The sequence below is a fragment of the Marmota monax genome, unplaced genomic scaffold (genome assembly GCF_021218885.2).
Source record: "Marmota monax isolate L192 unplaced genomic scaffold, Marmota_monax_Labrador192_F-V1.1 WCK01_AAM20220418_F8-fsc00011, whole genome shotgun sequence".
NCBI classification, from domain to species: Eukaryota; Metazoa; Chordata; class Mammalia; order Rodentia; family Sciuridae; genus Marmota; species Marmota monax.
Window position 1 is genome coordinate 2,157,946 of NW_026693082.1, and position 72,089 is coordinate 2,230,034.

Genomic DNA, 72,089 nt, shown 5'->3' on the forward strand with positions numbered 1-72,089 from the left:
TGCTACATTGTTGTCCATTTTATCCCTGTTTTTAAAAGTTTCCCTTGAACATTTCAAGACTTGATTTGTTGCGTGTGTTTTCCTTTGTTTCCCCTGGGAGTGAGCACGAAGAGGAAACTGCAGTTATATACACTTGACCCTGTTGTTCTGAAGAAATAGAGTACAAGAAAAGCACTGATCTTCAAAGCACAGCTCCCAGGCCTGTGCTGAATTCCTTCCCAAATGCAGACAACTGAGGACTGAAACTTCAGACTCACCTACTCCATATGCATCTTGTCTTCTCAATAAGCACCCTATCCTCCTGCAATCAAAAACAAATACAGGCGCATGCGCGCATACACACAAACACACACACACAATCAAATCTTTTATGATTCATTTTTCTGAAAGTGTCAGAATAAATGTCACTTCTATATGAAGTCTGGATAAATTTTCAAATCCAGTTTGTTTCCCATGTTACAAATATTCACAACTGTAATTAGACAACTATACTGTAGAAATTTTTTCTTATTGTTCTTTTGCATAGGATGTAATCTTAAAAAGATTGCATGATTGTTTTCTTATCATTAATATATCCAGCACCCACTAGTTGGCAATGATTAAGTTCTCAGATAATTTTTAAATATTGTGATGAATGAATTTATAGTGATTCCTATTAAATAAGTTATGGAAAGGTAAATGTAGTGAATATCAAAACCTAGTTTTCAAAAACACCGAAACTCAAAATGATACCCAAAGTAAAGGGACAGAGATCTACAGATTTTTAGGCATGAGTTTATGTCTGTGTGAATGAGAGAGAGAGAAAGAGAGAGAGAGAGATTGATTGATAATGTTGAAGCAGTGAAGAGATGTCCCACACTGAATGACGGAACCTGACTGAAACAAAACAACTTTCACTGAGTTACTAATTCTTAAATAAGATGTTTCTCCAAGTTTGATTGTCAGTCTTATTGCCATAGAGTAAATCAACATAAATCAAAGATGATGCTAAATTAGAAATCATACAGCTTGCCAAATGAAAATTATTTTTTAAATATAGATTGATTGAAATATGTTGCCTTAAGGATGAAATTTACTAAAGTGAAGCAATAAGACTCTAAGACAAAATTGCTTAGAGTGGCTCAGATTTATCTGTCTGACGGTTTTGGATAAAACTCCACATTAAGTGTAGGAACAGATGGACAAGTGGTGTGTTTCCTGGCAGCCTGTTATCTATTACATAAGCCATGTTAACCATTGTGCATATGTGTTGGGATGAGTACTGAGCACCTCTTTTGTCTTCTCCTCACTGCAAACACTGTGTGTGTTAAATAGGTATGCTTTTTCACAGATCAAATGAGTTGGGATCGATCCAATGATTTTGATACTTTGATATTATTTTTAAAACACACTAAAGTCTATGTTCTCGACAGTCAACAATCTGATCAGAAGATGTGCTCATAAAATTTAAATACTTAATTTTTGTAACTATAACAATATATTTCAGTACAAGTTTAACTTCAGAGGAATATAATTACATTTTTGTACTACCTTTTACATGTGTGAAATATTCTACAAACCAACTGAAGTTCAAGCTTAGCTTTATACTTTGAAATGAAAGATGCAGAAATGAACAAAATATTACTGAAAGTAAAACTATAAAAGGAGTTTAGTAACTTAAACATAAAATACTAAAGATATACAAAAATTTTTCTATGATTAGACAAATAGCCAGAAAAAAAGAACTTAGAATGCATGAGTACGAATGAAAGCAGTTAAAATGGTTTAACAAGTAATTTTTAAGTGACAGGAGTAAATGTAAATACAATGCCAAATACCAGAATATAAGAATGTTTATATTCACAAAATGATTTTATAATATCAAATTTATAACCATCACAAATATTAATTTGATAATTTTATTTAAATATGTATCTAGATAAGAAAAATGTAGGTGTCTGGCTAAGTTCAAGGACAGTCATACTAGGAGGTTTCTTTGCAAGATAATGAAAATACATGTGCCAGAATTAAAAATTTGGCACTGGAAAACTCAAGGTCAATTTCAAAGATCTATAAATCACAAGAGCCCCAGAGAACAAGTATCTCTTGAAAAACACAGGTGGTGTTCAGGGATGAGTGGTGATTTAGGCTCAAGTGTCTGTCAGCCTCCCACAGCCACAGGTACACCATCAGCTCACCTCAGACTCCATAATTAAACCCAAGGATTCTCTTGAAGATTTATGATGTCTTCCAGATCACACTTGGAGAACAGTGTTCCTTGTTTATCCCATGGTCTCATGTTATTTGCACTTATTTGAAATATACAATAACCATCTTCAAAGTTATACCGTGGGCTGAAGGGGGTGTGGAGGGGTAGGGTAAGGGAGGAGATCTCCATGACCTTCCTAACCTCTGTTCTGTCATTTTCTTCCTCCTCCTCATTCATCTTCATGGCAAAGGCCAACCTTTCTATGTGCTTTTCTATCCTGGAAAGAACCTCATTGAATTATATTTTCTTTCAACTTGAGGCAAAATGGAAACATGGCATATTTTATCAGAAGAAAACTTGTAACATTCTCTTGATTGAAGAAAATATAAAACATCAATGTCATAGCTATTTAAAAACAAACTGGATAGAGTCAAAGCAATGATGAAAAGAAGTTGATAGTGACTTCTAGTTTTTACCAATATCCAATGTAATGTAGTGAAATCATATAAACCATACTTTATTTTCATTTCTGTCACCAAAAAAAAAACCTTACAGAACAACTGAAAAGAGGAAACGTTTATTTTGGCTCATGGTTTCCGAGGTTCAGTTCATGGTCGACCAACTCCATAGCTCTGGGCATAAGGAGATGCATCATGGTGGAAGGACATGGTGGAGGGAAGCTCCTCAGTTCACCATAGCCAGGTAGCAGAGAGAGCATTCAACTCCTCTCATCAGGGGCAAAATATAAACCCAAAGGCAATCCTACTTGCTCTGGCCACACCCTAGCTCCTAATAATCACCACTCAATACAGTAGTCCTTTCAAATTATTAGTCCATCAAGTGGAATAACTGGCCAACTAGGTTACAACTCTCTTAATCTAATCATATCAACTCTGAACCTTCCTGCATTGCCTCGCACTTGAGTTTTAGGGATGCATCTCATTTCCAAACCCTAACACAACACTTCTAAGCATAGTGCTAAGATGATCTGACCAACCTAATATGATAGTGCATGCCTGTATTCCCAGTAGCTCAGGAGGCTGAGGAAGGAGAATCGCAAGCTCCAAGCCAGCCTCAGCAGCTTAGTAAGACCCTGTCTATAAATATAAAAAGAGCTGGAGATGTGGCTCAGTGAGTCAGTGCCCTTGGGTTCAATCCCTGATACCAAAAAGTAATCAAATCAAATCATTTGACCAGCCACAGGCTCTCTCTTGCTTTTTCCTGCATCTACAAGTAGAAAGACTTAAAAGCTCTGGAAGCTGAGTAACACAAGTGCAAAGAAGTAAGATTCTTAATCAAAGCTTTAGAGCAGAATCACACAGAATCTATTCTTGGTCATAAGCAGTTGCTTCATGGTCTGCGCAATGAAGACATTCATTTATATTGTGTGAAGCGAAGCAAATTATAAAGATTAATTATATATGGGAAAAAGGGTAGAATAAAGAAAAATGGAAGCAAACCATTAAAGTTTAAGCTTGTGCTATACAAATTGCTAAATGATATTTCCATAATAATGTATTCATCTTATTGCTAAATTGATTTAATTGAATCACAAATTACTTCATACTTTTTTCTCTAGATTTATCTGAATTAATTCAACCTTTACTTTCTCTCTTACTTTTGATAACAGTACTTAATATTTTAATCTTAAGATTCTTTTTCTTGATTGTCATAAGTGGCAGGGAACAGCAAGTAGTAGCTCTGTACTACTAGCATAAATAGTAAACAACTTAGAAAAGCAGTAAATATTTTTAACACACATGAAAAAATACATTCCTTTGAGTGCCTATGCTCTGTTTTTATCTTGGAAACAAAATGTTAGTAATAATATAATGTTTCATTTCTATTTTTTATGATACAGCTTTGTTCTTATTTATCACTATGAATTTGTGTTTAAAACTGTGTTTAGACCTATCACTTTTTAAATGCAGCTATTGAAAAATTGTGTATTTAGATATAGTTTTTCCTGTTCTGGAAATCTATGAAATTTGAAGTATTTTTTCTTTAAATTTCAATTTTGTAACAAGGAGGAAATTTAGCATTTCAGTGTAAATTTTTATTATTTGTAGCAACACAGATAATGCCTTATGTATTTGCTCATATATAATGATTATCTGGAATAGCTACATGATGTAGATAAAGATTTTGGATAATAAATTCACCAAGACTATTTGCCATACATTCAGTGTTTAACAGTTATTGTTTTTATATATTTAAATAAAATAAAACAAATTGCTTTCTTAGATAAAATCTCATACACAACTCTAAAATAGAGAGAGATTACGTAAAAGTTTGAATGGATTACTTAAAATGAATAAATTGTATTATCTACAATCATATTTAAATGATTTTCGTTACTGTTTGCTAACAGCAGAGGGCGATACTAAACTACAAATTAAGATTTTTTTTCAGTGCAAATCTTTTGCAGAATGATTTTTAGCCAGTGATATTTGATTTCTAAGTACCTTTGTTTATAAATAGTTTATAACTATTTCTTTGTCTTATGTGGAAGAATGTTACTTAATGACTTCAAATAAAAATATCTTATTGGATTTAATTATATTGAAATTATGAAGAACTGTGTTTTTCCTTTGGATTTACATCATTTAAAAGATTGCTACTGCTTTAATTTAGACCCAGCATTATCTTACACAGTATCATTAAGCCTTGCTCCTGTTAAGTTGTGTCTCTGTGTTTTCTGATTCCTTTCATTGCACTGCTATATGAATACAAGGGTTGTTTCCACTCAGCTCCATTGTAGAACACAGTGTTCCCCATAGGCAGGTCCTGAAGCCGAGATTTCTACCATTTAATTCAACTGGTGGTTATGGATAGGAATCAAAAATTGTTCCTTATAGAGGTTGTATTTGAAATGTAACTATGAATACAGATAAGATTTTGACAAGCAACAAATAAGCATTTCAGAAAGAAAAAACAGCTTAAGAAAAGGCAATTTAAGCAAAGGGGGAAATGAAAGGAACTAAAGAGTCAATTTTGGATAGATCTTTTTCTTTTTTTCATTCTTTAATGTTTTGGTACCAGTGATTGAATCCAAGGGCACTTAACCATTGAGCCATATCCCCAGTCTCCCCCCACCCCCATCTTTTTTTTTTTCCTTTTGAGACAGTCTTGCTAAATTGCTTAGGGCCTCGATAATTTGCTGAAGCTGAGTTTGAATTTGCTTCCCAAACTACTGGGATTACAGGCATGCACCACTGCGCCTGGCAATATTCAACATTTTATTTAAAACCCAATATGGGAATGACTAGAAATCACAGTTTTACTAAACTAATGATCATGCATGTTATATGGTTGAGAATTTACTTTCTAAAATTGTACACACATCTAACAAACTTGATATCAGTGAAAAATTAAAGTTGTGTAACTGCCACATTAAGGGAAAGTGAAATAACTAATGCTTATAACAATATTCCCAGTACACCTTTGCATTACAGAATTTTTTGTCTTTTTAAAACATATACCGAAGACAGTAAAATTGGGGAAACGATGAGAAATATTACCAAACTGTTATGTTTGCTGTGGTATTGGCATAAAAACAGAAGTGAAGACCAGTGGAATAGAAGAAAAGTAGTTTCCTCAAAACTTTCTTCAAATTATAACTGCTGCTGTGTACAAGGTGGTTACACAGTTATACACATGTGCAGCACTCACAGTTGTCTATGATAGTTTCATTCTAATGAATAACTGTAACCTGCTTTTTTATTAATTTGGAGAATCTTTAAAACCCTTTGCAAAAAGATGCTGCCTATAAAAACAATAGATTGCCAATGATTCCTACAAATATATTTCATCATGCTTTGGTTCTAATCATACTGCAATTTGACTGTATATTTTAAATACACTTTTAACACACTGTATTGATAATTTGGGGCAATACAGCAATCACACACATGAACTACACACTTAAGAGTAACACACTGTGTTAACCAATTGTTTTACAGTTGCTAAGATTTTTTTTTTAATTTCCACCAGATGGTGCTAAAAGAGTGAAAATGATTTAAACCAAGCTCAGTGCTAAGAATGATTCTTTTAACATTTATTAATGGTCTACAAATAGTCAAGGTTGGGTTTTGATTGATAATCCATATTTTTGTACTTTTATCTTCCTCCAAAATTGAGTATTATTTAAAAGCAATTTCTACTTATATCAAAGATTATATTTTTTGGAAAGCATGTGTCTAGTTAAAGGAAGGATGAGCAGGTAAGTGGTATTTTGAATTGATTCACTTCTTAGAAAAGCTATGCTTCAAAATCAATTTGCTGGCAAATAAATATTAAAATCTGTAACATGTATAAAAATAAATGGTACCTAAATTCTAGTAGGTTGGAGCCACAGATAACAATGAGGGACCACTAGTTAGAAATGCTTCCCTGATTTATATTAGCCAGATGCATAATGTTTTAAAAGAGTATTTGTTTCACTGTCGTTAAGTGACCTCAAACTAAACACTGGGTAGAGATGAAAGGAATATTTTATAAGGACAGAATTTTGCTTTTTATTTCCTAGGAAAATCTGATATACTATGTCCAAAATTTAGATATTTCCTCTTTCAGACTACTACTGTCATTTTCCTCCTTTTCTTTCCAAAATGCAAAAGCTATGTATCCATTAAAACAAGCTTGACTTAATAGTTCATTTGGTTATTAGTATGTGTTTGTTTTTTTATGAGAATTTTATTAGCATTAATAATTTTTATATTATTTGTTATCACAATGGCCTATGTCCCATATGTCTCAGTATACAGAAACATGAAAATTATAGCAAATGCTCCCATTGTTTTCTTTAACACACAATATTACATGGGATATACACATTTTGCAGTATTTTCTAAAGAAAACTGAATTGTTCTAAGAGACATGGGAGATTAATATAGGTCAGCTAAGAAATGTGAGAAAATCTTCTATTCTTCCTAAAAAAATCCAAAAGTTAAGTCATTTCAATTAAAACGTATGCTAATATTAGAAACCCAGATATGTATAATTATGCTCTCACTCTATGGGATCTGAAAACATAAAGATTGCTAAGTGTTTGGGGCCTCCCTTCTAGGACAACATGAATGAGAACCCCAAGTTCAACATTTGAAGAGCAAACTCAAAGGTTACTATATCACATGAAATTTTGAAAGATAAAGACAATAAATATTCCTTTATTATTAGATTCTATAAATAGTATTTATATAAATAAGTCAAATCATGTATTTAATGTAAACTTGGACAAATATTTCTAAAAGCTCTTTCCTTTATTTTATTTTATATTATTTTATTTTATTTTATTTTGGTAGTGGGGTTGAACCCAGCTCAGTGCTCCACCACTAAGCAACATCCCTAGACCTTTCTATTTTTTTTATGTTGAGACCATTTTGAAAAGGGAGTCTCAAAATAAAGTTAATGACACTTTTTACATACTTATATAATTGTTTTAAAATACATATTCAGCAGAAATCTTTGAGACTTTCCATTAAGATTTCTGCTAAATTGCCCGGGCTGGCCTCCAAATTGCCATTCTCCTGCTGAGCTGCTGAGATTACAGGCATACGCCACCCAGCCTAGATTCTTGATTTTTTAAAAGTTGTTTTTGTATGCAATTGACTATATAAAGATACAAAATAATAAGCATCTGAGTTGAATTTAAACTATGGAATAATTAGCAATTTTTATTTTTCTTATTTATTTTGGATTCTTTAACTTTTATAACAAAACAAGTAAAATTTTTAAAGATGTGTAAATTTAAAGAAAACATTTAGTGTGAAATGAGCAATGTGGAATATGTCTTTATTGACATTTGTGAAATTTATTTTTAATATTTATTTTGTTGGCATTATCATAAGTTTCAGTAATTCCCTGATTGTACAAAGCAGACAGAGCCAAAATAACAGCTATTTCTTGAATATTTCTGTTAAATCTGCATTTTTAAATAATTATATGAGAATGTAGAAAGTGTCATCAATTTAATATTATTTGTTTTAAATTTTTTCTTCAAAGAATAAAATCTGCAGTGCAAATTTAAAATGTACTTATAGTCAAGTCATCCCCAAATGGTCACCAATATTATCCTTTTATTTTCTGAGCATTTAAAAATGCCCCAGTCTGGACCACAGATAGTCCAGAGTTCTGTGTCTGCAAGTCTTTCAGATTTTGGAATTAAAGTGCATATGGCATGTCTTCACTGTACTTTTTAAATATATCACTGAAAAAGTGCCCAGATGCTCTGGGGTAGAACTGGTCCTATGCACAATGAACAAATCTCCCTCCATGTATTGTTTCTTCTTTTCAGAGCTTAGTCTTGGTCTTTTCAATTTATTTGTCCCACATACATACATCATCAAACTGACAAATCTCATAAAATATTCTTCCATCTGGGTTTTGTGCCCTTTGGCTATTAGGATGATTTCTGCCCTGTCTGTGAGAACAGGAAAGAGAAGGAAGGCATCCTAGTTCTAAGCATGGATGCAAACTGCACCATGCTGATTCTGAGCAACTGCTCTAGGTTGTCTGAGATGGGCTTATTTCTTCTGACTGCTTGGTATTCTCAGGGTCAATATAACACTTCCTCTTTGCCACTTGAAGGTGTATGCTCCAAAAAGCAGAGATACTGTGGAAGGGCACAGTAAACATAAACTACAGATTGTTACTTACAAACATTTGATCAGTTCATAATATCTAATATGGACTTATGGGGAGGGTTTAAGTCAGTAGGGGAAATCAACAAAATGTTTGTGATTATTTTTAGCATTCATGCTTTCTTTATCTTAAATTTTACAGTTTCTCTTTATTCTCTTGTTCTTTATTCTCTCCCCCCACGCCTTGTCTCTATTCCATCTTAAAACGCACAGTGCTATTAAAACAAACAAGGAACTCAATGAGTGGAGAATACAATATAGAGAAAGTGGAAATATTAAAAATAATCATAAACCCTCATATTCTAAACAAATATTCTATGCTGAGACTATGAAAACTATACATATCTGAATACATACTCACAGGTAATAATGAAATATTTATCCAATTTGGTATCCTATTTTGAGGACTTAAGCAAATTTAAACTCCCTTTTATTAAATAACATTTTCTGAAATGTCCTAGTTTATATAAATTACCTCTGGAATCTATAGTCAAGAATGATTCTAAACAGAATATTTTTTAAATGACAGTTTTATAGTACATTCATTTTGGATGTAAAAATGTTTATTTACTTGGAATTTATATAAGGAGAAATGATTTTGTATAACTAAGAATTTTGGAAAATAAGGAATCTAATTGTGGAAAATTTCATTAGGATGTTTCAGAAACTCAAGAAAAGAATGAAGTGCTTAAACATTTACTAATAAAAGCCTGGATTAATTGCACAATCATTTTCCATTGCTATTTTGTTGGTATAATTTAAATATTTACCTCAAAGTCACCTCAAATTCTTTACAGAAAACATGAGCATTAAGATATTATTATTACAAGAATTATGAATAGAAACAGCATTTATTTAAAAAAATGATTTTTCATGCAAAAAAGTATTGATGATTAAAACGATGTTGGCCTAATAGTAAAATAATAGCATACCTGAATATTAGAAATTTGTATCTTATAATATGTATCCTAGATTTATACCAAATTATTTTTTCTGAGAACTTGCAAGATATTTGCAGACTAAGGTTAAGGTCTAAGAAAAGAATAGGATAGAATTAAATAGTACAGGGCTCCAGCATAGATTAGGTTCAGAACTTTCTATCTAACCTTTTCTACTTCATCCCTTTTAAGACAATGAAACAGTGCCCAAAACTCCCTGTGACCCAATCACTGATTTTTGATCAGTCAGATAAATATCCTGCTTGAGTATTAAACAGAGGGTAGTCAGGGTTGGTCCCTAAGAAGAAAGGAGCTTAAAGTTCCCAACCTCGTACACAAATATTCTTGCCATGTTTATATGTGCAGGCAATTAACAAGTGGGTAATGTTGCATAACATATTAAGTTTTAAATATAATTTTTTTCACTTGAAGAAATAGAAATTGTCAGGGTAGGTAGAGTGTTATCATTGGTAGTTTTCAAGTGCTCAAGCGTACGGGTCATTTTATCCAATCATGAAAAGTTGGTATAACGTTATGAGGATGTAAATGTATATTAGACCAATGATTAACTTACAATTTTTTAAAAACTTCTAAAATTTTAATTTTCTCTCCTCTCTGAGTTCCTGGCATTTTTATTAGTGCATTATAATTAACACAACAATAGGGTTCATTATGCCATATTTATATATGCATATAATACAATTTAGTCCATTTCATTCCCCAGTACTTACCTTTTTCCTCTCTTCCTCCCTCCACCTGATTCCCTTATTAGTTTCTTCCATTTATTAGTTTTCATTGGTGCATTAAAGTGGGATTCATTGTGATATATTTATACATACATATAGCATAATTTGATCCATCTTCTCCCCCAATTCTTATCCTTTCTATTCCCTACTCCTTCCTCCTTGATCCCTTACCTCTATTGTACTGATCTCTTTTCTATTTTTCTGAGTTCTCCTTTTTTTTAAAATTCCTTTCTTACTAGCTTTTGAATATGAGAGAAAATATTTGACCCCTGACTTTCTGAGTCTGGTTTATTTCACTTAAGTTGCTGTACTCCTGTTTCATCCAGTAACAGTTAACATTAACAGTTCATTCTTCTTTGTAGCTGAGTAGAACTCCATTATGTCTATATTCCACATACTCCTTATCCATTCATCTGTTTATGGACATCCAGTCTTGTTTCATTACTTGGCTGTTGTGAATTGCACTACTGTAAACATTGGAATGGATGTATTATTATAGTTTGCTAATTTTAGTTCTTTTGGATACATACTGAGAATGAAATAACTGGGCAGCTCCATTCCTAAACTTTTATGGAATCTTCAGGAAACTTTCCATAGTGGAATTTTCAGTCCACATGTGTTCCTTTCTCCTCACATCCTCACCAACATCTATTGATATTTTACCCTTGATGGTTGTCATTCTAACTGGGGTGAGGTGAGATCTCAGTGTTGTTTTGATCTACCATGGTGGTTCTATTTCTATTTATTGTCACTAATACTGTTGTGATGGATGTCTTTTATTCATTCATTACAATTCTAAGCATTAATGTGGGATTTTAAACTTTTCATAGAAACTTAGTAGTACTCTGAAATTTTGCTTTTTTACTCCATCTCTTCACAAGTATTTAAGTATGATACCTTAATTGATTTTTTTATTTCAGTTCTTCGTATACTTCTATTTGTTTATGCCAATTGGAGGACAAAAATAACTTTCATGCAATTTGAAAACTCATATCCAATTTGTGTGAATTAGATGAGAAAAATCCGATATTACCTAAAGCAATATAATGAAAATTATGTATGATTTAGCCAATTTCACCATAAACAATACTATTCCCAATTATGAAATGGCAACAATACAAAATAACTAAACTGTATACAAGTTATTCATTTGCTACCAGACAGCACTTCTCTATTTTGTAATTTTTTCCTGTTCCATGGAATTTTCTATACCTCCACCTATTCTCTGGTGATTTGATGATAAGTCCACATCTTCCCTGATTGGCAGCTTTTCTAAAACAGAGTGATTTTGACTACAAGTAAAAGAAATGCTAACGAACAGTTGCTTGAATATTTCACTGATTTGGGATCCAGGATGCTCCTGTCTTAAGGTGTAGTCTGACAATGTGTCTTATAATTTCCCTCATGTTTGCTACCTCACTTTCACAAGATGGCTGTGCTCCACAGGGAAGATAAAGAGTCACGTGCTTTCTCTAGTGAAGAGTTTCCTCCTGATCTCTGAGGAGAAGCTCTTGATGAGAATCCACCTGCGTGTGACTGGCCATAGCAGTGTTATAGCTGCCTCTGAATTTTTCAGATTCCCAGAAGGAAAGACAAGAACAAGTTGGCTGGGAACTGATGTTCATTGGGTGCACCTTCAGTTCATACTGGGCCTCCACACTCTATATGTCTACCCAAGGGCCTACTCATAGCATTTTAGCTCCCTCAACCCCAAAGTCACCTCAGACAAGGATCTTGTTCTCCCTTTTCTTGATCTTAACTTATAATTTAGGGGGTAAAGTTGAATTCATTCTAATTATTTAATTTTTAAAAAACATAGATTGTTCACTTCAATTATCTCTGTAGATTCAGATTCATAAATCTGTCCTGTATCCATTTGAATGGACACCAAGGTTGGTTCCATTACTTGGCTATTGTGAATTTCACTACTATAAACATTGATATGCATATATCATTCGTTGTAGCATGCTAATTTGAGTCCTTTTGGATAAATACCAATAACCAATCAGTTAATAAGCAAATGATTTATTTATTTTTTAATCCTAATATATACATAAAAGTAGTTTCAAAATTATTGAATCATAAGAGTAACAAATGTACTTATTTAAGCACACCATTTATTTACAGTTTGCTATAGTGTAGTTATTGAATGTTACCCAAAGGCCCATGTGTTAAAGCCTTGGTCCTTGGCTTAGTGTGATTGGAAGGTTGTAGAAAACTTTATGAAGTGGGTCCTCATAGGAAATGTTATGCTATTGGTGGGATAATTTAAAGAGTATCAAGGGATGGCAATCTCTTTCTCTCTCTTTACCTTCCTGCTGAGGCGAGGTGAGCAGCATGCTCTAGCCTGCTCTTCCCAACATGATGTGCTATCTTCTCATAGGCCCAAAATGAGAGGAGCCAGGACGCCATGGACTCAAACTTCTAAAGCCATGAGCCAGAATGAGTCTCTCCTCCTTATAATTTGACTCTCTTAGGAATTTCATTATAGTAATAGAAAGCTCATAAAAACAGTTCTGTTTGGCATTCGCCTAGAAGAAGATGGTTAAAAAGCTGCATTCCACAGTTATGTAAGTTGATCTCTCCTCCCTGCTTCTGGGTGATGTGGTTATGCTATTTGTTTAAAATAGGGTAATTTGTTTCTATTTGTATTCCATTCTTCATTTTCTTTTCGTTTTATTTTATTTTTTTAGTATGTGAAATGATGTCTCGAAAAGATTTTAGAAAAATATGTATTCAGAATACTACCCCTGATTCCTTTTGTTTTGTTTTTAGTACTGAAATATAAATCACATACAATAAATATGCCCTTTTAAAAGTTTAAAATACACTGGGTTTTAGTATATTTCCATATTCTATTTTCCCAACCATTTCATCCAGTCTTCTGTTCACAATCAATATTAAACGAAGTTAGTGATTTCTTCAACTTTTATTCTACACTATGTATTGAATCCTAGACTTCAATTACTATCTTATAATTATATACATAAACTCCAGTTATGGGTGAGGATCCTGAAACTGGGCGAGATTGAAATTTTTTTTTCAATATCATATAATTGTGCTTGTAAATCGCACTTAGAAACCAGGTACTTTGAAACCATATCCCTTATACGGTTTATATCGTTTATACAGAAGAAGTCCCAAACTGCTGCCATAATGCTGTAGTCCTGCCCACCTACTGCAACACCTCACTTGGATTTTACCAAAAGTGTCCACGAGTCACCTTGCTGAAGTCCTTCCTCACCTGTGGTCTTTTCATCAGTGTGCAACCCAAATGAGCCACTGAAAACCAGAGTGGTATCATGTCCTTCTCTATTTGAATCCTTACAATATTTTCCCTTAACAATCCAAAGTACTAAAATGGTTAAAGTCTGTACATGACTTTCTCACCCTCTTTTTGGTTTCGTCTTCCATCACTCTACGTTGGTTTTTGATGTATTAGCCACACTAGTGTCCCTGATGGACACTAACCAAAATCTCCACTTCAAAGTTATTATTACTATCTTAATGTTCACTCTTTTCAAACATGATGATAAAGATTTATTAATTTTAGTATATATGCTAGATCAATGTGAAATATCATAAAGCACAGCACAGGGTCAAAGACATAGCAGGCATTCAGTAACTATCTTGTGAAAGAATTTTAAAGTGTCAAATGAAAAAAAAAAAAGATTCCCAATATTTTGGGATATTTTCATCCAGTTACCATTATGATAGTGGTGAAATAATTTGAAATGAAATCTAAACTGTTTGAAGTCTGTAGTAGCATAAAATTCACAGCACATGATAATTTGGATGAAAACATAAAGAGTGGATATATGAAAACAAAACTTCCTTTCTATGAAATTGCATTGTGTTGATTTAATCTTCAATATAGCAATTTCTAGTTTCAGAGGATTGAAGTTGTGAATAGGATATATTTCAAGACCCAGTTTATTTACATGGGGAGAAATCTCTGCATGGACAATATTTAACGATTCTGTTATTTGGCAAATTCTTTTTAAAAGATTGATTTTGATGATTAATATTCAATTACATATGTTACAAGGTTTTTAAGAAGTCTAATATTAATAATGACCAACATTTGAGAGAGAAATAAAAAGTTTAGATATTCTGATTTTTATTTTTGGACATGTCGGTACATGGTATGTAAATTAGCAATTATACATGGCTAATCAAAATAAGGAATGAGAAACTGATGTGAAGATGAAGACAGTTGCATGCAGGCAAGGCAACTGAGAAGCCATAGAAAATGTCTTTTATTTGTGATCAACATGGCACAAAGAAATGCTGAAATGACCCAGAAGTTATGTTGTGGTAGAAAACACTACAAAAACAAATTATGCTAGGTACATATACCACAGATGGAAATAATCAATTATATTTCTTTCTCTCTGAGATGTCTCATATCCTTGTAGTCTGAGAAAGCCAATATGCATACAGAATTTTGGAAACGTAAACCAAGTTCAAATACAAGGAAATTATCACCATTTGTTTTTAATTCCTTATTCCTCTCTCTACATCAGACTTGGATACGAGAGCTAAAATGCTGGGGCTTGATTTTTCTCCACAAAAGTACTGTTGTCTGATGAATGGGAATATTCATGTGCAGATTAAGTCTTGTATGGAAATCTTCAAATGAACAATGGAAGAGTTCTAGGAGGGTCCTAAATCAGTGTTGTGAGTATAGTCTATGGGCACTTTACTGGACTATTACTCAATGAGGAGCTAGCTATAGACTACTCAGTTATTGCTGATTCAATATTGAGAAAGGTGTCATGTAAAAAGTAGGCCTGTAAGTAGGCAAATAGATGGAATCCTCAAAGTCATACTGCATAAAAACATATACCCGTTATTATATTAGTGTAACACACTCAAATATAATGTACAAACAGAGAACGTTAGGTGAAACTAGAAGGCCTCTGGACATAGCTAAACTCAATATTGGACAGTCAGGGTGTCTTAGAGACTCATAAATTTGGGTTCATTAAACAAAGAAGAAAGAAAGAAAGCTATAAACTGCTGTGATTCTTTATTTTCATTATCTAATATTATCACGAACCTGCATGAGTGTTGAACCATGATGCATCTGAAAATCCACATTTCCCTTAGCACTTTCACACTGAAAGATTCCCAGTAGTGGTGTCTCACTGTCCAGGGTTACATAGTTCAAAGCAATGATTATTTCACTGTTCCAGACAGGTATATTTTCTTCTTCTTTTTTTTTTTTTTTTTAGAAATTGGTGCTTATTCTCCTTATTTCCATCTTGCTTATTAATGTGTGACTGCAGAACAACTCAAGACCACTTGGTTCCTACCCACTCAGTGGCCTGAGCAGTGGGAGCTGCAGACCAGTCGTGAGTGGCTGGCTGGGCACTCCAGTCTTCAGTAGGGAACTGCTGGATAGGCACAGAGGGCACCTGCACACCTTCAGACCAGTCTGCAACCTCAGGTTGAGTAGCAGTGAACTCAGGAGCTGGAGCAGTCCATTCACCCTGAAATTCCTCCTTGGTCACAGCCTTTCCAGCAGCAGCCTGCTCTTCCTTTTCAATCTCTTCAGGATCTCTGTAGAAGTACAGATCAGGCATAACCTCCCATGGGTGCTCACCGGAAATGGTGCCACGCATGCGCAGAACTTCTCGGGCCAGCATCCACCAACCACATCAGACCCACAGAATGAGCTCCCTTGTTGTTGCATGGAATGGCAATGTCCACATAGCGCAGAGGAGAGTCTGTGTTACACAAAGCAATGGTAGGCAGATTGACATAGGACGCTTCTGTTAGAGGCTGGTGGTCAGCCCTGGGATCAGTAACCACCAGAAGACATGGCTCCCGGAAAGCTGCCTGGATCTGGTTAGTGAAGGTTCCAGGAGTGAAGCGGCCAGCAATAGGGGTGGCTCCAGTGGCAGCAGCAAACTTCAGCACAGCCCGCTGGCCAGTATTCCTAGAGGATATGACACTGACATCAGCAGGGTTTTCAATAGCAACAATGGCACGAGCTGCCAGCAGAAGCTTCTCCCAGGTCCTCTTCAGATTTATGATGTGGATGCCATCACTTTTCCTTTTGTAGATATACTGTTCCATCTGGAAATCAAGGTTGGTGCCACCTAAGTGGGTTCCTGCTGCAAGGAATTTGAGGACATCCTCCTCCTTCATTTGCAGGACATCAAGGGCTCCGGACATTGTGACAGTTTCCCTTTAAAGTTACGACGGGAATCAAGAACAACGCCGAATGGATCCCTCCCTGGGTAGCGCGGAAAAGCTTCTTCTTTTTTAACTTTAAAAAAATAACACGATATAAGTGAGAGAATGTGACAAAAACAAACAAACAAAACCCCTTTCATTGGTTTAAACAGTACTTGAAGAAAAGATCCTATGATGCAGGTGCCTTTTCATTCCCAGTTTGCAACAGTAGGTTGCTGGAGAGATACCCATGGATTAAATCCTGAGAGGTTTAGGATTAAAGTGAGTTTGGAAGGCATCAGCTAACCCCTAGTGTTACTTGCAGCCACAGCCTGCATAACGGGGTGGAGGTGAGTAGATAGATGGATGGAGGTAGTGGTCAACAAATCACAAGCAGCATGCATGGACTCAAAAACATCCATTGCATTTTGCAACAGGAAAATCATCAGTGATCTTGACAGGAGCTGCCTAGGGAGCACAGTGATCCACCCATTTAGGTCACTAAGTCTTACAAGCAAAATTTTTCTTTAAGGTCCCCATCCCACCCAAACCTGAACAGTTCCAAAATTTCTTTGCATCTTTTGAAGAATATTAAGGAAGATTCAACTCATGAACATGTATCTAAACTTTGGAAAAGAACCACTTTCACATTCTCAGCTGCTTGAGGCCTCTTTGTTCTCCCCCTACCCCACACTCATCCCCTGTCCCCAGGCCACAGTGTCTCACCAGTCCCTTCTTCCTCTACCTCTAGCCTGTCACCAGTGGTTTCTACAGACTCAGTCTGAGGCACAGTTAGATTCAATCAAATCTATCTTATTAATGCTCATCACACTTCAGGCACACATCTTAATTATGAGTCCTAACTGAATCTACATCCAAGGGTCCCAGATGCTCACCTGTGACGTGTCTTAAGTCTGAGTCACTGGAACCCTATCCGGGCTGGAGGAATCTGGTGCAGGGGGGGACAACAATGATGGAGGTCTCGGTCTCTTGGTCCGGGTCCTGTTAGTCCTGCTGGCCTCCAAAGGTCTGGGTTTTTAAATCCTAGCTTGATGATGCTTGTGCAGCTGATAACTGAGTGAGCCCTGGTGTGTATGCTCGGGTGTAGACTCTCACACCACTAACTTAAGTCTATCTAAGTTCTGCAGTTTATCTAAGTTTTGCAGTTCACCTTACATCATTGGCATATTGCTATAGTCTTTTTTAATATTTATTTTTTAGTTTTAAGAGGACATGATGTCTTTATTTTTTATTTTTATATGGTGCTAAGGCTCCAACCCAGTGCCACATACATGCTAGGTGAGCGCTCTACCACTGAGTCACAACCCCAGCACATAGTGTATTAGTCCACCTCCTTTGTGGGTATGGAATTTGAGAGAGAGGGCATCACCATGATGAGTCCCACACATTTCCCAAAATTCAGCCCAGCCCTTCTCCTCTTTCCAGGGTCTGATGGCATGAGTGTCCCCTGTTGCTTTTCCTGTGGACGTTTACCCTGCTCAGTGGTCTAGCTTTCACTAATGAGTGAATTCTGCCCTACCTGCTATTTTGGATAACGCATGCTTCAGTGTGATGTGCCACCTGTGTGTCTGAGTAAATGTCACTGGACATACAATGCTAAAGCTTGAATTATTCAAACCTGTATAAGAACAGATCCAAGGATAGCGTGACTGTCATCCTTTCTTGCGTTCTTGAGTGACACTGACATGAGAAGAATCATAGCCTCAGTACAGGTGACTGGGCTCAGGAGCAATGCCTCACCTGGGAACATTGCCCAGGTGCTGAGCTGAGGTTCTGTTTCTCTTTGACCTCCAGGCACATTCTCATCATGTTCTGTTCTCTACGAAGAAAGTTCTGCTCCTCCACCAACCACCGCAAGCCACTTTGGTTTTTTCAAAAATATTTTTTTTAAAAAAGTAAAAGTATGGGATATATATATATATATATATATATATGTGTGTGTGTGTGTGTGTGTGTAAAATTAAATAAGATGATCAGGAGTAAAATACATTTTATCAACTGCGACTATTGGTATTCTCTCCAGAAAAGACCTGGTTTTCGAAGGTGAATGTTACAATAAACTCCTCAGGATTCAGGATAGATGTCAAGCTCCAAGGCTTGTCAGCCACTACCCATGACAGAAACAGGTTAGAAAGCTGAGAGGAGCAAAGAGGTTATGGCTTGGATCTAGAATATCTCCCAAAAGCTTATGTTCTGAAGATTTGGTCCCCAGTACTGAAATGTCCAGATGTGCAATAACTTTGGGGAAGTTATTGGATCTTGAGGCCTTTACCCTCATCAGTGGATTAATCTATTTGATGGATTAAAAATTAGAATGGATTGGGAGGAAGTACCAACTGTAGGCAGGTGGGGCATGGCTGGAGAAAATAGATCCCTAGGGTTGTGACTTTGGGAACTATATCTTGTTCATGTCTCCTCCCCCTCCCACCCCACCCCCCCTGCCGTTTTCTAGTTGCCATGAGCTGTGCAGCTTTCCTCTTCTTCCTCATGCCCTGTTCCTTCTTCCTCCTCATGATGTTCTGCCTCACCTGAGGCCCAGAACAATGGAGCCGGCTGACCCTGGACTGAAACTAGGAGCCAAAATAAATCATCCCTCCTTTAAGTTGCTTTTCTCAGATGTTTGTTAACAGCAACGAAAAGCTGACTAACACAGGTGCTTACTTCTGAAAGAGGCATAAGAGTTGACTTTCACCTAGGAAGGCACAGAAGGCCCCTTTGCTGGGACAAGGGTGGACAGAGGTGAGATTCAGAGAAAAGGCCTGCCCATGGGGGATTGGGGAGTAAAGGGACATTGGTACCATAGACTCTTCCCCTGACTGGACAATAATGCCCCCTAATCCACAGGGCATATGTTCCAGGACTCCCGATGGATGACTGAAACCCCAGATAGTATTGAGCACTAGCTATACTATATTTTTCCTATACATCTATGTCCCTGATAAAGTTTAACTTATAAATTAAGTTCAGCAAGAGATTAACAATAACTAATAATAAAATAGAACAATTATAACAATACATTATAATAAAAGTTATTTTAAACGTATGTATTATTTATTTCTAGAATTTTCCACTTAGTATCTTCAGATTGCAGTTGATGGTAGGTAACTGAAATTGCAGAAAGTGGAACTTCAGATAAGGGGGGACTGCTATATAAAGGCTGTGTAGACCCAAGTGAGTTACAATATACTTGAAAGGAAATCTGATGATAGGACCAAGATTAATGACCTATTTGCAAGGTAATAGCTGATATATGAGTTAACTTGCTTTAAAATACCTCAAGCACAGATTACCCATTGGGGACAGTGTAGTCCAACAGTTAGTGGATGGGTTTTGGCATCTAGATCTGGAGTCTAATTCCAGTTCTACCATCTTTAGTTTACATTCAATAAATGTTTACTGAACACAAACCATTTTCAGACACAGTGCTAGCTAGGCACTCCTGTGTACATCAGTGACCAGAATACTAGCTGTGGATACTTTAGCAAGTTAAGTAGTTTCTTTTCTTTAACTGTCCTTTGTGTAAACTGAAGATAATAAATCAAAAAGTTCAGATTAGGTGAGGATACATTTAAAGCATTTTCATTGTATTTGATTGGAAAGTCCTGATTTTTTAAATTGATGCATTGTGGTTTACATAATAATAGGATTGACTGTGATATAGTCATGCATGAACTGCTTACAATTTGATCTGTTTTATTCCCTTGTACCCCCATTTAGTATGATCTATCCTTCTTAACAATAGTCTGTTCATATTGGGGAAAATACTCTCTTTAAAGTTCTTTAAAACTTTAAGATAATAATTGGGTCACTAACTGGCCTCCTTTTCTTTAGGATAAACAAACCTGATTCCTTTCATCTGATTCCTTTAATCTTTCTTAATGCTTTCATCAACTTTTTAATTTGATTCATTCCCAATGGTGACCACTTTCTGATATTGTTTTAGGTGCTTTTCCTGTTGCTATAACTGAATACCACAGACTAATTTATAAGGAATGAAGGTTTATTTGGTTCACAGTTATTAAGACTGAGAAGTTCAAGATTTCTGGTGAGATCTTTCTTATCCGTGGGGACTTTCTGCAGAGTCCTGAAGTGGCACATCACATGACAATAGAGAACATCTTAGCTCAGGCCTTTCTTCCATTTCTTATAAAGTCACATCTTCACTGGATTAGGGTCCCATTCTTACAGTCTCATTTAACCTTAAATGCCACCCTAAGGTCCCACCTCCAAATACCATAGTCTGATGAAGTTTCCAGCCTCTTAGTACCTCATAATAGGAGTTAAATTTCAGCTTGAATTTTGGTGGAGATTCAAATCACAGCAAATAAGGTGCCCCCAAATGTATACAAGTTATTAGTAGAAATTTGACCAGTTGCAGAAGTCCATAGTTCTCAGTCCTCCCTTCAAGTTTGCTTGGAGCCTTCCTTTCATATGAGTCCGTCTTCTCTCTATGTCTCTGGGGTAAATGTCTTTATTTGCTTATCATATACACTGGTAGCTATGGTAAGCAAATAAAGACACTTAACAGAGTCATCATGATCAGTTTGCCTTCCCTTGTCCATGAAAATATATCCAGATGGATCCAAAGTCTACAGAGGATATTTCCTTGTATGCTGATGGGATTGCAGGGAGTTATCTGGAAAGCAATTTGGAATTTTAACGCAATACTTCTAGAACTTCCTAAGGAAAAAATTAGAAGTGTGGGAAAAAGTGTAATTGGGAATATCCTTTGGAGCATGTTTTCAATAATAAAATTGGAACTGGCCTGGATAGTCAATAAAATGGGAATTGGCTAAATAAGCAATGGTTATTTCCATTCAACATAATTCTAAACCATTAAAAATTATGTAATCCAAGACTGTTTCATGCTTACAGAAATATGTTCATTGCACATTAAGTTAAAAAAAATACATGTTTTGAAAATCATGTTACAAAGCAGAATGCTGGTAAAGCACTTAGTACTTTTCCTGACTGTAACCATTTTTAAAAGCATGGTCTTAGGTTTTAGGGATGCATTTATAAATAATAAAAGAAAAGAATATTGCACAACTACAAGCGGTTACCTAGAAGAACCATGGATTTATAGGTCCTTTTTGTGTGCTTTTGTGAATTATCTTCATTATCTGTAACAAACAAGGACTTTTTAGTGTTTCAAAAGAATTTGCTGATCTTTGCTAACTTGCCATGTGTCTATTACTTTGGAATGATCTCAGACAAAGCCCTGAGGCTTTGAAGCAAGAGACACACAACACTACTCCATGTCCCTGCATTATGATTTTAGATATTTCCTGTCATGTCTCTAGGCTTTGTTTAACCCTTGGGGAACAATTTGTGACTTTTTGAGGTTTGGGAAAACTTGCTTATCCTGACGCTAAATTTTTCATTCACAATAATCTAAATAGCTCCACTTTTTGAGCTTCCATGAGTTGCTGCTGTATCTCCACGATCTCATCAGCAGCATCTCATGGATGAGGAGATTCAGGCTAAGAGAAATAAAATGACTTGCCCAAAGTAACACAGGAAGAAAATGAGAGCTCAGGTTTGGGCAGGTATATCCAACTTCAGGCACCAACTGACTACCTCAGCCTAGGACGATTGGCCAAAGAGATGTCACTTGCAATCAGCTCAAGGACGCTATTTCTTTTTTTTTTTTATTTTTTTATTGTTGGTTGTTCAAAACATTACAAATTTCTTGATATATCATATTCCACACTTTGATTCAAGTGGGTTATGAACTCCCACCTTCACCCCATACATAGATTGCAGAATCACATCAGTTACACATCCATTGATTTACATATTGCCATACTAGTGTCTGTTGTGCTCCGCTGCCTTTCCCATCCTCCACCCTCCCCCCTCCCCACCTCTCCCCTCCCCTCCCCTCCTCTCTCTCTATCCCCTCCACTGTATAACCCTGAGGGTCTCCTTCCATTTCCATGAAATTTCCCTTCTCTCTCCCTTTCCCTCCCACCTCTCATCCCTGTTAAATGTTAATCTTCTTCTCCTGCTCTTCGTCCCTACTCTGATCTTAGTTACTCTCCTTATATCAAAGAAGACATTTGGCATTTGTTTTTTAGGGATTGGCTAGCTTCACTTAGCATAATCTGCTCTAATGCCATCCATTTCCCTGCAAATTCTATGATTTTGTCATCTCTTAATGCAGAGTAATACTCCATTGTGTATAAATGCCACATTTTTTTTATCCATTCGTCTATTGAAGGGCATCTAGGTTGGTTCCACAGTCTTGCTATTGTGAATTGTGCTGCTATGAACATGAACATCGATGTAGCAGTGTCCCTGTAGCATGCTCTTTTTAGGTCTTTAGGGAATAGACCAAGAAGGGGAATAGCTGGGTCAAATGGTGGCTCCATTCCCAGCTTTCCAAGAAATCTCCATACTGCTTTCCAAATTGGCTGCACCAATCTGCAGTCCCACCAGCAATGTACAAGTGTACCCTTTTCCCCACATCCTCGCCAGCACTTGTTGTTGTTTGACTTCATAATGGCTGCCAATCTTACTGGAGTGAGATGGTATCTTAGGGTGGTTTTGATTTGCATTTCTCTGACTGCTAGAGATGGTGAGCATTTTTTCATGTACTTGTTGATTGACTGTATGTCCTCCTCTGGGAAGTGTCTGTTCAGGTCCTTGGCCCATTTGTTGATTGGGTTGTTTGTTCTCTTATTGTCTAATTTTTTGAGTTCTTTGTATACTCTGGATATTAGGACTCTATCTGAAGTGTGAGGAGTAAAGATTTGTTCCAAGGGTGTAGGCTCCCTATTTACCTCTCTTATTGTTTCTTTTGCTGAGAAAAAACTTTTTAGTTTGAGTAAGTCCCATTTGTTGATTCTAGTTATTAACTTTTGTGCTATGGGTGTCCTATTGAGGAATTTGGAGCCCGACCCCACAGTATGTAGATCGTAGCCAACTTTTTCTTCTATCAGAGGGTCTGAGACACGCCGTCTGATAGAACAAAAAGTTGGCACAAATCAAGGACGCTATTTCTATTCACAGTGAACTAAAAAGAAAAGTGAGAGCTGGGCTGGGCGGGACTGAGCTGGGGAGCTGGCTTGCAGGAGTCACACTTCACCAGCTGTCCAATTTCAAGAAGGGGACCTGAAAAGGTAAAGCACAAGCAAATCTGGTGACCTTGTCTGACCCAGACTTCAGTTTCCCCACACAGGAAGGAGGATGGCCCTGTGGGGAATTGCCACATTTTGAGGAAAGATGTGCATTGTTAATCCGTGATGAAGAAACATCATCTTGTAAAGCAACTCCATTGTGAGGGGTGGGCGGCTGTGAGGACCAAGTTGGTTGTCCGGAAATGGCATAGTGTATATGTCTACACTCTTTCCAAAGGGACCATGAGTTGCCACCAACCCCAGGGGACAGACATTACAGAATCCTCCTTTGTAAAGCTGACGCATGCCCCCAAAACCCATTGTTCTGGGAAGCTCTCCAGTTCACCATTCTCTAAATCCAACCAGAATCCTGAACAGTAGCAACAACAACAACCCACAAGGGAATCTATTGCACTGGAGTGGACAGCATACTCTTAAGAATGAGGTTGAGGTCTGTTTTGGAGAAAGGCCTTTTTTACCTACTTACCTACCCTGGGAGATAGAGCATTAAGGAGTTTGATCCTGTGCTAGGCTATAGAAGCATTCCTTTGTATACACTTTTATAACAATGCTTATCTTTCTACTCCAAGCCAGTGCAAAATGTTTCAAAACAATGGTCAGTAGATTCCTTTGGTATTTATTTTTCCCACTACCCCTTTAGTGGAGGACAGTTCATGCTTTCTCTGAGGTGAGGTGGGCAGGTTCCCTTCAGCTCATCAGCAGACCTAGCAGGTACCCTCTGGAGTCCCCCTTACCTGTGGCTTCACCTCTGTGCATTTAGCCTCCTCACCTGGCTCTGGCCCATGTTACAGCCCAGGTGCTTTGCTTCCTGTGACTTCTGGTCCTGGAGAAGGTGACCAGACCACAGCAAGACCTCAGGTGCATAATCACTCAAGCACAGATCCCAGATGGGCAGCAAATCCCTACCTGCAGAAGAGGTGCACTTCCTGTCTTTGCTCTTTCTGCACACCTGACACTATACCATGCTCCTGCTGAAATCAAATGTGCCTACTGCAGGTTGTTGTGGTGACCTCCTACCAGAGCCCACAGGCTGGCTTGCAGGAGTCAAACTTCACCAGCTGTCCAAAGCCCAGAAGGAAAGAGTATACTATAAATCTACTATAGAAATATTATTAAAACAGGACCAATTGTCAAAGGAAAATCAGAATTCATTTTGAGGGTACACAGAAATATTTATTTGCTACTTCATTTAGGGCTTGGCCCATATAATTTTTGCACTTTTCTACATTCTAAAATTGGTATATGAAAATATCAGTCTAATTAGGATCTTGTAATAATGTAACAAAACTAAATTTTTTTACAAAATTTAATTTTGTTACATTGTTACAAATGTATTGTGAAAATACATTGAATTTTGTTACCCTTCCAAAGTATTGCTTTTCTGACACCTAAACTTCCAATGTCTATTCTATAGATAGGAAATCTGTTTCTAAACAGTGTATTTGGATAAATGGAAAGCAATCAACAGCCTCATTTTTGAACATTATGAAATTGACAACATTTTTACAAAACAAAATTTGTCACAACTACTACATGTTAAATGTCATGAACCTCATAGAAAACTGTTCTGTTTTTAACTAAATTATTGCAACGTGAACTAAAAAACCTTCTCTCTGGCAACAAACAGAGTTATAGCATAGTGCAAATATAGTATTTGACAATGAATTACTTGTGCCATTTTAAAAATAAAAATAAAGTGCAATTCACTGTCATGCAACTCTCATGAAGCTGTTTTTTTAAACTCAGAGTTGATACCTTAAGGACATTGAGAAAAGAATTAAATTTATTTTCTATAGTCAATATTTTAAAGATTAGATTTCAAGGATCTTAAAAGGCAGTCAAAAATTAATTACAGAAGCTTCACATAATCAGTCAGAAGTTAACATTACCATGAGCAAGTGGCCTCTTGGAGCTCACACCCAGTGTCACACCATGAAATTAATGCTGTTTGCTTTCATTAGAGGCGCCAGGGCTCGTACCATGTACATGTGTCATATTGAAGTTACCTACTGAGATTAAAGCAAATTAAATACCGGTGGGGGGAGTGATTTCTGAAATATTATACAGAAGGAAGACTACTGTCATTTAGCATGCATTTTCCACCTTCTATTATTCAAAACTCAACAGATTGTGAATTTAGGACACACACAATTTCAAGGAGAAAAGTTTTTTATTAGAATCAAGAGAAGGTCTTCCTCATTGCAGGTGTTCTGGAAGGTGGGTGTGTTCGTGATGACTGTTGCTCTTTCCCTGCCTTGAGCGTCCCCTACCCAGGAGGAACCTGACTGTTCCCAATTTTATTTAGGTCCTTCCTGTCTGATACTAGATCAGCCACCAGTCCTGGAACACAGATGCTTCGTGACTGAAGGTACTGCTTTTGATTTTGTATGCTCCCACACATCCTCCTGTCCTGCTCCACAGGTGGTCACTTGTCACCTGATCTGAGTCCTCAGCCACTGCTCTCTCCTAGAAGTAGGAGGAGGAGAAGCAAGGCTGCCTTCCACACCTGGTCCAGGTGACAGAAGATTTAATCCATGGAAGAATTTGGACACAGCCCATAATGTGGTCTATTTGAAGTAAACGTTGCTAGAAGCCTATTGAAAATTTACGAAAGAAAGTTTGATAAAAGACACAGATGAAAACCATCCTTCAGAAATTGATTGATATGGGGAAGACCCTTTAGTGTCTGGAAAGTCAGTGTGTGCTCATAGGAGGTCCCCACTACTGACAGGACAGTGACCAATACAGGTAGACACTGCATCCCCTGGCAGAGACAACAGATTAACCCAAAAGCAGCCCCAGGTGGGCTCTGGAGCTCAGCACAGAACTGGTTTTGTTCCCAGAACTTTCTTTGAGGTTCCATGAATTGTTACATTTCACTTTGTTTTCTATTTTAAAAGAAGGCGTGAACAAAGCCTATTATTTTAAGAGGACTCTGGTAAAATTTTTGGAGTAATAATTCTTGTCCAAAGTGATACTCACTTCTCATTTTTTAGTTTCCTTGAGTTGAAATCACTATACCTTAGATATTCTTAAAACATGGCACAGTGTCTAATTCCAGTGCAATTCACTGTCATGCAACTCTCATGAAGCTGTTTGTTCAACCCAGAGTTGATACCTTAAGGACATTAAGAAAAGAATTAAATAGTATAGAAGACTGAGAGGCAGAAACCAGATATCTGAAAAGAACATCTGCAGTAATAGTAAAAATCATTTCTCGGATAGTTTTCTCCATGAGTATTTTAGTTTATATCTAGCTCTGTGCTGCCCAATATGATACCTACTACCCACATGTGGGCTTAAGATTTTAAGTTGATTAAAAATGAAATAAAATTAAAAATTATTTCTCAGTTGCAAGAGTCAGTTCCAATGCTCAATAGATAAACAAGCAAGAAATTGCTATACAGAAAAATTCTATTCCAGAAAGTTTCATCACACAGCCCTTCTCTGGCATTTTATTCAGGTAATCACAATAAGCAGGAATAAACTTGATAGTTCTTCAAGTAAGTTGTTATTTTTCTATACTAAATATTTACAAACTAATAACTATAGATTACATTAATAATTGATTAAATTATACAATTCAAAACATGTACAGTGACATTGACATTAAAAATAATTCACCAATTATTAAATTGTCTACTTTTAAAGATACAACACATAAAAACATAAATGTAGAAAGACTGAGTGTGTATTGTTAAACTCTGAGGTTTGGCACTCATATTATTTTATTTAATATTTCTTGCAGAAGAAAAGCAACCTTGTTTTTATATGTCCTCAGTGATTTTCCATTGCCAAAACCTAAATGAAAGTGCATAAATTATATCTGTATTAACAGTGCACACACACACATTGCTGAATCACACTTTGACTAGTTGTTGCTTGCAGTAAGGGTTATTATTCTTGGGTCTCAAAGTCTATGAGTAGCTAGAATGGTTGTCCAAATTCACTTTACTCTCAATATAACATCTTTTTGTCAAAGATAGACCATTTTCTGAAATGTTTGCAATCTCGGCATACAAGAAAATAGCCAATCCACGTTTTTTCTTACTCAAAGAACTAAGAAAGCAACTGCACTGCTTTAAAAGAGAATCCCTGTTTTTGTTGATTTGCTTCTTTTGAGGTGTCTTCAGGTCACCTGAAATTCTGTAATTTCAAATGTCTTCCATGCTTCCTTTGAAAATAGTACTGCTTGAGACTCTTACAACAAAATTGGATCAAGAAGACTAGGGCCCCATGGGCTCAGCAGAGGGATGGTGGTGGCAGAGAGTAGAATGGACTCATCCCCTGTGCAAACACTCAGCGCAGTTCACCTAGGTCGTGCACAGGTGGCTCAGGCAGAAGCAAGGAACCCAGCTCAACTTATGGAGCAAGAAAATATTCTATTGAGAGGTGTTACAAAGAAGTTTTGAGCAACTACTGCTGCTACAATGAAGTAGAGCCTGTGGGGGACACAGAAATCAACCCTCAAAGACAGATGGCTGGCAATAGTGTCCAGGGGCACAGGTGGTGGGTGTGGTGTTGGACAGACCTGCCACCTATGAATGGAAGATCTCAGGTACATAACTTAGTCTTTCAATCCTTAATTTTTATTGGAGATAATAAAAATGCCTAAAGATCATTGGGTCATTACAAAGACTGAAAGTGGTTCTTAGGTATAAGTACTTGGTATCATGTCTGGAACATCAACCACCCAATGCATTTTAATATTTGCTGTGACTTTTAAGGATAGTAAGTCATTATCATTTCCACAAGTTCACTGACCTGTCTGGCAAGGAGTTTCCCTGCCCCTTCTCAAAAGGCTTGGAAAAATACACTTCTGAAGATATATGGCTCCAGCTTCTTTCCTTCTGGCAGGATGGAAGTGCAGTCTGGACTTCTACATAGTTCTTTTTAAAGCTTACCAGCCCGGAATGACGATGACTCAAAACACTAACATGTCACATGTTGGGCATGCAAACATCATACATCCTGTATTGAACATACAGTGATTTCTGAAATGCATAGTCAATTTATGAAGCCAACAGATTGTTGGAGAATTTTGGCCCAGACACTATGAAAATTTAGTGAGCTCCTGTGTGTGCAGAGACAGGATAAGGAAACAGGAGGAGATGGGCCATGGATTGCTGGGTCTGCATGTCTACATGTCTTCAATTCTAGAATTAGTGCTTTCAAATGCATCCTTTGTGGATGTGAAGAATGAATAAGTCAATACTTGTAAAACTTTGATTTGAGGATAGTGCCCGACTGCAGAAAATGTTAGTCCTGATTGCAATAATTATTATTCAACTGTAACCATCATGTCTAATAGTCAGGAGTAACAAAAAATCATTCAGACCCAGAAGACGTACAATAGATAAATCTTTTATATTTCCAGCTCTTCCTTGTCAATGAAAATCTGCCCCAGAATAAAGTTCTGGATGACTTACTATTCCAGTACATGTTCTGGGCCTCCAGCTAATGACATTTAGAGGCCACAGCCTTCCCTGGCCTGGGCTTCCTTGTCCCTGAAGCGAGGCATTTGGAAAGAACTAGCCAGCTTAAGAATGTAGACCTAGGACTCCAATACATCTAAAAGATCTATTTAAATGGAAAAATTCTGTGCTGTGCTTTATGTTTGGAAAGCCTGCATGTAAAATAGTAGATTTTTTACAATAAAGAAGTATTCTTATTCATGCAAATCCATGTCTACACAAATACTATCTGTTGGTCACTGGGCTTTCTCCCCCCCTTAAACACACACTGTTGGTGGATTTCAAGAAACATGAATAAAGTTTTTAAAACCTTACATTATTAAAGTTTGCAAAGTACCTAAATGTGAGGTTTTAGCGATTACACTGGGATTCATTTAAAGGCAGTTGAAACCTAATTTTTTTTGTTTTGTTTTGTATATGAGAATTGGTTCAAGTTAAATGTCATTTGAAAAACAAAATTCAATGAATAGTCAGCCCCATTCTGAACAAGCTCAAGTCATTTTCATGTCAGTCCTTTGAATCCCACCACTGTTGGCTCTCCAGGGAAACTTTTGGGCTTCTTTGACCTCACAGAAGTCCACCCTGCTCCTTCAGACCCATTAATACCCCACTGTCTCCAGAGAGCCAGCCTGCCCTCCAGAGCCCACCTCAGGTCTCTGAGTGATTGCAGGTGTCTGGGCCATCCCTTTGGCTCTGAGCCCAGCTGCCTTTGGAGAGTCGTGTTACCCTCGTATGAACAGCCATCCTTCACTAACTTCACTGGGCATCTCCTAGTAAGCACTACTTGTCTCTAATGTTCACAGTGACTTATATAAAGTCTACGTAGTTTTAGGAAATTCACTTAACCTCTCTGTGCATCCATTTCCTTATTTATGACGTGGGAGATTAGCAATGCATACCTCAGAGCATTGCTGAAAACAGTATGCCAGATAATGTATGTGGGGCTTTTATCTGGGTACCTATCGCACTAAGTAATGGAAGCAATATTAGTAATTTCAAGGCCTTGGGCAAGTGTAAGCAACAACAGTAGTCATAATAATACTAAGGGAAAGTGGCACCAAGTAGTTAAGTGTGAGTACAGATGCTCCTTGACTTACGATGGGGTTACATCCTGATGGATCCACCATAAATGGAAAACACTGTTAAGTTGAAGATGCATTTCATGCTCCTAACCCACGAATGCCCCAACTTAGCTGCATAGTACTCTGTAGAGTGTCAGGTTTTTCTCCTCATGATCCCAGGACTACTAGGAGCTGTGGTTACTGCCACCACCTAGAAACCCAAGAAAAGATCCGACCAAATATCAATAGCCTAAGAAAAGACCCAAATTCAAAATTGGCAATATGGTTTCTACAAATGAGATTCACTTTGGCTTCATTGTAAAGGCAAAACATCCTAAATTGGCGTCTATCTGTACTATCTATGTTAAACCTTCCCTGTGTCCTATATTACCCAACACTGCGAGATAGTTTCCTGGAGCATGCTTACTCTACCCAATTAGAACATGAAGGCTGCGAGAGGTTCTGGGGTTTGCTCTGAGGCCAGTCAAGTAGGAAGGAACAGGCAAGGATGCAAGCCTCGGAAGTCTATGTCCCAGGCTCATCTCTGTAACAGGAAGACATCCCAAACTCTCAGGTGAAAATGCATCACAGATTCATGTGGGTCTGGGAGCATACCTGCTTCTGTCCCAAAGTCTATATACAGTGGGAGGTGGTACTCTGCTTCCTAAACGGTTGGATTTGTTGCTCCTCGGACTGCATTAGGAACTTACAACAGAGAGTGTCTTTAATCATACCCATTTTCAAGTGCTTGAAATATGCTGTCCTACCTTCAAATGATTCTAAATGAAACTGTACAAATCAGCAATAGTGCTTTGAAATGAAGAGGGGCACTCATGAGAAGGACATCCTTCTAGGCTAAGTGTCCATGTGTGCAAGTTGGTCAGTCCCTAGCATTAAGAAAACTTGCTCCAAACCTGTCCATTGCTCCTATTACTGATCTCTCTGGACTATAAACCAGTGGGCAACAAGATTAGTGTAAAGATGGGGTAAGATGCCAACTGTCCTGAGGACGGTTCTCAGGATAGAGTCATAGAAGTGTTATCCCCACTGAAGCTTGCCAAGATTGTGCCAATCAGATGCCACAGCACTAGCCTGAAGGTCAACTTTGGTCAGCGCCATAGCTTTGGTACGTTCTCACTGAAGATCTTTGGTCTGGGATTGGAGAATGAAGGTGGAAGTGTGTAGGATCACAGGAGAAGTGTGAGAGTGCACCTATGCATGTGTGCACAGTCACATGACCAGAGAAGGTGCAAGGGCATGGACACATAAGGTGTGGCTGGATAGCTAAAGCCTGGCTGTGGACTATTCTGGTCATTCACAAATAGGTCATGAGCAGGACAGGATAAAGAACAGTCTCGTTGGACTTTTTTCCTCTCTCTGCATTCTTTCTATCAGAGGTACATGATGCACAGATGCTGACAGTGGTACAATTCCAATGGAAGGGACAGAGGTTATTTGAGCCTGATGAACTAGAAAATAGCCTTGAAAACAAGAAATTCTGCAGAAATCAGTACAAGGCGGCCCATCTACAAACCAAAATCACCTGAGGGTCTGATGCGAGGACAGCCTGGCATAGACATAGCAGAAAAAGTTCATAGGTTCCAGTTACCCTGAGCAGTTAACATCATAAATAACACCAGGTTAATGTTAAGATTCCGCTAAAGTTATATGGCATGCTCCTCAAATCCAGTGTACATCAGGATCCTCTGAAGAACTTGTTAAAATCACATCTCTGGGCCCTACAACCTGAGTTTTGAGCAGCAAGTCTGGAAGAGGCCTGAGAATTCTGTATTTTAACATGTTCCTAAGAGATGTTACTACTGCTGGTTGGAGCCCACACTCAAAGAAACACGGTAAGCAGAATGGAGAAAATTCTAACATTCTGCTTTAGGTCTCACTCCATTTAGTGAATTATTCCCCATTTTGATTAATAGATTTGAAGAGGTATATAAAGGAATAGTATAGGATATGAGGAAAAAACACCAGGAAAATGATCAAAAGACTATTAAATAAAATAGAGAATAAGTGTTTTAAATTAAGAAAAGGAGAACAATACTATTTAATGAATATTTTCAATATGTAAGTGTTGACTGTGACTAACAGGGTTCTCTGGATTTCCAGGGGCTGGGCTAAGACAAAATAGAACTAGAGTATAATAAGACCGAGATTAGGAATATAAAGTCATGGCTAAGCCTTGAGGGAAAGTGTAGAACTTCAGTTTCCAAAAATGTGTTGATTTAAATGACTTAGATTTGATATTGAAATTTTTGCTTCAAAAATTTTCTTCTAATTCTTAGATTCTATAGAACCCAACAATAAATTTGCTCACAATTCAAAAGGATTCTAGAAGGAATAAAGGTAGGGTTAGATCAGAATCAATTTTCCCTTAGGTTACACCCTAGTAACCACATACCTGTAAAAGGTCACTGTCCCTCATTATTTGAAAGGTTCATATTTTCAGAAGCCCAAATAAGAATCCCATAGATTCAGTGTATGTTGTTTGATGATAAATGCAGATCCCAATCTTTAGATAGAATTCCATAAGATGCTCTTTCATCTTTTAAGTGTTAGAGGGATGTCTCATGAAAATCAAAGGGAGATCCCTGGAGGAAAAAGACCAGGGTGAGAGGAGGGGAGGGAAAGGTGAAATACTGGGGAATATTAGTGGACAAATTTTATTATTATATTGTGAGCATGTAATAATGTACACTACAAGTATAATATACCAATTTTTTAAAAAGGAATAAAATAAAAAGAAGACACAGCTCTACACTTGCAGATGTGAAACTATTGTCCATGACATATTATGGAAAGGTTATGAAACACCAGATAACATTACTCCCATTAAATAAGTCATTGCTTCTTAGAAAACAAAATGCTGCTCTTTCACTTTTTAAAATATAAATATTCTACTATAAATAGTCCATTCAAATAGTTAGAACCAAGGGAATTTGTGTACCACTAAATGTTTTCATTTTTGCTCCAAACTTATTTTTTAATACACACACACACACACACACACACACACACATGTATATTAGTTGCCAATGGACCTTTATTTTATTTATTTATATGTGGTGTTGAGAACCAAACCCAGAGCCTCGCACATGCTAGGCAAGTGCTCTACCGCTGAGCTATAATCCCAGCCCTCTCCAAATTTATTTTTAATTGAGTTTGCTCACTGATACTCAGAGTTAGCATTTGAATTTTGATGACTTAAAATTTCTAGCCAGACATGGTAGCACACACCTCTAATCCCAGTGACTCAGGAGGTTGAGGCAGGAGAACCAGAAGTTCAAATCCAGCTTCAGTCACTTACAAGTTCTTAAGCAACTTAGTGAGATCCTGTCTCAAATACAATATATATTTTTTAAAAAAGGACTGGGTTGTGGCTCAGGGGTTAAGAACCCTTGGGTTCAATCCCTGGTACCAAAAAAAAAAAATCTATATCTCTACTATAGATATTTTATACAAACGAGATATTTAAGTTACATGTTAACATCCACCTCTACTATGTATTCTTACATTCTTCAATTGGATATGATAGTTTGTGCCTCTTTCCACAGGAAGGAAACAGAGTATATGGAATACATAGGATAAATGTTAACATTAACAGTATTTTTGTTGCTAAAAAATAAAGATGAGATACTTTAAAATCTCTCTGGTTACCTGTCTAAAAAAAAGTTACTTTGAGATGGGTGTAGATGAATCTTAGAACCAAGAACAAAGGTTTCTGTCTCACCCTTCTCAAGATGAATTCATGTAGGTACACACAGCCCCGGAGACACATCACTGGAATCATAAAGAAAATCATCTTTGGAAAAAAAGGAGGTGAAATCTTGGTTGCTACGTGTATTCACTCACACGTATAAAAACGTATTGCCTGTTTATGAAGTTCCCAAGAGAACTTTCTTTAAGATAATGAGAATTAAGAGTTTAAATCGAGAACATTAACATATAAAAAATATGTCCATAGATCTCTTTTAGATCATACTGAGAAGTTCTAGTATAAGTTTAAAGTTCATATCCATTGAACACAGGTTGGTTATTAACCTCAGACAAAAATAGACACTCTAAATGTATATTTATGTATATAATATTTATATGTTATACTTATATTTTAAGAATACTGAAAATGTGACACTTAAACTTGGAAGTCCAAGTGTTATTTACAGACCATCAGATGAACATCACACAGGAGCTTTTGAGAAATCAGCCATGCCCCATACCTGCTGACACATAATCTGCATTTTAATAAGACTCTCCAGTGATTTGCATACCCTTTAAAAATTGAACCTTGGAAGCCCTAGGCAACATAACCATTATTTTTTTTTCTGCATTTTGTTCTAGAAGACAAATTTGTCTGCTAATTAAAACCATGATGTATAAAACTATTAGTTCCATAATGCTCGAATTTTGAACCAGATTTAAATATTCTAACCAGATACCAAGACCATCCAATAGTCATTAAAACTTTCAAAGGGAACCAAAAAAAAGAAAAAAAAAGCAATCTGTTCCTTTATTATAGTGGGCATACAATCAAGGTGAAAATGTAAACATTGTTCCAAATAACACCATAAATGTCACTTGTTTAATATATATTTATAATCTAAAATGGTAAGTCGTTCTAATTTCACGTGATATATACATGACCATGAAATAAAGACAATCATTAATTATTTTAGTAATGATTTAAGAACTTCCTTAAAAAATTTAAGAACTCTCCAAGATACTGTTATTGACATGAAATATCTCTGTTCTACATCTGCTCTTTTATTTATTTTTTAATATTTAATTTATTTTTTTTAGTTGAACACAGTATCTTTATTTATTTTTATGTGGTGCTGAGGATCGAACCCAAGGTCTGGAACATACTAAGGCAAGTGCTCTACCGCTGAGCCACACCCCCAGCCCCTCATCGGCTCTTTTAAACTTCTTATTTCAATCCTGCCTTAAATCCTGGAGGAATCTAAGACTATTCATGCATGACAAGTCATTTGAGGAATTCTCCCCACCTGAACTGATATTCGATTTAGGCATCCAGGGAAGAAGGGGCTCAGTTTCCCCTCATTGCCCCTGCACAGGAACCAGGAAGAAACAAACTTGAGCTGGTTATAACTCAGTGCTAGAGCACTTGCTTATTATGTATAAGGTCCTGGGTTCAATTCCCAGCACCACAAAAAAAGGAAAAATAAAGAACTTGATTGATAAAAAGAAATAAAGAGTTAAGGTGTAAAAAGAAATATGACTTTGGCTATCCACCACTTGGGTAATTAGCCTCAGCTAAGGATTCTAATAAGGTAAGTAAATTGCTCCATCTTCAAAGACAACTGTTTTCACTGAAAATAATATAAATTCCTTGTAAACTAGAAATAGTAACTACATGGAATAAAAGATTACCTGCTACCTCAGGGCTGCTGGAAATCTGAGAGTTTTCCATATGTATTCGTTCCTGTTGCAAGATAATGTTATTGAATATATGAATGCATACACACACGTAAACATATACAAATACATTGACATACATGCACATTACTTAACAATTAACCTCATAGAAACAAAGCATCCTTGTAGAAAACCACCTACACATTCCCAAATCTTCATAATTTAAAGTAAACTGTAAGGACACATTAGAATTGAACTGAAGAATCCCTTAACTGAAATCTGTTATTTTAAAAATGCTCAAAAGCAGCCATGGGGCTAGTATTTACAAGATCATTATACATACAGAGCACGGTACAAATAGATCTCCTTTACTTACAGCCATATTGGCTATCATTTCACATGTCATTTAAAATAGGAAACTTTATTTCCTAATTATAGAACCAAATTTTTGTAACAATAACATGTTAAAAAGCACTTTTTCCTTTGCCCCCACATCCAGCATTGTGCAAAGAAAGAGCAAAACTTAGGCTTTGGAAAACCCAACTTCGAATTTGGGATCTACCCTGTGGCTTTGTAGACTTAGCACATTTCTTGTCCTTTTCTCTGATTCTTAGTTTTCTGACCTGCAAAAGTGTGTTTCTGTGACTAAAGCTAAAGAGCAGGTAAAATTTCAAGCAGGGGGCTTAGAACCCGTTATGTTGTCTATAGCAGTTCATATTGTCATCCTTATAATTCTTACTATTGAAATATGCAAATGGGAGCCACAATTCCTACAAAGGCATCATTTATTGCTTTAAACCTCCTCATCAATATTCCCCAACCCATGTCAAAACACTTACCTTGTCACTTCTCCCATAGAGAGACGTTATGAAATTTTAAGTGATTAAAAATGAACAGACTCATCATATTCAAACTACCAAGTCTATCCAATGTTCAAATATATTTTAAAGGCATCAACTTGATTAGGTTGTTCATGCGGCAAGATGCATTAAAAATCCTTTTTCATTTCTTAAATATTTCAGTCCCTCTCCCACTTCCCTAAGTAACCTCAGGGAGGAGACACAGATTCAAGTAGAAGATTTAGTCACACTTGTGCTACATTAGAAGAGGCTTTGGAGAGATAGTATCAGCATAGAGGCTGCTGGAATGATCCTAAGACCACTATGAGCATAATATTTGGAACAAACCAATGTAGTTAAATTATTACAAACAACCCCTCCCCAAAGGCCCTGAAATACTGATCTTGCTGCTGTGGGAATGTTGATGAGCTGTCCAGATATTCTTCTCTGGTTACATAGACACAGCTATAATTTCATTACAAATAAAGGAACAGTAACTGTGTCTTCATCTCTTTACACTAACAGAAATGACATGCAGTCTCGGTGACTTTAAAGTATATTTAAAGTCAAATTTTTCTGTGAAATTTCCCAAGGCAATCTTTGCTTTCCAAAAACAGGCAATACAATTTTTATTGCATTTAAGTTTGTGTGTGTGTGTATGTGTGTGTCTATATATAAAAAGAAGGAAAAATTCAAATTTAACTTTTCATGAATAACCATTTGATTATTCTGCTTGTGAAATCACAGGATATAGCAGATACATACCACAGTCATGTATGTATGTTGTTCATTCACAAACTTAATCATTAAATAGGAGACCACCTGTTTCAAATGTATTCTTTGCTACAGACAATATAAAAAGAAAAACTTGTTCTATTCAATTCTATTTATCTCAATCAAGAATAACCACTAATATATTCTTAAAGAGAGATAGGAAAGGTGATGTTTGCATAATTCATGATAGCTTCACATTAATTTATTTTTCAGAACATATTAAACTTATTCTGCTTTCAATAGTTATCATTAATAATTTTTGTTTTGTTTCCTGAAAACTATCATACTTTAAGAAACTACAATAGTGGGTCTAATCAATCCTATTTCATGTATAATTGATTTTAGAATGGATGTACTGAAAAATGACTCTCTTAATTCTAGATTTGCATGGCAACATTTGAAACTAGTGGTCTAACTAACACAGGAAACCATGCAGAATGAGTCACAGCATTTATAGAAATTGCAAAGTAATTCTTATTAACAGTAATCACTCAAAGGAAACAAAGAACGAATCAGAATGAGTTCATGGTTTCAGTGTTGGTAACTCATTATTAAGTTTATGCTATAAGAAACAGGTCCCTTCCAAGCATAATTATGTAAATAATTTTTGTTGGCTTCAAAAAGATCATATTCTGTTCAATACATGCAATGTTTAAAGTCTACTTTGATTTTTTTTAAAAAAAGAAAATTCAGAAAAAGTAATTCCTTCTCCATTTTCCTTAATAACTCAGATTTATTTTAAAGTCCAGGTAAAAACCCTGGAACTTGTTTATTTAAATTAACATCATGGCCATGTCATACCCTTTCCTTTCCCACATACCACCATATAAAACAAAAACAACACCCCCAAATATAAAATAAAACAAAATCCTTGTCCCAAAACAAGAAGTAATGCTGAGCAGTCAACAACTTTTTTGAAAAAGTGACAACACTGGTAACATCATTTTCACTCAGTCACTTAACTCATTTAAATGATGTCATTGCTTCACCAATGCTAAGTATTCCTGCGGCTTGACAGAGAATCCAATGCAAAGAATTTAAGGGAGCACATCAGCCATTGGGTGGGCAGTGGAAGTGCTTGCCATAGGCAGTGTCCTTCTAGGTGGAAGGCTGCTACACATCACTAGGCGATCGTGCCCTCTGGGACAGGCTGGATGGGATGCAGCCGCAGCAGATGAGGCAGAGGGCTTTCTGGATCTCTTGGTTTCTGAAAGCATATATAACAGGATTGATGATGGAATTGTAGGTGGCAGGCAGGAGAGTAGCGTAGGTATAGATGGAAGGATAGGTGTAATCTGCTATCAAGGAATAGAGGGTGAAAGGCATCCAGCAAGCAGCAAATGTCCCAAGGATGATAGCCAGGGTGGAGACCCCTTTCCGGGTGGTCACATAGTGTGATGTGGCCAGGAAGTGGTGTTGCAGGGCTATCTGATGGGCGTGCCTCATCACAATCTTACAGATCTGAATGTAGAGTTGAAGCATCAGTGCAAACATAAAGAGGAAAGAGACGGAAAGAATGGCTGCGTTGTTCTTGGTGAGAGGTCTGACCACGCTGCAAGTGGACTCGTCCCGCAGGCAGTTCCAGCCCATGACAGGCAGTAGCCCCAGGCAGATGGAAGTCCCCCAGAGCATGACCAGCATGACATAGGTAAATGTGACCGTCCTTTCGGAATGGTACGTCAGAGCGTAATACAGCGAGAGGTAGCGGTCAACAGTGATAGCCAGCAAGCTGCACACAGAGGCGGAGAAGGAGGCAACAATGAGTCCGATGGTGACCAGTTTGGTGGCTTCTGACTGAAGCAGGTAGGCAAAAACAAAATTGATGATGAGTCCAATGCCAGCCAGCAGGTCTGCAAGAGCCAGACTGCCTATCAGCAAGAACATAGGTGCTCGCAGGCTAGGGTTGTGGAAGATGATAAGGACCACAATGGCATTTTCACAGGAGATGAGGGTTCCTGAGGTACACAAGACAATGTCCCAAGGGTTGACTACGAGCTCAGGCTCTGACTCTACAACCGGAACCTGGGAGGAGACAGCGGCTGAGATGTTCTCGTTGGCACCGGCATCTAAATAATCCCGAGGCAGCCCGCTTAAATTGACCTTCAGGTCTTCATTCATTTTAACCCCTGTCCTCTTCAACGAAAAGACAGGCTTTTTAATGTTTCGGTATAGCAGGGTAACAATCCACGATCATGCAACACACACACACACACACAAACAGAAAGCCAGCGCCTACTCAGATACCAGAATCAAATGACACAAGCTTTGGGAACTGTACACTGGTGACTTAAAAACAAAAGCCAAAGTCTCCGTGGATTAAACCCCACAACAAAAATGCCGTTTGGCATTGGGGAAAACACAGGGTAGGACTTCAAAACACGAGCGTGAGCGATGTGGGCACACACGGACTCGCAGCGGTCTGTTCGCCAAAGCGCTGGGAATGCACATTTGAGAATCACATCTTGCATGCTGAAAATGAACAACTGTTTCACATCTGGGCAGCTGCTCAAAACACCACGCGGCAGCCGCAAGTCTCGAGTCGGGGACCGCCATCCTCAATGGAATGTTTAAATGGCCTCGAACTCCCACCTTCCAAAATCATCCCTCGCGCGAGTGCACACCCTCAAACACACACCCCCACCAGAACAAAGAGGGGGTCCCAGACTCCCCGCCGTGTGCACGGGGCAGTCGGGGAGGACCACAAAAGGCAGGTGTATGCAATGGAGGTGCTGAGACAGACAGACGGATGCCCATGCATTGCCGCTGCTCCCCTCGCGGCTGGGGAGCACGGCGGACGCGAGAGTGACAGACAGGGCGCGGGTACGGACGGCCCGCAGGGGCGGGGGGTCATCGAGGGGGTCACCTTGGCACGCCCAGATCGAGGGGTGTCCTCTGGTGCTTCCAAAGAGCGCGGGCTACTCGTGTGGCATGTCGGCGCTGGTGCCCGCAGCGGCGAGGGGCGGTGGCCCCGCTCCGGAGTGGGCCAGAAGGTCGCGGGGCTCGCGCTCCACAGCAGGTGAGCTGCACCGGCAGGTGAGCGGCGGGCTCGGCTCTGGAGCCCAGCTCTCCCTACAACGCCCGCCCTGCCGCACGCTCACCGCGCGCGCGCGCGCGCCCCGGCCCCCGCCTCGTGCGCGCCCGCCCGCGGGAGCCCCGGGAGGCCGCGCGCGCCCTCACAAGTCTGGGCTACGCGGGGGCGCGGGCAGGCGAGGGCTGCCCAGGGCGTAGGGCGCACACAGACAGCAGGCTGAGAAATGCATGGTCACCCTGCCCGCCTGCTGCGCCCCGCACCCCACCCCGGCTGGCGGCTCAGGGCCTGCGCCCCTGCGGGACGGGGGAGAGAGCGCTTCTTGAGAACCCCGTGACCTATTTCGTTCCTGTGGTTTCCCTGGAGAGTCCTACCCTCCAGGGGCCCGACTTTTCAGCTCCTTAAACTGCTATAGTTATGGCCGAAAGAATTGCTTAGGGTGATGTTGTATTCAGGATCAGCACAAGGGGTGCAGAGTTTCCATGTTAGGGAGGCAGATCCTTGAAACAGCAAATACTCAGGGAGCTCTTTTAGAATTGTAGTTATCCACATTGTAAAGGGGTCCTTTTCCTTAGTTGTGTTCTGGACCTTGTTTATTGTTATTGTTCCCAGGGAACATATGCTTAACTGGATATATGCTGCTGCTATATGGATCATCATTATTATTTCCGAATTGCACTTATTATGTGCTCCTTGAGCTGTGCTTTCAAATGTAAATGATTTAGAAAAACTCATTTTTGCAGAAGCTTCCTGTGGATGCTGGCCAAAACCAGATTCATTTAGGTGCTGCAGTGGCACTGTTAATTTATTGTTTTCACTTCACCACATCAATCAATTCTAAGATTAAGGACCTAATAGTAGCTGTCTAATTTTAAGAGCCCACGTCTCCTCTAGATTAAAACAACAACAAACAGCATCTCATAGCTCTTAAATTTAAATATGGTCTCCCAGTTTAAAGATGTGAGAAAGAAAAGGCATAATATTCTGTGTGAATACAGATGGTGTGCAGGTCCTGGGATCCTGGAAATCTGTCCTACAGAGGCATAATCCCAGGACTCATCTGCCTCCCCCTCCTGCTTACTGTCATTTCTACTGCAATCCAGCAGACTCAGTCTCAACTTCCTGGATTCTCTCTGCCTTCTCTTTCCTTCTCCTGTCAGTCAGTTTCTGACTCCAAAGTTGTCGCAGCTTTACTTGCACCCCAGTCTATCAGCTTTTCCTCCCCAGTTGCACTTCCTGAATCCAGCCATTTCTCTCTTTCCCACCCACAGCTACACACTGCTGCAGTTGTGTGGCTCCTCCTCAATTTGACACATCTGTTCCAAGCCATCTAAGACCTCCCACTTCCTCCAAAATGGTCTGAACTTTCCACCTTTACAGATCCGCTTTGGATCATTCAGGCTTTTGTTTTGTGGTTTGTCTCACCATATCCCTCCATAGACTCTTTCTGGGTCTTCTATTCCCTAAGACAGCACTTCTCAAACTTTGTTTTTCATACAAAACACCTGGTTTACAAATCAGTAATTCAGAAGTGAGGGCCAGATTTTGCATTTGCAACCCTCTTTCCCAGGGATGCTAATGCTATTGGTCCCTGGATCCTCTAAAAAGAAAGGTTCTATGGAGTGTTAAGAGTCACTTTTGCATGGTAGCTAGATATCAGACATCCGTTCAACAGAACAGCTTTGTGCTAAAAGGTGGGTATACAAATGCAGTAAGACATGATCTCTGTGCTCACAGGCATGAATGGTCTGGTGTACACACACACAGACACACACACACACACACACACACACATCTATAATAATACCAGGCAGCAAATGCTATATTGAAGAGATGTATAACTGCCTCTCAATTTCCATGTGATAAATAAATAAATTTTAGAATAAAGCAACAAAAAATGAACAAGTTTAACATATACATAGCAGTTTCAACAGCATATGGTTCCACTTACTGCTAAGATTTTAGAAGGCTCACATTGGCAGTAGAGTTCAGGAAAAGCGGATACATAGGGCAAGGTGGACACTCATAACAGTGAATAACACTGAGATGGGTTCTGACCTCACAGAGATTTCAGGAGTGGAAGTTACTCTTTACTGTGTCTGGGAAATAAGATAAAAGCAGTGAGGGCTGGGGAAGAAAAACAGGTATTGAGGTAGATGGCAGAGGCTTATGAATTTTTGCAGTAAAACCTGGGGAGAGATAAAGGAAGGAACTGAGGAAACATACACTTGGGCTTGGATACTGTCACATGGCGGAGTCCATGAACTGGCAGCTAAGAGAGTGAGGATGCCCAGCTCCTCCAGGTGGCCAACATCAGCTGTAGTGACTGCTCTGTGGCCTTAGCCCTTCCCCTCAAATGATTACTTGTAACTTTTACTATACTCCTGATTCCATGTTTATTGGTGTGTTTGTTAAATCTTTTGTTGCCAAGGAGCAGAAATCCAATTCAAACTACTTATGAAAAAAGACCTTTTCTTCTCTGCCATGACTGAGAAAGATCCAGAGTGACTCATGAGGAGGAAGGAGAATCTACAAGAAGCAGGTGCCCTGCACCTGGTGGTCAGTTCCTCCCTGATTTATTTCTGCTTGTTTTTGTCTCTAGGTCTGAAGCCCTCATACTTTTCTATATCAGGTCGGTTTCCTCCATGAATCCATGAAAAGTGGCCCTAGGCAGCCCCAGGCTTGCATTTGAGACCATCTTCCTTACTTGTGGAGTGGAATTCAAGGAAGAACCCCGGCATGAGCTACGCTATGTGCCCAGCTACTAGCCAACCACTGTGGCCAATGGGATGAAATAGATCCCAGGCTAGGGTAGTGTATAGAGTACTGTGATGGAAGTCTGCTATAGTTTGGGTGTTGAACGTTCCTCAAAGGTCCATGTGTCAAAGGTTTGGCTCCCAGGGTGGTGTTCTTGGGAGGTGGTGGAATCTTTAGAAGGTGGGGCGTAATGGGATGTCCTTAGGTCATCGTGGGATGGTGTGCTCTTGAAGGGACTTATGGGACTCCAGCCCCTTCCTTGTTATCTTGGCTCCCTGGATCATGATGTAAGCAATTTTTCTCCACCACGTGCTTCTGCCATGATGTGCTGTTTCTTTGCCTCAGGCCCAAAACAATAGAGTCAGAAGATCTTGGACTGAACCTCCAAAACTCTTAGCCAAAATAAATCTTTTCTCTCTTGAGTTAATTATCTCAGGTATTTTGTTATAGTGATGAAAAGCTGACTGACACAATTCCCCATTTGAACTTCACCAAATGAGCATTTTTTTTCCAGAGGAAAAAGTGAGTTGGGATCTCAGGTAGGCAAAATCCAGTGTGTCCTCTGTAGTCTGGAACCGGGTGGGCAGATCCAGATGTCTTACACAGCCTTCAGTAATGAGATGCATAAAGGAGTTGTCTGCAGAGATGTCTTCTCAGTTTAGTCACTGCCCATCATGGAACACTATAGCAGATGTCCTCAGTATGTGATGCCTTTTCAACAATTTTTTTTTTCACTTGTTTGGTAACTTCAGCAAGAGGTTGTAAACCTTCCTGTATAGTGTGCTAATTTCACAACCTATACTAACAGTTCTTGTTTTGTGTGAGAAAGTTTCTTTGTATGTCTTAATCATTAATAACATCTTTGCCATATCATAAAACTGCAGGCCCTCCTGAATTTGTAAATGTGAGGGCATCCCAGATTTTTAATGGAAACAAGAAATAAACAGAAGCAGTATGGAACAGTGTATGCTACCTATGCTAAAATTATACCAGTCAGCTTCTTTCTTGCTTGTGTCAATGATTACTAGTCATTTTGTATAGATTTGATTAATTGCTGCACTCTTTGAACCAGGATTGCTCATGCTTTAGTCTTTATCCAAGGGTATAGATCACACCTGACAATAACACATGATCCCAAATTAAAGTTTAATTTACTTCTTCATCATATAGTAAATTTATAAATGACTTATAGAAGAGTGCAAATTTTGCAAATGTACAGTAGGATGAAGATTTTCCCAGATAAATATACACATGTAACCACTTCTTGAGAAATAGAACATTCGTAGAATCATAGCCTCTGGACAGGAGTCCCCTGTGTTTCTTCTTTGCTAGCAAAACAATAAATTGTCTTTTTCCCTTTTCTCAAAACCGTGTCCTCATTATTGGATTGGCATCAGGGACAAGGACTGAGCTTTAAGCAACAAATTTGGCACCCCAGATGGGGCCCGAGAGCAGCTCCTGCTGTAGCTTGTTTGGGGCAGGCACGGCTGATGGCTGTCCAAGGAACCCCACTTCCATGCTGAGCATGCACGGTATTGGCAAACTTGTTGAGAGCCAACTGCAGGAGAGTTAGGTGAGTTTGCCTTGGGTCAAACCAGAGGAGCTATTCCTGTGAGTAAAGGAGGGACTGAGGGACCGTCCCAGCAGCTGCCGAAGCTCCTTTTGCTTCGGGGAACTCCTGTCTTCTCTCCCTGAACAGTACAGGATGCTCCACCATGGTCCACTTTGAGAAAAAGAAACTGAACTCAGTAAAGTCGTGACACCTTTGGCCATTTGATAAGTCCCCCAGTGTGTACGCCGAGACCCTTGATTCCACACATCTGATTCCTCTTCACGAGAACATCTGGTTCCTCTTTGTGGGGACATCTGCAGCACCACTGGTGAAGGAGTCATGGTTAAGCAGGACTCAAGAACCCAGGGATACTGACTCCTTTCTGATCTGTTCTAGGTTCTCATGGCCTTGGGTTTGGGAATTCCCTCTGGTTGTCTGTCTGTGGTTTTGTTTGTTTTGTATCTATTACCACCCCTTTTAAGACATGGCCAATACTGCATTGATCCTATAGGTAGTCTCTTGGGAAAGATCTTGACTGGTCAATTTAAAGGTCCCTGTATGTTGGCCATGGTTTGGGGCTCATTTATGGTTGTCTCTCTGTGTGTTTCTTTTTTATACAATCTTGCAATTGGAGTTGGTCTGTCAGAGGTAAGGTATGTTGATGGGCCACCTACAGGTATAAGCCTGTCTGAGATGTTTTACTATAACAATCTGACTTTTGAGTAGCTTTCTGGGTTATTATACAATATTGCAGTTGGAGTTGGTCTGTCAAAGGTAAAGTAAGTGGAAGGAATTTGTATGTTCAGGTCTGTCTGTTTAAAGGTTCCCATCTCTTAGTCCTCATTTCCATGATCCTCTATCATCTGTGTGGCTTTTTTTCTTTTTCTTTTTCTTTCTATTATGATGATGATGATGATGATGATGATGATGATGATGTTGTTTCTGACCATTCAAGACATGGGCCAGGCTGCCTTGATCTTACCAGCAGTCTCTTAAGCAGAGAGATCTTGGCTGAATTGGCCACCTATAGGTGTAATCCTGTCTAAGAGAAAGACGGTTTACTCTAGCCCAATCTGGCCTTTGAATAGTTTTTCTGAATTACAATCTTGACATTGAAGTTGGTCTGTCATGGGTAAAGTATATGAAAAAAATTACATATATACAGGCATTTATGCAGTTGCATGTTAAGGGATCTGATCCATCAGGAACTAAGTTGAAGCTGCCAAAAGGTACTTCCTCTGGTGTGAAAGGACAGCAGGACACCAGAAGAAATGATTAAAAAGATTTAAATCTTTTAAACCCAGTGCTGGCACGCCCAGCACTGTTTCTCAGCCTGGCCCCAGGCAGCCACAGATCCTCTCACTGGAGACACTAGCCCTAAGTTGGGGGAAAAAAAAAAAAAATCTGGCCTTTGCCCTGCCTTCCAGTCTCTTTTGTCCATGAAGGGTAGAGGTTCTGGCCACAAAGGAAGTGTCAGTAAGTTCCAGAACTGTCAGTTTATGACCTGGGGGCAAGAATAGTTTTCCTTTTTAAGATCTGATAGGACACTCCATTTGGCCAGGGGATATTCATCAATGGGGCAAAGCAGTTCTTGCTGTAACAGTATCCCATCAAATTAAATGCCTGGGGAGACTGGTAGGATAAAAAACTGCACCCAGAAAAGAAAAAGACAGAAACTAAGGTCAACCTGTGTTTTGCAGGCAGTCTTTGCAAAGGGATCTTCCAAGAAACCTAAAGAAAAGAACAGAAAGGGCCTCCTCCATTGCAAACCAATATGCCTAGTATAAGAAAAAGGCACAAAAGAAGACTGGGTACCATTGACTGTGGGTAACTTACTTAAGTTGATGGCATTGTGATAGTGATAAGGCAGACAGGGCAGGCTCAAAAATATCCTGTGTTCCAACCCCTTGAATACCACTTCAAAGAGAAAAGATTAAGACACAGATTTTGTATTTGCCAGATTATCTAATCCCTATCCTGAGATGAAATTTGTTGTGTAAATTACATGCACAGACAATATTCATAAGGACTGTTTCAGAATATGAATTTAAGAAAGGGTCTGAAACTACAAAAAAATACAAGAAATTTATAGATATGGAAATATTTTAGTATGGAAAATTAGAAAGTAAAAGAAATGTTTTTGGATGGAAAGTATTTTGACTGGTAAAGTAATATTCTTGTACTAAAAGTCTAAGATGAAACAGGACAAAACTAAGGATGTAAACAAGTTGTGATTGTCTAAGTATGTCACAGAAGATTTGCTGAAAGTAAATCTAAAAAAGTTTGGATTGGGGATTAAGTTGGCTATAGTTATCAGTCAAAGTTATTGAAATTTAAAGTACTGATACGAAGCAAATTCTGAAACATTGATCCGCTCTTATTTATCAAGATAATTTTCTTGTATCTATTAGGTTTTATTACTTGGGGGGAACTAAGACTTAAAGGAATTAGGGTTTGTACTTATTTAAAAGTCTTAAATGATTACTTTGTAACTGGTTAAACAATTGTAACTGTTATTTAGGTTATAACAATATAGTTGACACCCTAAATATATGTATACATCTGAGAACTGTATCTGTCTAAGCCTTGTCTAAGTGTTATGAAGTGTTATGTAAAAGTTTATAAAATGAAAGTTTATGTAAGTTTACTAGCAGGATAACCAATAAATGTTCCCTTTTATACATTGTATCTGACATAGAAGGGCCACATTCTGATCATTAAAATTGTTTCCTAAATGTATGAGACATTTAAAGCAATCCTTTGATTTTTGCTAACCCAGGCAGAACTATGATTATTGTTAATATACACTATGGATTCTAAATTGTACTTTAAAAGTTAAACTTAGTTAAATGTAAAGCTTAAAGAAGTACTTTGCCAAGTTGATGTTCTCCAGACTAAAATTATCTGTAGCAATGGTCTCAAATTTCTATAGAAATAACAAATTCCCTTTACATTTATTCATGTCATTTGATGTTTTATAACTGAATAAAGTAACCTACTGTCAATAAGTTATATATACAATTTTGAGTTTCTCTTCACACTGGAATTGGAATTTAAATGTGTTTTTGGAAGGTAAATAGGGAGAGCTTGATCTGTTTTAAGTTGACATTGTAAAACATGGAAGCATTTTGCTACTTTTTCCACAAAAAAAAGTTAAAAGTTCTTTTAGCCTTTGTTTGATTCATGTTTTAGATGTAATGTTGTACTGTGTTATTTGTCAAAAGTTCCGCCTTGCATCAAAATAGGAAAAGAAGAACTTAAATTATCACTATTTGCAGATGACATGATTCTATACCTAGCAGACCCAAAAGGGTCTACAAAGAAACTATTAGAGCTAATAAATGAATTCAGCAAAGTGGCAGGATATAAAATCAACACGCATAAATCAAAGGCATTCCTGTATATCAGCGACAAATCCTCTGAAATGGAAATGAGGACAACCACTCCATTCACAATATCTTCAAAAAAAAATAAAATACTTGGGAATCAACCTAACAAAAGAGGTGAAAGACTTATACAATGAAAACTACAGAACCCTAAAGAGAGAAATAGAAGAAGATCTTAGAAGATGGAAAAATATACCCTGTTCATGGATAGGCAGAACTAACATCATCAAAATGGCGATATTACCAAAAGTTCTCTATAGGTTTAATGCAATGCCAATCAAAATCCCAACAGCATTTCTTGTAGAAATAGAGAAAGCAATCATGAAATTCATATGGAAAAATAAAAGACCCAGAATAGCAAAAACAATGCTAAGCAGGAAGTGTGAATCAGGCGGTATAGCGATACCAGACTTCAAACTATACTACAGAGCAATAGTAACAAAAACAGCATGGTACTGGTACCAAAACAGGCAGGTGGACCAATGGTACAGAATAGAGGACACAGAAACCAATCCACAAAACTACAACTACCTTATATTTGATAAAGGGGCTAAAAGCATGCAATGGAGGAAGGATAGCATCTTCAACAAATGGTGCTGGGAAAACTGGAAATCCATATGCAACAAAATGAAACTGAATCCCTTTCTCTCGCCAAGCACAAAAGTTAATTCAAAATGGATCAAGGAGCTTGATATCAAATCAGAGACACGCCTTCTGATAGAAGAAAAAGTTGGCTACGATCTACATACTGTGGGGTCGGGCTCCAAATTCCTCAATAGGACACCCATAGCACAAAAGTTAATAACTAGAATCAACAAATGGGACTTACTCAAACTAAGAAGTTTTTTCTCAGCAAAAGAAACAATAAGAGAGGTAAATAGAGAGCCTACATCCTGGGAACAAATCTTTACTCCTCACACTTCAGATAGAGCCCTAATATCCAGAGTATACAAAGAACTCAAAAAATTAGACAATAAGAGAACAAACAACCCAATCAACAAATGGGCCAAGGACCTGAACAGACACTTCTCAGAGGAGGACATACAATCAATCAACAAGTACATGAAAAAATGCTCACCATCTCTAGCAGTCAGAGAAATGCAAATCAAAACCACCCTAAGATACCATCTCACTCCAGTTAGATTGGCAGCCATTATGAAGTCAAACAACAACAAGTGCTGGCGAGGATGTGGGGAAAAGGGTACACTTGTACATTGCTGGTGGGACTGCAAATTGGTGCAGCCAATTTGGAAAGCAGTATGGAGATTTCTTGGAAAGCTGGGAATGGAGCCACCATTTGACCCAGCTATTCCCCTTCTCGGTCTATTCCCTAAAGACCTAAAAAGAGCATGCTACAGGGACACTGCTACATCGATGTTCATAGCAGCACAATTCACAATAGCAAGACTGTGGAACCAACCTAGATGCCCTTCAATAGATGAATGGATAAAAAAAATGTGGCATTTATACACAATGGAGTATTACTCTGCATTAAAAAATGACAAAATCATAGAATTTACAGGGAAATGGATGGCATTAGAGCAGATTATGCTAAGTGAAGCTAGCCAATCCCTAAAAAACAAATGCCAAATGTCTTCTTTGATATAAGGAGAGTAACTAAGAACAGAGTAGGGTCGAAGATCATGAGAAGAAGATTAACATTAAACAGGGATGAGAGGTGGGAGGGAAAGGGAGAGAGAAGGGAAATTGCATGGAAATGGAAGGAGACCCTCAGAGTTATACAAAAGTACATACAAGAGGAAGTGAGGGGAAAGGGAAAAATAATACAAGGGGGACAAATGAATGCCAGTAGAGGGGGCAGAGAGAGAAAAGGGGAGGGGAGGGGAGGGGAGGGGGATAGTAGAGGATAGGAAAGGCAGCAGAACACAACAGACACTAGTATGGCAATATGTAAATCAATGGATGTGTAACTGATGTAATTCTGCAATCTGTATATGGGGTAAAAATGGGAGCTCATAACCCACTTGAATCAAATTGTGAAATATGATATATCAAGAACTATGTAATGTTTTGAACAGCCAACAATAAAAAATTAAAAAAAAAAAGTTCCGCCTTGTCTGAGATAAGACTCTGCCTCCTATCTTACTCCATGTTGGAATAGCTTCAAAATAGGCTAGATTTGAGCTAATTTAGAGTTGTGTTCAGAGATCAAATTTTGTTGTAAATATTACTGTGATCTCAAAATAGGAAGGGGATATAATATATAACTAAGTAAAGGTTTAAGATTATAAAAATAACTTTTCTTGGTTTATAGCTATTCGGCAGGTTGAATTTTTTGCTCCATTAATTTCATTTTGTTTTGTTCCTTGTAAACTCTATAACTATTTCCTGTTAATGTTTTGCAAAGGTACTGCTTCTAATAAAACAAGTTCAGTTAACTTGAGATAATAAGCCATCATAGTATATAATGTTGACTAATAATGACCCTAGTTAAATGAAAGGGTAACTGTTAAATTATAGATATTGAAGTTATAACCTGTTACTCCCACTTCAAGACTGGTGAAACTGGCCTGCTGGGGGTTTAAAACCAAAAACCTAGAAACCAAAGTCAAGGAAGCAAAAGGGCCAAGGACACAGCAGCCAACATTTTTGCCTTTGACCTCTAAAGTCAGGCAGGACCCAGAGAATGATGAGACCCCTTTTGGGCTCTTCAGCTAGGGTGACTCACACAATCTGTCAATCAGGGAGATTGAGAGGACCTTAGAGAATAGGAAGTCAACCAGTACACATTCTGCAAAAGGAGGGTCATTGAAGAGGGAAATGTCCCTGATGCTTCCAAGAGAAGCAGATCCTGACCCATCTTGGCAAATGACACCACTAGTAAAGGAAAGCTAAAGGAGCCAAGAGGCTTCACACATGTCCCCAAGAGTGATCTCTGAGGAATCTCAGCAGACTATTAAGAGTAGATAGGAACAAGGTCAGTTTTGACCAACTTGGTCCTAACACCTGGCAGGAGAGAATAGCCTATGTGGACATTTAAAAGGAAAAACATTGTTGTAATTTTTTTAAATGTAACTTAAGATGTACACTTGTGTCAACCCTACTTAAAATAAGTAAAGCTGGAGGCTATAGAGGAAGGTTTCCTGAGTGGGAGCACCTAATAATAATGATCATAAAGAACTGTAGAGTCACAAGTTTGTCCTGAGTTAATTTGTGTCTGATCTCATAAACCTATTCCTAACCTCCTACATTGATAAACTTGACCTGTTTGCCACTAATATGATTATGACTTACTGTCTTCATGGTTTTCAGAGAGTGGCTGAAATAGTAATTGCTTTTGTGCTAATTGTTTACAAAAAAGTAATGCTTTTCTATCTTGTTTATTGTTGTCTGAATTGCCCTGATGCTGAGTACCCTTAACTGTCCACACCCCAACTGATAGAGAACAAGGGTTACTTCCCCCAAATTTGCCCTCTTTCAGCAGGAAGCAGCTTGGAGATATTGTCTCTAATTTTTCCATAGAAATGTAATGTAGAAATTGACAGTGGAGAAATATAACAGTGGTCCACTTTATGCTTTGAATGTAGCCTTTGCTGGCATGCTACTGTGACTTATTTTTAAAACGGGACATGTTTCTTTCTCTTCCTCTCTCCCTGCTCCTTCTTAATCTCTCCCCCGCCCCAATCTCAAGGGAAACAGGATTACTTGTCTTCCCCATTGTAGGCAGATTTATCTGTCCTTGAGCATATACCCACCAGAGAAACAAAGTAATCCAGACTTTGGTGATGGTATCAAAAGATCTCAGAAATGACTATCTCCCAAATTAACAAGTGAATTACAACTCCAGACAGAGAACACATGGAATGTAGCCTTTGAGTCACCTCTTTAAAAGCCCCCTGTTCCTGATCAGTGGCAGAATCATATCCTCTGGAACAGGAGTCCCCTGTGTTTCTCCTTTGCTAACAAAGTAATAAACCTTCCTTTTTCTTTTTCTCAAACAAACAAACAAAAAAAAAAAAAAAACATTCCTAGCATCCAAAAGCCTTCCTCTTGCCCCCTTCCAGTTATTATCTGTTGAAAGGCAGTCACTAGTCTGAATTCTAACATAATAGCTTAGGTTTGCCTGTTTAGAGACTTTATATAAATGGAATTGGGTGGTGTTCATACTTTTGTGTCTGGATTCTTTCACTCCACATTATGTCTGTAAGATGTATTCATTTGCTGCATGGAGCAGTAGGTTATTCTTTTTTCTTATTTCTGATTCTTGTAGTATTCTATTATATTAAATTTGTCTTTGTGCTGCTATAACAAAATACCTTAGACTAGGTAATTTGTAAGCATCAGAAATTTATTGCTCACAGTTTTGGATGTTGAGAAGTCCAAGATCAAGACACCAGAAGATTCATTGTCTGGCAAGGGGCTATTACTCATCAATCATGCCTTCTTCTATAAGATTGCTAATACCATTCATGGAGATTAATTAATCACCTCCCCCAGGTCCCACCTTTCAATACTAACATTGAGGATCAAGTTTCAACATGTGAATTTTAAGAGACACAAATTTAGACCATAGAAAATATTCTACAGGATTTGTTAGGTTTTGGTTTGGGTTTGGTTTGGTTTTAATCCATCTCTTGTTGATCAACAGTTGTTCTCTGGTTTGGCTATTGTTGATAAAACCATGAGGAACATTCTGGTATATGTCATGTGATGCAAATATACAAGTATTTCTATGAAATACTATTTCTAAGAACAGATTAATCAAAAGGATAATTTAATAGTGAATTTTCTGTTTAAACAAAACCTAGTTTCTATTTAAGGAAAGTGAGGGGCCTGTGGAAATCAAAACATACCTGTCCTTTTTCCTTTTGAATTTCCCACTAAACTTTCCAATTTAATAGAAAAAAAAGAATGTATTTCATGGAATATGAAGAATAGGAAGAAGAGACATAAACATCACATAAAGATGAATATCCAGTCTAAGATCCTATGTGAGACAGGAGAGATCCATTGTCAGCACTAACTTTGTTTCATTTCTATCTACATTTTATGTTTTAAAATTATATTACTTAAAAAATAAATATCTTGTTCTGACTATAAAGTAATACGTATTTATTACAGAGAAACTGGAGCCTACAACTAAATTAAAAAGTAAAATTTCTTGTATGCTCAAAGAGAAAGGAAATCTTGTTACTTTACACATGTGTGCATGTGTGCATGCTCACGTGTGTGTTTGGTCCTGGGGAGGGGACACAAACTTCATGTGTGCTAAGCATGTGTTCTCCTACTGAGTTACAACCCCAGCCCTAATAATTTTAATGAATCTATTTGGGAATTTTGTGAGGTGGCAGCACTTCCAGATGCTACTTTTGGAAATGTTTTATTCACATGATTGCATGGAGCAGTAGTTTCTAATTTTATTTAGACCTTGAGCTGCTCACTAGTCTGATTTGGATGCATTAAGATGCAGGCAGTGAGAAGGGACAGCTCTGATCGCCCTTAGGTGCACATGCACCTGACTTTCCTCCCTGCACCTCCCACTCTGGCTTTTCCTCAGCTCCTTCAACTGTCAATTGTCCTTGTGGCCGGTTGGACACATGGCCTCCAAAGATGTCTACACCCAAAATCCAATACCTTAACTGTTATCTCATATGGCAAAACAGACTGTGCAGAAGTTATTAAAACTCTTGAGATGGGAGAGCAGAAGGATTCAAGCCAGTGGGAGGAGATGGAGGACCAAATCAGAAGGAGAAAGACAATGAGATTTGAAGATGCTGTGCTGCTGACTTTGGAGACAGAGGAAGGGTCCCAGGAGCCAAAGGACATAGGTGCCCTTTGAAATCTGGGAAGAACAAGGAGACGGCTTCTTCCCTGGTGTTTTCACAAGAAATATGGGTCTGTCAGACAAGCTAGGCTTCTAAACTCCACAATTAATTTGTGATTTTTAAAAAATCAACACATTATTATTAACTAATGTTCACAGTTTATATTGCCATTTGTTTTTGATGTTGTACACTCCTTGAGTTTTGATAAATAAGTAATAACAGGTTTCCATCATCATAGTGTCATACAGAATAGTTTTCCTGCCCTAAAAATCCCCTGTGCTCCACCTGTTCCTCCCTCTTCTTCAATCCCTGGCAACCACTGATTATTTTTTTTCAGTCTGCATAATGTTATCTTTTCAAAAATGTCATATAGTCGGAACCATATTCCAACTGACTTTTCAGACTGACTTCTTTCACTTGGAGATATGCATCTAAGGTTCTTCCATATCTTTTTGGTACATTGGTGTCTCATTTATTTTTGTTCCTGAATAATGTTCCATATCTTGACATACCAGAGTTCCTTTTCCAATTAACCAAACCTCAGTGTTGAGGTTTTTGTGTGGATGTAAGTTTTCAACTCATTTGAATAAATACTAAAGAACATTATTGTAATCATGTTAATCAAAATCAATAATTTGTACTGTTTTAAGAAACAAAGCTTGTGATAACTTGTTAGAGCAGCAATAGGAATCCAATACCATCTTCCATAGTGAGTCAAGGAGACCTGGGTTTTCAAGAACCCTTGCAACTTTAACTACCTCACTCATGACAGACAGGGCCAGGTCTCTGATTGCTAACAGTGGAGTACAATATTTATTAAGAACTCACTGTGCGAGTTCTAACATATTATATAAGTTCTTTATATATTAAATATAATATTTTATATATACATAAATTAGTACATTTATTTATTTTTAGTTGTAGTTGAACACGATACCTTTATTTTATTTATTTATTTTTATGTGGTGCTCAAGAGTGAACCCAGAACCCCACACATACTAGGCAAGCACTCAACTGCTGAGCCCATAGAAGTACATTCTATCTTAATGCTCACCACAGTCTTGTGAGGGGCATCTTATTCATAGGTAAAGGAGGTTACATAGTGAGGTTATATACCTGCCCCCAAAGCCAGACAGTCATATTCCAGGACCCTTTCACCATTTGAGATTAAAGCAGAAAGTGAACAGTCTATGAATCAGGAAGCAGGAGTTCACCAGACACCGAACTTGCTAGTACCTTGATCTCAGACTTTACAGCCTCCAAAACTCTGAGAAATAAATTTCTGTTGTTTATAAGATACCCAGTCTCTGACATTTAATCATAGAAGCTCAAATGGACTAAAGTACCTTAAAAATCCACTTTTTTCAAGTTCTTTCCCCATAATGTCATTTCAATATTATCAAAAGCCCTCCTCTGGATGCACTGGGGCCCAGAGTTTCCATTCAAAGGACAGAAAGAATGATAGGCACTGGCTGGCTCCCTGCACTGGTTTCGATAAATTTCTGTCATAGCAGACTTGTTGAGGTTATAGGCCAAGAATGACAGCCCAACTCCACAGGACCATTCAGGGATGCTGATGTGCCTCTGGCATTTGCAACAGCATATAGAGAAGCTGCTATCTGTGCTTCTTGGTGAAATCCTGAGATCTCCCAGCCTGAATATTAGAAGCCTCAGAACAACAGGAGTTGGGCCCCAGAGTCGTTATGGGCAGGACCAGGAGGGCCGTGTCACCAGAAGTTCCCCCTGAGGTTGATGGAGAGGAGGAAGAAAGAGACAGTGCGATAACATGGAAGTGGAACTCACAGATCATTCTAGGCATCTGGGATACCTCTTTGGGAACTTCCTGAAGTCACTGGAGGATTCTGTAAAGAAATTTAATTTTTAGTAATCAAGTCCATGGAGGTCTTGGTCACTATTTTTTGGAAGTAAAAAGGAAGCATTTGCCAGAAGTTTCATGAAGTGGTAAATAGAAAAGAGTATCTTTGTCTTGCCTTGTGACAAAGGCTATTAACCCTGATTTGGGTAGCATGGCTTGGAACACGAATGTACTACTACCTTGGGGTTGCCACACACTGTTGTTCAGAGGTCCTGGGAAGTTTTCTTGTGGGCCTTGGCACTTGTTAAGTTTGGGTAGAAATTCCAGGAGAGAAGAATATAATCAGGCCTGGTATTGATTTTGTGACTCACTAATGATTTAGGAGCACTCATTTGTGCAACCGGAATGCCTTGGATTTCAGAGGAGGAGCTGAGTGTCTTTGCAAGTCTGCAGCTTGACAACTTCCTTTGCAAAGGAGCCTTCCTAGGGGATCTGTCGTTAATGCACTGTGAATCATGTGTCTGCAATCTCTCTGTCCTTGTGACCTACCCTTAATTGTACCTGATTAACTTCTCTGTGTAGTTTAGAGGAAATGGATACCTTGAGCCAAAATATAGCCTTTTCTTTGGATGCAGTTTGTAGATTCCAGTGCCCTCATGCTGGGTGTGTTTTTATATTTTTCTTTTTGAACAGAAAACAAAAACTACAATGCACAGGGTGGCTAGAGGTGGGAAAATAGAATGCTTTGCTGATATGCTATTTTGCTTCTAAATTTTCTTTTGCCATATTAGGTGGTTTAGGAAACCGTCACAGTCAATGCATTTTAACAAAAACAAGGTTGGTCAGCATGTGTCTCATCCTGTGACTTTTCAGATACTAACTTGAAGTGCTGGTGGATGAGAGGGAAGAAGAGAGAAAAAAAGGAAGGGATAACAAGGTTCTAGGGTGCTAGCTTAAGGCCTCACCCCTGGCTTACTGCATCTTCCGTTTTTTTTAACTCCTGCAACAGCACGAAGAGGTTGGGATGTGAAATTTACACCCCAAATTTACATGAAGTATGACGGTGTGTGACTAGAACTCTGCTGTGAAGGAGGATTGTGAGTTTTGTTTTTGTCTCTGGATGATGCCTACCCAGCCCAGGGAACTGTGGCTGGGTGATTAATGTACACTTTGCTTGGTAATAAAGATGGCCTGACTGACTCTGGATCACTCTACATCTGATTCTACGTTCTGCATAGAGGTTTACACACAGCTGAGTTTACATGGATTATGTAAGACATGGTACCCAGAGATTTGTGTTTCATGCACTGGTAAACTTCATCAGCAGCAGTAGCAATAGCAAAAAAAAGGAAAAACCGACACAGGGTTGCCAAACTTTAATTTTGCTAAATTAGTTCTTTTAAATAAGACAAGACTAGCTATTTTCATGACCACTTCATAGGAAAGAAAACATTTTTAGTGTACACACACACACACACACACACACACACACATACACACATACATATCTCAGACAAAAGGCTAGTGAATTGATTTAAATATGTCTGGTTTAATGAAAACTCACTGCATTCCTCTGATTTTTCTCATTTCCCTTCAGGCGAGTAGAAACTCCGTGTCTCAGATTAGTCAGGGGAATGGCTCCTGAGAACTATTGCTAAATGTGATGACATGCCTTTTGCATCTTCTCAGAGGGATCATAGAAGATATTTCATATTTCCTGTCAAATCCATAGGGGAAATTTACAGGTGACATTTCAGATCATAAGCAGCTTTCTCTTTGGAACTCATGAGAGGTCACTGCCTCTCCAGACTGATGGCCAGTGTTGATGGATTACCCAATGTGCACCAGGCTCTGTGTTACAGCCCAATACTTTATATTAGAAAACATGCATGCCACTGAAGGCATGTTGGGATGTTGTCACAAGAGAAATGGCCAGCCAGCCCCTTCCCAAAGCGCCCCACAAAGTGACATTAATTTCTCTGCATATGTGTATTAGTTTGAGTCCTTACTTTCAGCCCTATATCTCAAAAATACTTCATTTATGTCAGCATATAATAAGTGGCTCATGTTTGAGGGGAAATTCCACACTAACTCAATTTTTAAGAACAAATATGAGCAGACCTTCATGGCGCCTGGCACAAAGCTAAGGATCAGCTAATAATTGTAATGACTAGTGTTGTCACCATCTGGAATGCTCTATCCACCTCCCTGGGCAAATGGAGATCCACATGAATTCCATTCTTTCAGCTGCACAGGTCCAGTGCCTGAACGTTCTCCTTGGAGTCATTGTTCACAAAACATCCACCTTGTCAGGAAACCTTGTCAAAATACATCTAGAATCCAAATTCACCAAAACTTGGAAGCAACCAATGTGCCTGCCCTTCAGTAAGCAAATGGGTAAATAAACTCTGCCACATCCAGACAGTGGAGTCTTGTTTAGTACTAGAAAGAAATGAACCAGGAAGCCATACACAGACATAAAGGAAATTTAAATGCATTTTACTATGTGAAAGATGCCAATCCTGAATTCCAACTGTGTGATACTCTGGAGAAGGCAAAACTATGGCAGTAGACATGGTAAAAAGATGGGTTGTTGCCTGGGGTGTTAGGGAAGAAGAAATGATTCGGTGGAGAACAGAGGACAATGTGAAATATGAAATGATGGACACATGTCAACTGGCCAGATGCAAACCCATCCAATGTACAACACTAAGAATGAACCCTAGGATTTTGTGTGATAATGTGTCAGTGTAAGGTCACCTGAGAACAAAGGCAATGCTCTCATGGGGGGTGTGAGAGTGGGGAGGATGTGCATGTGGGGGTGTATGTGGGGACCTTGGTACCTTCTATTCGGTTTTGCTATGGACCTAAAACTGCTCTAAAAATAGTCCATTTTTTAAAAAGAAAAAAATAGAAAAATATTATAGGAAATAAATTCAAACAGACAACTATTAAATGGCCAAATATTTGGTCAATTATTGAATAATCAAATAAAAATATTTAAAAGGAAAAAAATACCTCCAGAATCTCCCCACTTCTCACTTTGTCCCCCCTGCCTCCTTGATCTAAGCAACCTTCCTTGCTCACTTGGGTTATCTCAGGGTTTCACTGCTGAGTTCCTGAACCTGCTCTTACGCTCCTTCAGCCTATTAATGAACCTAAGTCAGATCATGTATTCTTCTTGGCCAAAACACGTCAGTGGATTTCCATCACTCTCACCCCAAAGTAAAGTCCAAGTACACTGCCATCGTTAGCAGTTTTCATCTCCTGCTGCCTCCCTCTCTACTCCTCCTAGGCCTCTCTCTCCCAGGGCCCAGATCTTAGCCTGGCTGTTTATTCCCAATGCTCTTGCCCTCGTGTTCTGTGACTGGCCCCTGCCTCCCCTGGTCTTTCCTCAAAAGTCCTATTTTCAGGGAGTGTTCCCCAGCCACCTGCACATCCCCAATAAGCCTTCTTGCCTCTTAATTTTTTTTTTCCTTAGCATTCATCACCACTGATATCTGAACTATTTTATGTCTTTACCTTGTTTGTTATTTATCTCCTCCCCACAAAGGCAGGATTTTTTTGTCTGTTCAGTATGTGACTGTCATCCCGGGGATCTAGAACACTGTCTGGTGCAGAAAAGGGCCTTGTTTTTGGTAAATGGACCAATAGAATTGGAGTAGGGAGTTGGGGGATTGAATGAGAAAGGTCAGGCTGAGCTAGCTGCAGCAGGCATCGCCCAGCAAGGCAGGTCTTTTTTGGGTCCTGGGACCCTAAGTGGCTGGTGGCCTAGAAATCCTGTCCCTGGCCTTGCTGAGCCTCACAGCCCAGGACTCAGGGCTCACTGTCAGAGCTGGACATGACAGTTAAGGGACCTGATCTGAGGCAAGTCCTGCCAGCTTCAGTGCCCCTTGGTCCTCTTCAGGTGGCTTGTCCTGATGCCAGTGGAGAGACAAAAAGTGCCATCTGCTAAAGAGAGTCCTCAAGTGCATTTATAACTCAATCACACAGATAAGGCTAGATGCCAGTTGACACAAAACCCAAAAGGACATGATCCCTGCCCTCCCAGAGCTCACAGTGGTGAGGGAGGCCAGGGAAGAGCAGCAGTCCCAGCAGAATAGCCCGCACTATGACCGGCCTCGTGCGGGGTCTGCTTCTGGCTTCTGGGACATTACGATAGAGAGGAGAAGAGCCATTTACCTGCCGTGGGCTGATCCCTCCCGTGCTCCAGAGATGCTTAAGCTGTGCTCATCCGTCAGAGTATAGCGTTTCACTCTCCTGTTGCTGGATTTATTAGAATTTCAGTCAACTGTTTCTGTGGCCACTAGAAATGTTTCCTTCATTTCCCCTGAGATGAATTAGATTAAATGATGTTGAAATAATGATTTCAGTTCAATGTTGAATCATACACGTTCACATCCCAACTATTTAAAAGTGTTATTTATGGGCCAATATTCTTCCTATTAAAATTAAATGGCATGAAATTTGAATTAGCTCAATTGAATTCATATCCTTCCCTAATGTATTTTTCCATTACTCAGAGGAGTCCGGAGAAAGGTTGTCTTGGTTTTGTTTGATAAGACACATTCTGTTCCCCACTCCCTACTGTGGTCTTGAAGAGTAACTGTGGGCCTGGAGGAAGTCCAAACCTCCTACCCCTCACCTTCTCTACTCAGCTGAGAAACAGGGATAGGTAGGGCACCAGAGTCATAAGGTTTGCTTTTGAAGATCAAGTAAATGAATGCTTGTGTGGTCTGGTACTTAAGAGGTTCCCAGGAAGTACTCAATAGTAAGGATGCTCAGCCTTCCTGATAATCCCTTTCCATTCAGACATGAGGAATAAATACTAAAGGATTGGACTGGAAACCAAGAGAGCCAGATTTAAGTCCAGCTTTTTTCCTACCTTGATGGTGATCTGTGCTGTCCTGAGTCTTATTTTTTTATTTTTTATTTTTTATTTTTTTGGTACTGTGGATTGAACCCAAGGGCACTTTACCATTGAGCTCTATTCCCATCCCTTATTAAATTTTTGTATTTTGAGACAGAATCTTGCTAACTTGCTTAGGATCTTCACTACTTTGCTGAGGCTGGCCTCAAACTTGCTATCCTCCTGCCTTAGTCTCCAGAGTAGCTGGGATTACAGGGGTATGCCATTGCACCTGGCTCTGAGTCTCAATTTTCTGACCTATGAAGGCAGCCATATCTTTCCAGGTTGGAAGAAGCTCCATGTGCAGCTGATGGGTGAATCTCTGTGGTCGCACTGCCTTCTGTGGTATGAACCAGGTTGTGGCCCTTGGGTTTCAACCCCAGTGTATTAAAGCTTGTTTGATATATTTTAGGCCCTCAGGAAATAGGAAAACAAAGCAGCATATTTTTACACATGCAATTATCTATAGGTCCCAAGACAATTTCTTCATGTTGTCCTTCTATGATTCAGCCTCAGTCCTTGAGGTGAACCACCTTTGCAGTCATCATCCAGATGGTCCCACTGCACAAACAGAACACTGGTACCCTGTCCACTGACATCGACTGGCCCCAGACCCTTTAACAATGCTGGGTTTCAGGGATGTGCAAACCATCATGGACATTTACTTCTAGAAATTCACAACTGGAAGGAAACTTGGAGATCACACTTCATCTCCTTCAAGTCAAAGACAAGGTGACACAGAGCTGAGGAAAGGACCCATTTCCCAACTCTCCCCTCTGTTCATTATCCACCTTGGGCTTTGCTCATGTCCCCCTGAGACCTGACCTCTCATTTCCCTTCATGTAAGTCCTGTGACATCTCAGGGATTAGGAGTTTTAAATTAATTTCAATTAATAAGACTAGAATCCTCCATCAGTCAGAACTGGGTATTATTATTATTATTATTATTATTAGAGATTTTATAAGAATAAGGCAAAGGACACAGATAATGTGACATTTAATTTAAATAGCAAATAAGTCCCAGTATATGCTAAATGTTCATTTTTACTCAGCTGATTCTTTGTCGAAATTATAAGTCTGGGGTGTCAGTGGTGCTCAGAAATCACCTCGTGAATTTTCAAACTGATATTGGGACCCATTAGTAGACTGTAAAATCAGTGAGCAAATTTCTAGGAAAATGACATAAAATTAAAAGTGAAGAACTGCATCACATGAGAGTCTTTTCAAAAAACATTTACTTCAATTCTGCATATACATATATTTGTGTATGTCCTGATGTTCTGAGTATCACTGGACACTATTGTGGGGTGTGGCCCAAAGAACATGACAATCGCTGATGTAGTCTGTCTCCATTATTCCCAGATGAACGCACACAGGCCCACATGGATTGACCTCCTTGCTCCATCTTGTTTGCTGAGTGTTAGGATGAGGCAGGGCCAATCTTGAGCTCACTGGCATGAAGGGGACTCTTCTGTGTGCCTGGCTTTCTCTACCTCTCCATTACAACCTTGTAATGGCTGCTGTTGCTCTCAGTCCCTGTGAGAGTCTATTATCACTGTAATATTATATTTTATTTAGTAAATGGCGTTTATGTAGGAAAAAAAGTGACTAATCCATTTGCTGTGGTTTGAGTATGTGTCCCAAAAAGCATGTGTTGGAAACTTTATCTGAGAGAGGACATTTAAGAGATTAGGCAATGAAGTCTCCGTTGTCATGAATGGATTCATGCCGTTATCTGGGGAGTGGGTTCCTTATGAAAGGAGGAGTCCAGCCCCCTTCTTGCTCTCTCTGTGCTCTCTTGCCCTTCTGCCTTCCACCAGAGGATGAAGCAACAAGAAAGCCCTTGCCATATGGAGCCCCTTGATCTCAGATTCCCCAGCCTGCAGAACTGTAAGAAATATGCTTTTGTTCTTTATAATTTACACATTCGTGGTATTCTTTTATACCAACAACAATAAATGAACTAAAACATGATTTTAGAAAGATTTTCTGTGAGAGTTGAAACTAAAGGGGTTTTCCAGTGAACCTTTCAACCAGAAAAATTCACTGAACCACTTCATGTACTTGTCTACGGGTTCTAGCTGACGGTGTATTTTCATAGCCTCCTAACCCCTGGCCCACCCCACTTCACCGCTATTCTTCAGCATCATGCTGGACACATGTGTCAGCTTGAAACTGTGCTAGAATTGCCTGGATGGAAGGAAAGCTATTGTTTCCCTGCTCTTCAGATAGGGGTACCAGGGAAGAAGGGACTATCACAAGAACCCCTGGTGTTTTAATTCAGTATTGGGGTGTGTTCTTGAGCTTTGATGCATCTTGGCTTAGTCCAGATATTACTGAACACCTTCATGAAGCAGCTCACTCAACAGATTATGGTAGATTTTAACCTTTGGAGTCTAACAGAGATGGGTTCATATCCTAGCTCACACTAAGCCAATTTGTAACTAAGGGACAGTTTTATACCACATCAAGTCTCAGTGTTTTCATCATTCATTCAGCCAATATTTCTTGAGAGCCTACTATGTGCTATGCACTGTGCTAGGGGCTGGAGTAGAGCAAGGAAGGTAGTATCTGATCTTAGGGAACTTAAAATACAGCAAGGGAGAGATCTATTGCACAAATAGTCATTAAATTATAACTGTTGTGAACATTACAGGGTAAATATATATATATTTACATAATATAATATGTACATTAAATTGTAGGATTAGTCAGTAAAGGAATACTATAGGACTAGTTAACAAAAGTATTAAGGTATTATTAAAGCAAGGGATTCTAACCTTAGAAGGTTGAAATAAGGTCAGTCCTTCTCCAGGTAGAAGATAGCACATGTAAAGGGCCTGATGTCACAGCTATTTGTTACATGCCATCAGGGAAAGAAGGCCAGTGTAACCTATGGACCAGGGCAAGAGGAAGAGGATAGTGAGAAATAAGGAGGGCGAAGCACTTCAGGAATGTAAAACAATAATAATGCCTACCCTGAAGTTTTATTGTTAAAATTAATTGAGTATCTACTGCACCCAAAGTGCTTAAAACACACAAAAAACACTAATTGCTGTCATGAAGAAGGTATGTCATGCTTTACATGCTGTAGTTAAAAGCCCTTATTTTAGAACAGATCAAAACTTCTGTGGCCTGTATTTCTCCCTTCGGAATCTCAGAAAATCAGTCACTCCATTTCTCAGGGCCTCACCTGGGAGATATCTGTGATCCTCTTTTTCTCACAGTTCACCTTTAATCCACCCACGGGTCCTTCGTGTTCTGCCTCCAGGATTCCTCTTGAATCTCTACCTGCTCCCATCTCCACTAACCTACCCTAGAGTATGGCATAGTCTTGGAACGAGTTCCCTGGGGGTGGGGCAGGAGATGTGTAGGGGTCAGCAACTGTGAGGGAGCAAGGCAGGTCGGACTAGCTGGAAGGAGGAAATAACTGAAGGTTTTGTTGTAAAAAAGCCTTCACTGATTCCCTGGGGGCTCTGGATCACCCCAAATTGAGGCCAAAAGATCAAGGTTTTGGTCCCCGTTCTCCACTGACCAGTCACTGGCTGTGGTAAGAGGCACTGGCAGCCGGGTGGCCAATCAGCCTCCACAGAAGGTGAGCTCCCTGGAACGCTGGCGTGTGGTCTTGTTCACCCATATACCCCTGGCATCTAGAACAGGGAGCAACTAATAAATGTTCACCAGAGGCCAATTATCCAGTTATAATTCAGCCAATTATTTTGAGACATGAGGTAGGATATAGACTTGGGATAAGAAATCTCACAGAATTTTAGAATTTAAGATTTTAAGGGAAAAGAGCACTAGAACAGAAAATAAAAGACATACATATATATTTAATTCTTAAAAATGTATTTAAATTGTATTTTAATTGGTACATAAAACATAAAAGTATACCTATTTATGGAGTTCCAAGTGATGTTTTGTCATGTGCACATTGTATAATGTTTAAATTAGTATAAACATGTAGATCTCCTCAAACATTTGTTACTTCTTTATTGTGAAAATATCCAAAATCCTTTCTTCTGGCTTCTCAAAATGTATAGTATATTATTGTCATCTGTGGTCACCTTACTATACAATAGCACCCCAGAAATTCTTGTGCCCATCTAACTATAACTCAGTACCCACTGAAGATATATTTGGAGGTTAACATTTTTATAGTTTTTATTATTCTCAAAGATATCACACAAGGCATTATAGCATTGTCTTAAAACAGGGGTTTTTAACCAGGTGCCCCAGGCCCATGGGTTCCAATTTTGCTAGACTGTGCACAAGCTGGGTTGGGAGATTTTAACAATCTTGCAGGTGATTCTGAGTGTGGCGAAGGTTGAAAGCCTCTGCTGCAGAGATGAGGAGGGTATGGCAATTGCAGTTTGGTTCAGCAGAGATGCATCTGGACAGTGATTTTGTGCATTGGAAGTATCACTTCTCAGTTTGCTGCATGGTGAAAGCACATGCACTTGAAAGCAGTACCCACAGGGCCAGGGAGCCAGAGCATTTGTACAGCAGAGGTAGATTTGATCTTCACGGAATTCACTAATTTGGTGACAGCTATGAGCAAAGTTCCCTGGTTCTTTTGACATGGTGTCTGCTTTTATTTATCAACAAGATAGTTGAGGGAAAAAATGGTCCAAATAAAACCAGTTGTACCTGCTTCTAAAAATGATATTGTGCCCTACTTTGCCCAAAGCTAAGCCTTATTTGCTTCACCTTTTTTCAAAGTCATTACCACGGTAAGTTCAAAAACAAATCGTATATTATCACAAAGAAGGTTTTTTAACTGAGATAATTGATTTCCATTCTTTCTCTCTTGCTTTTTTGTCTTAGGTATGTAAGCACCTTGTTCTATCATTAACACTCGAAGAGAGCATTTTTGCAAAAGTTATTCTTGTTGTGTTAGGAATTTTTTTGCATTGGGGTAAAATATGCACAACATACTATTTACCATTTTTATGATTTTTAAGGATTCAGCTCAGTGGAATAAATACATTAACATTGTTGTGCAACTGTCATCACCCTCAGTATTCGAGATCTTTTTATCTTCCCAAATTGAGACTCAATATGCTTTAAACTGTAACTCCCCTTTCCCGCCTCACTGCCCAACCTCTGGCAACCAACTTTCTATTTTTTTTTTTTTTGTCTCTATTAATTTGGCTTCTCTGGGTGTGTCATATAAATGGAATCACCATAATATTTGTCTTTTTAGTGGCTGGATTATTTCACTTAGCATAGTATCCTCAAGATTCATCTATGTTCTAGCATATTCCAGGATTTCCTTTTTTGTTTGTTTGTTTGCTTTGCAATAGTTATGGTAAAATACATATAACACCATCTTGACCATTGTGTGTGTGTGTGTTTGTGTGTGTGTGTGGTCCTGAGGATGGAACCCAGAGCTTCACACATGCTAGGCCAATGCTCTATCACCAAGCTACATCCCCAGCCTTCCACCTGAACCAGTTTTAGGGGTAGAGTTGAATAGTGTTAAGAACATTCACATTACTATACAACCATCACAACCTTCCATCTCCAGATCTCTTTTCTACCTTCCCAAACTGAAATTCTGAACCATTAAACCTAACTCATTTCCCCTTTTTCCCTAGCCTCTGGCAACCACCATAAATTCTACTTTCTGTTTCTAATATTATTACTACTCTTATACCTCATTTAAATGGAATCATACACTATTTGTCCTTTGTGACTGGCTAATTGTTCTTATTGTTTCATCTATATTATAACAGTTCTTGCTTTTCAAAATTGAATAATATTCCATGTATGTATAAACCGCCATTTTGTTTTTCCATTCACTCCTCAAAGGACACTTAGTTTGCTTCCACCTTTTCAGCTATTGTGAATAATGCTGCTATGAACATGGGTGTGCAAATAACATTAGCAATTCTTGAGTGAATTGCTTCAGACATGGGGCAGTGACCCAAAACCAGGCTACTCGGGAGACAAGAAATCAGCATATGCTGGTGGGTAAAATGCTCTCATATTTCTGTTTGAAACATCTGATTATATTCTGCTGGACTATGTTTTCATGATTTTATTTCCCAGCATAAACAGTAAGTATGTATAACTCCAGGCTACTTCAGAAAGACATTTTCAACCAGAAAGCATTTCTCATCTAGTTCTTGTGAGATTGGTTGCTTAGGAACCATTTGATAATCCTCATTGACTTAACCAATGAATAAAGGATGAGGGAGTTGCTCACTGCCTGGAATGTGCTTTTTAGTGTTAGTTCATCAAACACTGGAGGCTCTCTCTCTCTTCTTCTTCTTCTTTTTTGTAGGTCACTTGGGTTGTGGAGTCTGCAGAGCTGTGTAAGACACTAATTTCTTTTAAGAAGTTTGAAATTCAAACCTAGATCACTTTTCTGTGTGCCTGCATATTCTCTGCATGAAAGGGACTGCAGCCATAGGATTTGTAAGTAAAAACTAATTTGACAGTTACATCAGAGATTTTTAAGAATGATAAGATCGGGGAAGGAGAAGAATAAGTCTCTGATATCAGACCAATAGCATGATGTGTGTGCCTAGGAGCTTAAGGCAGATAAGGTAGGAGACTGCTGTCTGTATTTATCCTGGGTCTTTCTGAAAAGGGGTGCTAATTGGGGCAATGATGGCAGAGTGAGGAGAAGGCAGCAGTGGGAACAGGCTGCCCTTGCACAGTTAGGAGTTCTGGGGAGGGAAGCAAGGCTCACTTTATCCTGAAGGACCCCACCCAAGAGGGCTGCCTGCTGGAACAGGGACTTCAGCAGAAAGAGGCTGTGGGTGTGTTGCTGAGGTTTAGGAGCTAAGGGAGCCATTACAGGAGTGCAGACAAAAGAGTACAACTCACAAACCTACCCCAAAAAGAAGATCAGGGATTGAAAGTCTATCAACATAAAACGAATTGGTGGGCAAGGGAGAACACGAGCAGCCCCAGCTAAGCACAAGGGCATCCCTGTGTCCCACCCCTATCTCATCTCCAAAAAGGAGGAGACAGAAGGTTTAGGAAGCAGGAAGAAGAAACATTTTCCTAACTCCTGGTCCCCTGAGCTGTGGCTGGATCTGAGCTGGAGGAGGCTTAACCAGCCTGCACCAGTTTAGGGAGGTGGTAACCTTTGGGAGGTGGGGCCTGATGGAAGGAAGTTAGGTTATTGGGGCGTGCCCTTGAAGGGGATATTAGGACCTTAGTCCCTTCATCTTCTCTTTGCTTCCCAGCCATAAGGAGGTGAGCGGTTTTCTCTGCCATGAGCTTCCTCACTGCAGAACCAAAAGCAACAGAGCCAAGTGATCATGGAGGGAAACCTCTGAAACTATGAGCCAAAATAAACCTTTTCTTCTTCCAGTTGTTGACCTTAGGTATTTTCTCATAATGAAGGAAAGCTGAGCTATTGCTGAATAGTCGTCTGTCAATCTAATTGTCTTTCCTGGTTGAGATATATTGTGCTTCCTAGAGCTGTTGACAGGTGTTTCTCATTTATTCTGGAAAATTCTCTCTTTTGATATATTGTTTCCTCCATTCTCTCAACTCATTCCTTCTGGAATTCTGAAAGATATCTCTTAAGGGTCTCATTTACTATTCCATACCTGCTATCCACTCTTTAATACTTTGCCCATTCTTAACTCACTACTATATCTTGGTTAATTTCTTTGGGCATAACACCCAATTCACAAATCTCTCTTTAAATATGTCCAATCTGCTGTCTGGCCTGTTCATTGAGTTTTTATATCAACCATTGTATTTTTTTTTTTTCATTTCAAGAATTTCAATTTTTAAAAAATTCATCTGATGGTTCCTAATCATTTCTCACTGGTTGATAATCTTTGTGGATGTATTTTATTCCCGATAATACATGGCTTTTCTGCATTCTGTCTCTGACAATTCCAGTATCCATAGTCCTTGGACATCTACATCTGTTGTGTGCTGTTTCTGACACTTTCAGGTACAGTGCCTGTTCTCTTGTGTTATCTCAGATCCTGACCTTTTGCTTAATCTGCATGAGTGTTGTAGGTATCAACTGGGGTTTGCAGAGGCTCTCCTTCAGAGAGTATTTGCTTTGTCTTTTGCCAGAAGTCAGGCTGCATCACCAATTGAGGGTTATTTTTTCCCACATGTTATTACATTTATTTACTTATTCTAATTTGTTATACATGACAGCAGAATGCATTCCAATTCAAAGTACACAATTTTTCATGTCTCTGGTTGTATACAGAGTCTAACCATTCGTGTCTTCATACATGTACTTAGGGTAATGATGTCCATCTCATTCCACCATCTTTTTTACCCCCATGCCCCCTTCCTCTCACTCCCTCCCCTTTGCTCTATCTAAAGTTCCTCCATTCCTCCCATGCACCAACCTCCACCTCTATTAAGTATCAACATCTATATATTAGAGAAAACATTCAGCCTTTGGTTTGGGGGGATTGGCTTACTTCACGTAGCATGATATTCTCCAACTCCATCCATTTACTTGCAAATGCCATGATTTTATTCTCTTTTGAATGCTGAGTAATATTCCATTGTATTTATATACCACAGTTTCTTTATCCATTCATCTGTTGAAGGGCATCTAGGTTGGTTCCACAATTTATGTCTTGTGAACTGTGCTGCTATAAGCATTGATGTGGCTACATCATTGTAGTATGCTGTTTTTATGTCCTTTGGGTATAAACCAAGGAGTGAGAGAGCTGGGTCAAATGGTGATTCCATTTCAAGTTTTCCAAGGACTCTGCATACTGCTTTCCAGATTGTTTACACCAATTTGCCGTCCCACCAGCAATGTATGAGTGTGCCTTTTCCCCACATCTTGTTGAGGGTTATTTTAACCCTTATTGGGACTGAGACTCCATTCTGGAGTCCCTGCCTCCTCTCTTCAACCATTCATCTGGCTCCATTTCCCCATAGCACTGCCGTTTGTTAGTGATTGCCGACAAGCAACTCAACCCCAGTCACCTGCCATCTTGACATGAGTTCCTGCCCAGCCAGTTGTTCTAGCCTCAACCTACGTGCACACAACTTGGGACACCTCTTCTTTTGTGAGACCAACAATGTTTCAACATTCAATGTTTCAATGTTTCCACGAATTTGTTGTTTGGCCGTAGAGATTTCTGTGAAGCTCTCAGCCTACTGTCTCAATTTACCTTCTTACTTAGTATTTGCATTAGTAAAGAAACATTTAAAACATATATATACATCTTAACCAAAAATTTAACAACAAAATCACATTTTTCTTGCCTTTGTTCCTGGTTATTTATGTGACTTCCTGTGATCTTGGGCAAGTTACTGCTTACCCTCTGGAAGCCACAGTTTTCTCACCTGTCCAACAGGACTATTAATACCCACTCCTCAGCATAGTTAATTGTGCCAGCTGGAACAAAACAGCTGGCACAATGCTTTGCATATATTTCCCTACCCCGGAAAACACATTTCTGGTAATTAATTTTCTACTGCAGCAATAACCTAAGGTTTAAAATCTGTGATGGATTTTTTAATACAAATCCTAAGTAAAATCAATCTTGTATAACAAGTTTGCACAGCAACCTATTGTATCTTTTAAGTATTCATACTGCCCAGTAGAAAATCAATCATCACCAAATGTCTTTTTCAAAGATTTTTTTTTTACTTCAAAACATTCTTGTTGAACCTAAGTAAGCAAAGGGAAACTACTCTTATTTGTAAAAGCCATTAAAATAATAATGAGTGAATAGTTGGTTTTGTATGTGAATTTCTTTAATGTAGAAATTCTGGGACCAGAAGCCTCCATAGATCCTTCCCACAAATGGGCTGGACCAATGTGCTGGTCCTTAGCAGACATCCTTCCAATGTGATGGCTCAGTGAGACAGGTGGTCAGAGTGGACTCCAAGTATAGCCAAAATCCTTTTCAAGAATCAAACAACATTTTCCCATATGAGCATACTAATGAGAGACAAGGAAATAAAGAGAATATATATTTTTCTGTGTAGAAAAACTGGATTTTTTTATTTGCTATGAAACGGGTGTAGCAAAAATAGCTAAAAGCTGTTTTACCAATGATGGCTAAGCAATGTTGAATTCTATTGAGTTTTCTAGTATTATTACTAACTCTAGCTCATGTTTATACAATGATTTCCCATTTTTAAAGTTGTTTCATGAATTAATTTGATCTTCATTAAGTCGGCAAGTGGGGCTGGGAGTAACTAAGTGGTAGAGCAGGGGCTGAGCATGTGTGAAGCCCTAGGTTTAATCCCCTGCACTGCAAAAAATGATCGGTAGGTAGGTAGGTAGGTAGGTAGGTAGATAGATACAATTTTTTTAAATGCATGATCTGTGGGAATTGATCGAGGACTTTGACCCAGCCTTGGGGTAAGAGAAGGAAGCCTTCCTGGAAAGAAGTGGAAGTGACAATGGACAGACTGGACAGCCAAGGGAGGAGGCTGCACCAAAGTACGAGGTGCAGAAGCAAGACTTGCCCAGCAGCTATGTGAAGTCCATTCTGATGGAGCAGGGCCTGGGGTGGAAGGGTGGTGGGACCTGAGGCTAGAGACAGGGCTGCGGTATGAATGTCATCATGGAAGCCTTGTGAGTCCCCAAACCTGAATGCAGCTCTGCACCCTGTGTCACTGTACTGCACTGGCCACCTACTGCCCGCCAGCTCAGGGCTTGGACAGGAACAGAAGCCAGCACCAAGAGCGCAGCCCAGGGAGACAGGGAGGTCCCTGACAAAAGGGAAACACTGGACATACCCTGGAAATCAAGAATTGAGGAGCCAAGAACATCAAAAGACAAGACAGCAAACGACTAGAGTTAATTAGTCAAGGTAGGAGCCCAGGGAAGACATCCCAGAGTGTCTGAGTTTGGGGTGCACACACTCCACACTTGGGAGGGGGCTGCCCTGAGATCCCAATCACAAAGAACTCTGCAGGTACAGCACCTGCTAGAGCAAAGGTGAAGGAAGGTGGGGCACATTCTTGTTGTCTCTTTGGGATCAGCCCCAGAAAACCTGCCTCACCCAGGGAGCCCTGCTTGCCCCAGCCTCACAGGTGCCTTGGGCTGAGACAGGCTACTGTGCCATGTGAGATTAAATTCCCCTGACACCTGGCAAAACTGGTGCTAGGAAAAGAGTCTCAGCTCCCAGAGGGCTTCAAAGCCTTCAGTTCAATGTCAAGGTGTTTTATTCTGACCTGGAACCCATTTAATTAATTCCTCTGGGAAGCCAGAGATTCCCTCCGGTGTTGGGGTTTCTGAAGCTGTGAGCCAAGCGAGGACAACACAGAAGCCCAGGCAAAGCCCAGGCTGTGCTGAGGGTGATCTGGATGGTCTTCAATTTGCTGTGGTTCAATTTCACAGCAAAAGTTGTTGTTGAGAGTTACACAAGTGCCTTGGGGAAGGGACAGGACTTAAGGATGTCAGGGCTGATGAAATCCCTGTGCCACCCCAAGCATGTCCACACCAGGAAATTAAAACCCGAATATTGATGACAAAAGTGAGAAAAAAAAACATGT

At 38.9% G+C, this 72,089-nt stretch overlaps 1 protein-coding gene and 1 pseudogene across 1 annotated transcript; both read right to left on the bottom strand.

The window, feature by feature from the left end:
- Positions 1–15,810: 15,810 nt before the first annotated feature.
- LOC124099172 (small ribosomal subunit protein uS2-like) lies at positions 15,811–16,770 on the bottom strand (annotated as a pseudogene).
- A 10,615-nt stretch (positions 16,771–27,385) lies between these two features.
- Gpr12 (G protein-coupled receptor 12) lies at positions 27,386–40,465 on the bottom strand. Its single transcript, XM_058582501.1, has 2 exons — positions 40,253–40,465; positions 27,386–39,522 (listed from the first exon to the last, which is right to left on the bottom strand). The coding sequence occupies exon 2, from the start codon at positions 39,505–39,507 to the stop codon at positions 38,503–38,505; it is 1,005 nt and encodes a 334-aa protein (XP_058438484.1). The 5' UTR covers positions 39,508–39,522; positions 40,253–40,465; the 3' UTR covers positions 27,386–38,502.
- Between the last annotated feature and the right edge of the window lie 31,624 nt (positions 40,466–72,089).

Coding starts and splice junctions, on each gene's coding strand:
- Gpr12 (XM_058582501.1), bottom strand. CDS start 39,507: ATGAATGAAGACCTGAAGGTCAATTTAAGCGGGCTGCCTCGGGATTAT.